The sequence below is a fragment of the Panthera onca genome, chromosome A3 (assembly GCF_046562875.1).
Source record: "Panthera onca isolate mPanOnc1 chromosome A3, mPanOnc1 haplotype 2, whole genome shotgun sequence".
NCBI classification, from domain to species: Eukaryota; Metazoa; Chordata; class Mammalia; order Carnivora; family Felidae; genus Panthera; species Panthera onca.
In genome coordinates this window covers 42,070,538-42,142,626 of record NC_138341.1, presented here as the reverse complement: position 1 = coordinate 42,142,626, position 72,089 = coordinate 42,070,538, and the positions used below count along the sequence as shown (strand labels likewise).

General features: G+C 37.6%; 1 long non-coding RNA gene and 1 pseudogene across 2 annotated transcripts; both read right to left on the bottom strand.

The window, feature by feature from the left end:
• Positions 1–19,902: 19,902 nt before the first annotated feature.
• LOC132671876 (small nuclear ribonucleoprotein F pseudogene) lies at positions 19,903–20,217 on the bottom strand (annotated as a pseudogene).
• A 4,175-nt stretch (positions 20,218–24,392) lies between these two features.
• On the bottom strand, positions 24,393–70,239 carry LOC132687684 (uncharacterized). Of its 2 annotated transcripts, XR_013554431.2 has the most exons (4): positions 70,014–70,239; positions 37,868–37,988; positions 27,858–27,982; positions 24,393–24,596 (listed from the first exon to the last, which is right to left on the bottom strand). It is a non-coding gene; the product is annotated as an uncharacterized LOC132687684 (long non-coding RNA). The 2 variants fall into 2 exon arrangements; XR_009614224.3 differs by lacking the exon at positions 27,858–27,982 and having other exon boundaries at positions 70,014–70,212.
• Positions 70,240–72,089: the final 1,850 nt, after the last annotated feature.

The window sequence follows — 72,089 nt, the reverse complement described above, 5'->3', positions numbered from 1 at the left end:
GCCCAGAGCCTGACACGGGGCTCGAACTCACGGACCGCGAGATCGTGACCTGGTTGAAGTCGGACGCTTAACCGACTGCGCCACCCAGGCGCCCCCTGACACCCCATCTTTATATCTCACATGATTTATCTTTTAGAGTTCAAGCAGTAAAGCAGAACCAATGGAGGGGGGTAATTGAAATAACATAATTGCTTAGCAACGCTTTTCTTTTTTCATGATTGGATTGTTCATGGGATGTAAGCCTTCATGTGCAGGAGAGAAAGACAAAAAAGAAAAAAAAAAGAAAAAAAGAAATTTGTATTTATATAATCTCTTTATGTATATAATATATATTTATATATTTATTATCTATAAAAATTTAATATAGAAGTTTATATATGTATAATATATAAAATAAAATATATATTCATATTTTTAGGAAATTGTGGGGCCTGGCAAAGCAGTCATAACTGTCCCCACATGACTAATGCTGTAATCCAGAGGCATGACAGGTAGGAAAAGAAGATTAAGTGTAGCCTGGACCCCCATGAGCATGAGCAGAAACCCTAACAAGGATGGACTAAAACCTATGCCAATTCCTATTACTTCTGACCTAGCAAGGTATCCTGCAGAATCTGGGAATGTCTGTCATGGAGCTAAACACACATACACATCTGGCCCAGGAGTCACAGGAACTGAAGAAAGTTACAGGGGGAAGACAGAGAAATTGTAGGTCCAGCTGCTACTTCATACCATTAAGGGGAATCAGATCAGCAGCAATGAGGTGAGTGTGAGGGTCCCAGAATGAAGAAAGATTCTGCAGTTTTCTTTCCTCTCTGCCTTGTGGAGTCTCTGCATCTCATGTAGGGGGCATTAGTCCTTTTTTTTTTTTTTAATGTTTATTTATTTTGAGAGATAGAAATAGAGAGAGAGAGAGTGCACACATGTGCGCGTGTGAGTTGGGGAGGAGAAGATAGGGGGAGAGAGAGAATCCCATTTGCACTGTCAGTACAGAGCCCATGGCAAGACCCGAATCCGTGAACCCATGAGATCATGACCTGAGCCGAAATGAAGAGCCTGACACTTAACCGACTGAGCCACCAAAGCTCCGGGTATTAGTCCCTTTTTAAAGGCCTTTTACTTAATTAAGTCGGGAGCATCCATGATGTTCTTCCTTTTGATTAACTCAAAATAGAGGATTTTAATTACATCTACAAAATACCTCTGTAGTAGCACCTGTACTAGCCTTTGAATGACTAGAAGAGGTGTGTGTATACTGCAAGAAGGCTGCTGCCTTGCATTGGCCACCAAATCTCATGAGAGAATCTCCTCTGTAGTTCACCCTAACAAACATACTAGGAAGAGAATTCTGGGGAATATATTTTAGCCTAACCAAATAGACAGATCATAAAACCATCATTCATAGTTTTTATGAATCAATAGATTATTATAAACTTTTTGGATGTCAAAGAAATCTCTGGTTTAGATCTATAACCACTCAAGAAATATCTGTACACCAGAGTACTTAAAAGGTACTGCTAGTATTTGGAAGCATTACTTCAAAGTTAGTAAGTGCTGCCCTTCTAAAGAGAAGTATCTCATATTGAAGCCTTACTTATCTCTTATCCCTTGCTTTCTTGTTGATGTTCTTTGTGTCTTCTTTTATACAACTAATTAATAGAAGCACTGGGACTCAAAATGCCTTCTTGAGACTTAGTTTAGTTTTCTTTCCTTTATGCTTCTGTCCCTAGAATAAGGAAATCAAAATGCTATTGATTTTATAGAACATTTGTAGACTCATCACAGAACTCCTGTGCTGTGCTTAACTCCACTGATATGAGAGATCTGGCTTTTTTGAAGTATGGTCAATTTGCTTCTGGGATTGAATCAATTGTGCAATGATCTGTTCAATTGCTCACTCACTGACCTGCAAAGAATCAATTTGTTAGTCATGTAGATATGCCTCCCACTCTCACTAATTGCTGTAAATGAGTCCAGTTTCTATTTAAGATAGCCATAAAGAGGAGGATTCAGAGAAAAAGACAAGAGCAATTTGGAAGGAAATCACTCATTCTCTCTCATTCATACAGTTGCTTGAAATGCAATTACAACTGACTAGTGAATGTGTTGTAAAGATAGGGCTGCTTCTATGTCCTCAGAAGAAAATGATCCTAATGAAATTTATGAAATGACATTACATTTTCCTTTAGTGTCCCCAAATCTAAATCTATCCTTTTGATAACACTGGCAAAAAAAAATAATAATTCAAATACAGTCTGACAGATAGTAGCTAAGTATCTTCTTCCATCTTCTCATGTTTTTTTCAAAACTAAGTGTTTCAAATCTGGTAGGAATATGTTGCAGCTGAGTCTGAGCACATTTAAATCTTCATGTCCTGAAAGAACTTTTTGTAAGGTGGACAAAATACTTACTAGGATGAAATTAATAAGATAAAATTTTAGCGGTGGAGTTTAAAGCATAATTAGTAAGTGGAAACAGAAAAACAATTTGCTAGGCAGAACATATTTAAACTTTGCTAAGCAAGCATTTAGAAACTGGTACTCTAAGATTGCCTAGAATTTATAAAATTGTTCTAAAGTCTCATGTACGTACTTGATAGGAGGTATGTATCTTTAGATTTAGCAGACAAAGCTGTGGGAGAAGTAAAACACTGAAAAAGTCATTAACATGTATTTAAATTAGGTCCCAGAGTTGTATGGCCTGAGATAATTTATCTTAAAGTCAACTATTTACTTCTGTGGACTTAAACTGGAGTATAACATTTTATTTTCCTTTTGGGGTGTGGGGTCTATTTCATGGCAGTTTTGTTAGCCTCAAAAACTCTAATACAATGGTACATTGGAAAGAACTATGGATGTCACATTGCGTGGTATTTTAATGTTTTGATGTGATGTTTTAATATTTTTTTTTTACATTTTAAGCTGTTAGAAGAATATGTTACAGATATGGTGTATGATTTAATTCATGCATTTTTTTCTTCCTAGGTCTTACACAATCAGTAAGAAAGTCCTATTAATTATTGCCCTTAATTGTTTTAATGAGAATCTATAAACTAGAAGTAGTATAAGTTCCCAGGACAGGCTCTATTTCTGCAGTTTTAAGTGAAAATGAAATTTGCTATGACTTAAACTCAGCACAATACGTGCGGCTTGGCACCCAGTTTCTGAAAACAGCCAGCTGTATTTAGATTATTTGAAGCTGTCATCTCTCCCGTAAGTTGGGGACACGTTTTATTGTTTTATTTTATTTTTTTACTTTTTTAAAGCTTATTTATTTAATTTTAGAGCGAGAGAGAGCAGGCGAGGGGCAGAGAGAGGGAGAGAGAGAGAATCCCAAGCAGGTTCCATGCCATCAGTGCAGAGCCCAACGTGGGGCTCAAACTCATGAACTGTGAGATCATGACCTGAGCTGAAATCAAGAGTCAGAGGCTTAACCTACTGGGCCACCCAGGTGCCCCGGGACACATTTTAAAAGAATGAAAATAAACCTATGAACCTAAGGGAAGAGAAGCAAAAATAATACAAAAACAGGGAGGGGGACAACATATAAGAGACTCTTAAATATAGAGAATAAACTGAGGGTTCCTGGAGGGGCCATGGGTGGGGAGATGGGCTAAATGGGTAAAGGACATTAAGGAAGACACTTGGAATGAACACTGGTGTTATATGTAGGGAATTAATCCCTGGATTCTACTTCTGAAATCATTATTGCACTATATCATAGCTAACTTGGATGTAAATTAAAAAAAAAAAAAAAAAGAAAAGGAAAAAAAAATCTGGGAATATGTAGTCTAAAGCCTTAAAGGAGAATCAAATATGTATTTCCTGTCAGCCTAAATATGAGTCAGGAATACCATTTTTTTTCTTCCCATTACAATTCTGTGCCATAAAAATGACCTTAAAATATTACTTTCCCCATATAAGATTATATCTGATTTTCAAGTGTTTGATTTTGGGTAAACTAGGTGAAAGAGGAGTAATCATTCCTCCGAACTACATGTAGAGAATCTGAATTGTGTCCAGTATATTTGCATCTCATAGCACTTTTCAAATAGATGCTGTATTGAGGTATAACATACATTCAGGCAGTTCTTAAGTGTAGTATTGCTGATCTTCACAAATTGAAATAATCTCAATAACACCCAGATCAAGAAAGAACACTTAAAGGACATGTGGGTGGCTCAGGCAGTTAAGCATCCAACTTTGGTTCAGGTCATGATCTCACGGTTTGTGAGTTCGAGCTCGAGCCCTGCATTGGGCTCTGTGCTGACAGCTCAGAGCCTGGACCCCGCTTTGGATTCTGTGTCTCCCTCTCTCTCTGCCCCTCCCCTACCCACATACTCTCTCTCTCTCTCTCTCTCAAAAATAAATAAACATTAAAAATTTTAAAGAAAGAGAGAAAGAAAGAAAGAGAAAGAAAAAGAACGAGCAGTAAGTACCTCAAGAAACCATACCCTTATTGTTCTTCTTTCAGCCATTACCCTTCTCCCTCTCAAAGAGTGACCACTGTCATGACCTCTAACACTACATATGAATTCAGCCTGATTTTGAACTTTGTATACATGAAATCATATAGTATTATTTTTTAGAAGAAGGTTCTGCCTTCTTTTGCTCAATATGTTTGTGAAATTTATCCATGTTGTTACATTTAATTGTGGTTCCTTCATTCCCTCTGCTGTGCAGTATGCCATTATACTAAATATATCATAATTTATACATTCTATTGATAGACATATGAGTTGATTCCAGTGTTACTGCTACAGATTGTGCTAACATGAACATTTGTTTGCATGTCTTTGGGTAAACGTATGCAGACATTTCTGTTAAGGCGTTTACCTAGGAGTGAAATTGCTATGTCAGAGGATAAGCATATGATCAATTATAAAATATACTGTGAAGCAGTTTTCCAAAACAAGAGTACTAGTTCATATTCTACCAGCAGTGAAGAATTCTTATTGCTCTACATCCTTGTCATCACTTGTATTATCTGCCTCTTCCATTTTAGCCATTCCAGTGGGTACACAGTAGTTTTACATTGTGGTTTGAATCTGCATTTTTTAAAAATTTGATTTATAAAATTGAATCCCTTTTCATAAAAAGAAAAAAAATAAAAGAAACCTAACCTCAAAGCCAAACAGAACACTCTGTTAGGATTATTGACATGATTATGCATATTTGTCTCCTTTTCCTTCTGAGGCTATACTAAAATAATGCAAAAAATTAAAAGGTGCAAATCCACCAAGATATGAAAACAAGATGGGGGTCATCAGCTACTAAGCGATTCAACAAATTTCCACATCAGGACAGAATGAATGGAGGCATTTTGATAAATCAAAGGAGAGGAAGCCGTATCCTTGAGCATGTGACATGATAGATCAGAGCCAATGGGAGAAGTCAGCCCAACAGAAACCTGAGAAAATTCTGAAGTGCCAGTTCCCAAAGGGTGGCTGAACACAAGACCTGGGATAGGAAGGAGAGTGATTACTTAAAGGTCTTGTATGAAGTAGTTGTCCCTTAGCCAGTCTTTTTCTTCACCTGGATGGGCTTCTAGGCAAGTATACCTGAGGTGAAATCTCCCATTTAAAAAAACTCTTAACAAACTCTAGAGACCTCTCTTATCTTTTAATAGATTTATTTTGAAACATACACACATGCATGTACATACACATTGGTGGACACATATTCATATCCAATCAGAAAACAAAAAAGAAGATATTTTAGGACTTCATGAGGGATAAAATATAAAGAGCATGAAAAATATTACCTATTCTGGAGGAAACAAATGATTTGAGTGAAATTAACTTCATAATTATCCCAATAAATATATTCTAAGAGAATCATGAAAACACAGCATCCATACAAAAATAATTCTATAGGAAAGAACAACATAAGGCTTTTGGAAACTTAAACTCTGATGTCCAAAATGGAAGAAAATTAGTAGAATCAGAATAAAGTTGGTACTTGAGATATAAATATTTGGAGGCCATGGGAGAAGTATAAGTGAAAAAAAGTAATTATCTTTTATAGATATTATCTCAGTGATTAAATCAATAGGTAACATGGACGTAATGGATATAACAGTAACTACCAGAAGAAATAGCTATTCAATAGAGAAACTGGAAGTGTTGCTTTTCATTGAAAGCCTTTTTGAACTATTCAGTGTTTTAAAGAAGCACAATATATTGTTTTCATTTTAAAAACAAAAAATCATATATAGAACTTAATAGCATTTCTTTAGATATCTATATAGTACATCATAATTTAGGTTCTGAGATAAGAATTAATTGAAACAGTGATTGACCTCTATATGTGAATCAAATTTACATCAATTTTAATTTTCTGGTGGTTTGTTTGTTTGTTTGTTTAAGTACCAGAAAGTCATGACCATGTATTTAAGACTATATAACTGAGCGGGGTAATAGAGTTTATATTAACAGCATGTCACAGAAGCTGTTGTTATAACTGAATTGTTGAATTCATTCAGTTTCTTCCCATCCAGCAATCTTTCTTAAACTTGTAGGATAGATCTATTTCCTGCCATTACAATGAGGTGTAGAAACAAAAGAGAGAGGGACATATATGGTTCCTGTTTCCTCTCTGTCTGAGAGATAAGAGGAAAAAATGATAGTTTTCCATATACCAGAATGAAGTAACTGAAACATGATATAGCTCTAAGAAAACTCTGCTAAAGAAGAGAAATTGTGTTCCAGTCAGGAGAAGGGTAAACTTTTCATTCGTTTCCCAACAGCAAAAAAGACAGCTGCCAAATATTGTTCCCTAAGACCAAGAATGAGAGTTTCTAGATCAAGCCCAGCTTTCTCTTTGCACTGAAAATTAGATTTCCAACAGATTTTGTATACTGTTATTCTGCTTCACCAGTTTACTGTGATATTTTAAAATATACTGATTGGAAGCATTTTAGCACATCTAACATGTAGACAATAATAGTAAAAAAGAGAGAAGAAAAAAATACATTAAAAATAACATTAAGTTCATCTGAAATGTATTTTTCATTTTTCATTTAAAGTTAATAATAAAAATAAGTGTGATGTGTGGATATCCTTGCCCAAAGTTATCTGCATAAAAACAAACCAAGTTGAGGGGCACCTGGGTTGCTCAGTCCGTTAAGCATCTGACTTTGGTTCAGGTCATGATCTTGCAGTTCATGGGTTCAGGCCCCACATTGGGCTCTGTGCTGACAGCTCAGAGCCTGGAGCCTGCTTCAGAGTCTGTATCTCCCACTGTCTGTGCCGTTCCCCTACTCATGCTCCCTCTCTCTGTCTCTCTCTCAAAAATAAAAATTTTAAAAAGTTTAAAAAAAAACAAAAACAAAGTTGAGCAAAAAATGTAAAAACCCTAAGAGAAGTATGCATTAAGATAATCAAAGTCATTAGATCTGTATCAGATCAGTTAGACTAACTGGACAGACAGGGAAATGTGTAATTTTGTTATTTATGTGGTCCTCTCCAAAGAACCTGGAAATTTCCAGCTAAATAAGAAATGTATGGAATACCTACCCCATGGCCTACATGTTTTCTGATATTATAGAATTATGAAAACAGCTAGCAGAGGCTTCTTTAGGGCCTGTCTTATCAGATTTATTCTCTAATTCATTTATTTGACTATTTAAACAACAAGTAGTTATACGGATCATCCTCTATGCTGGGAACTGTGCTAAGCAATGGGAAATCAGAAGATAGATGTGTTCAGTCAACATTGATTGAGTTTCAAACACTGCTTTTATCATTCTGGGGAGACAAAGAGAAGTATGAATATCCTTTGTTCCCAGTCCAGTAAGCATTCCATATAGGCTTGCAATGGCCAGTTTGTGTTGTATGAATTCATATCAACTCGTTTAGGGATCACTGTATGTTAGACTTTGTGTCTGGGCCTGTCAGGTACCTAAAGATGACCGATGATACTTTCCAAAATGTCTTCCATCTTATCTCTTTCACAAAGATGCTTACCAGAAATGTTTAAATATATTCAAGTCCTTCCCATTTCAAATCAAAGTTAAACAAGGAAAAGATGAAACAACCAAAGAAACATACCACTTTCACAGCCCTGCCTTATTTGCGGGGGAGTAGGGTTAAGGCTGGTAATATTTCTTCTCTCGAAGCCAAACTTGTAAAAATATATATATTTTTCTAGACTTAGTCCATTTTTTTCTTCTCTTACTTGCTATTCCTTACTCAGTCTACCATCATTCCCCTTTGGCTCTGGTCATGATGAACACAAGTACTCCTACCAAAGTCATTAGTTAACTATATGTGGCTAAACCCAAAGCGCATATGTTGCTTTCCTCCTAACTTATCAAAAATTCCTGAAATATGTCTCATTATCTATTTCTTAAAATTTTCTTCCTTTAACTTCCATGACAGTGTAGCCTTTTCTTCCACTCTTGAGGCTCTTTCTTGTTCTGTGTTTTCTTCTTCTTTTTTTTTAATTTTGGAGAAAAAGCATGAGTAGGGGAGAGGGGCAGAGAGAAGAGAAGAGAAGAGAAGAGAAGAGAAGAGAAGAGAAGAGAAGAGAAGAGAAGATCTTAAGCAGGCTCCACACTAAGCATGGAGCCCAACGTGGGACTCTATCCCAGGAGCCTGTGAGGATGACCTGAGCCAAAATCAAGACTCAAACACTGAACCAGCTGAGCCACCCAGGCACCCTATGTTTCATTATTCTTCACCATGATGTTGAGTAATGGAATGTCTAAGCCTCCTCTCCGGGACTCCATCTTTTTTTTCCCCACCCTTATTTTTCTCCCTACTCCATATTGTCTATGCCTGTGGTGCAGATTACTCAGTGATGATAACTTCTAAACTATTATTCCCTGCACAAACCTTTTTCCAACCTGAAGAGTCATGTATATAACCTGATAAAATATTTTTTCAGACATTTTAAGAAAACTTCCAAAAGGAAAAGGCCCCAAACTGAATTCATACTTTCCTATAAGCTTTGCTTCTCTCTGTCCATCTTTGTAAGAGGACCAATATTCAACAATTGCCAAAACTGGAAATGTGAATATCCTTGAAACTTCTTTTTCCCTCCCTGCTTGCACATAACACATAACAAAGGCCTATTGATTTTGTCTCATAAAACTACTTTGAACCTGACCACTTCTTATCCATTGAGACCACTTTTATATGTGGTAATAACTATATTACTGTTCTCGTCATCCAATTCCATCTTGTTGAAATTTATTATCCATTTTGTAGCCAGAGGGGGCAAATGCATATGGAAATTTTACTGTAGTTTCCCTACTTAAAATATTTAAATAGTGTCTCAAGCTCCTAAACAAAGCCTACAACTTTGCTGTATGAATCTTGGTGATCATGGGAAGCTTGTCAAATATCTGTAAACTGCTTTATTTATCATCTCTCTATGAACTTCACACATCCAATAAGTAATTATTGAGTTTCTGATACATGAAAGACACTGTACTATGCACTAAAACACCGCTGAAAAAGACAGCATGTAAAAACTGTCATGAAAATTATATTCTCAGTGGGAAGACGTAGTGGTGCTGGTAGAGATGTCACTTTTGCAATTGTGATAGAGGACAATGCTATGGAAATGGAATCACTTTACTTGCTGTCATGAGACATCAGCTCCAAATATAAGTGTGGTTCCTCAGAACTAAGGAGAATACACTGAGTCAACTGTGAAATGAGAATTCCCTTTAGGTCTAGGCAGAGGCTTATTACTTAAGTGACCTCTATAGATTCTCCATTCCTTGGGGGCCAGTTTAGCTTCTGCAAAATAAGATGTACTTCCCAGTGAAATTGAGGTGACACCAAGCTAGTTTTTCCCCATGTTCCTAGAAAGAGAAAGCAAATAAGAACATAATTTTAAAGAGAGGGAGTTTGAAGAACCAGATTCTAAAATGGATCGGCCCTACAGACAAAACACTATTTAATAAGTTTCTTTTTACACTCAAACTCTGTCTTGTAATGCCCCACTCTTTTTAATCTTAGAATCATAAGTCTAAGAGCTCTTCCTTGCAAACACATTCATACACAGAGAAAGAGAGAAAGAGGTGGGGGAGGAGGAGAGTGAGGAGAAAGAACAGGACAAGTAGGAGTAAAATATTAAATGCAAATATAAGAAAGATGGGAAGAAAATAATCATCAATCAGTATGGAGGCAAGCCCACACATGGAAATCTAGGAGAAAAAGGAAATCAGTATAATTGGAGTAGAGATGAAGAGATTTTGTTAGACATAAAGATTGACTTGTATTTAGGGAGCTTATCATTATTATTCTGAATGGCACATAGGAAATATGGATTTTATTCAAAAGGCAATTATGAGGTTTATAGATTTTTTAAAAGAAAGTAATAAGATAAAATCTAGGAAAACTGTTTAAAGCTCAGAAAATTAATATTTATATTAGGAGAGCCAATTGAAATTTATTTGGTTCCATTAGGGAAGCCAAGAGGCAAAGTTTCAAATTAGAAGATGATTTTGTAAGTAGCAGAATTAGAAATACTAAAGCATTCTATCAGTCTGTTCTTGTCATAGTTTTTCAATTTTACTGCTGGCTGCACCAGCCTTCCTTCCCCCAAGCAGATCTTGAAAAAGACTTCTCAGTTTCACCACCTCTACCTTACTTTCCTTCTTGCTCTTTGTATCCTGGACATCTCCATAGTTGTATTTTAATCAAGGAATTCTCCTCCTATTTTTACTAATCAGTGGATTTTTTCAATGCCTGACTCAAGCCACATTTCCTCATAGAATATTTTGACTAGCTTCATTTTGAATATTATCCTTGAGGTGTTTTGTGTTTGTTCTTGTTTCTACTTTAATTATTTTATACCTTCTCCTTATGTTCACTTCTCCATAGCAACTCTTACAGTGCTGGGCACAGAAGAGTCACATAGCCTTGCAGTAAATGATGCACAAATGATCTTGTTTCCAAATTGACCATTTATTTCACTATGTTTGGGACACTGTATGATGTCCAAAAGAATAGATGTTGTCAGGATCTTTGAGGAATTTAAGATAGGGTTTCATGAATAAATGAATCAGGAAGCAAAGAAAGGAACAATGAGGAAGCTTATTGCATTGTGTAAATCTCTTCCTGGGGGTGAATTAGACTCTAAGAAATGCTGGTGAAACTTTATTTTCTATTTAGTAACATAAAGAAATTGCATAGATGCCTGTGAGTCTGCCATGATATTGTTTCCTTACACACTTTAAAATACCAAAGAGAAGTTTTGTTTTCAATCTATAGTATTCAAAAAGGAAATTTTAAAAATACTGTTTGTTTCTTTGTTTGCTTATTTATAGCACTGGAGCCTCTGTTCCTCCCTTTATCTCTGTTTTCATAGTATTTAATGCACTCACATTTTAAAGATACATCATTTCTTATATATTCTGGTAGAGGCTAAAAGAGGACTAAATTATAGGACCAGAACTGTTAATTAATAAGTACTTGTTGTTTCTTAACCTCTTCATTGACTAACAGCTGAAATACAGTCCTACCCCATTTGTTACGTTTATCTGCCATACATTTTAAGGCCCACCCTTCCCTCTGTACTTCTTCTGCCTTGCAAAAGGACAAGCTAAAAAGAAAACCCAAATGCCCTAGAAGTTCAAAATATGCAAGACCCTGCTTTCTCATGAGAACTAGCACTCCAGCCCCACAACCCTAATTACCATCATTACAGAGCATTAGAATGTATTATTACAGTACATCACATTATAAGCATTGTAAGTCCCAAACCAGATTTTGGCTGGAGATTCATAACATTTCTGTGGAGTGACTACAACATGGCCTTTCTCAATTTTTAGACCTTTCTTCAAGAATGCTTATTTAAAAATTTTTCTTAAGATACATCTATGAAATTTATAATAAGGTTTGTTTTAACTTTTTTTTAAAAAATCAAAGAGAATGAAAAATAATTTCACAGGATATAGAATTATTATATGTCAATTATATTCCCTCAGTAGCTGAGGATATTATTATGCTGTCTTCTGATAGGCTTTCTTTCTGCTGAGCATTTAGCTTTCATATAATTACCGTTCTTTTTAGATATATTTTATCTCAGGCTATTTTTTATAATTATCTTGGTGTCGTTGGTTTTCTATAGTTACATTAACTTTTTTCTCAGAGAGAGAGAGAGAGAGAGAGAGAGAGTGTGTGTGTGTGTGTGTGTGTGTGTGTGTGTAATGTGTGTGTAATTTAGCTTTGGATGCATTAAACTTACTGAAGTAGAAATTTGGCTATTTCATTCATCCAGACATTTCCCAGATATTATTTCTCCAAATATTGCTTATGCCCATTTTTTGTCTATTGTCTCTTTTTTGGGAACAAATTACATGTATGCTGGACCTTTTTATTATATACTCTATATTTTAAATGACTGTTAAAATATGTGTGTATATGTATATATCTTTGCTTCATTCCATGTAATAGCTTACTGTCTTACTACAAATGTCCAGGTCACTAATTTCCTCAACTGTGACAAATCTGAAATTTAAGCTCAATGTTTTATTTTTACATAACTTATTTTATTTTTTAATCCTAAAATGTATTTAATTTATTTTCAATTCTGTCAGATTTGTTAGTGTTTTACACCTTTCTCATACTTTCATTTTATTTTCTATTTCCTTAAATATATAAAACCTGTTTGTATTATACTCTGTAACTACAGTATTCAGCTTAGTTTTTTGTTTTGTGCGTGCGTGTGTGTGTGTGTGTGTTGTTGGTTTTTATATTGTTACTGTTGTTTCATTGATGGCTTCTGTTTATGGCTGCAGGACTTCAGGTATTTAGTTGTTTTTGAGTGTGAACCTCTATTTCTTGAATTCTGTTTTGAGAATTATTTGAAATTGTGATTAAGGGTATCTTAATCTAAAGAGGACTTGCATTTGTTTCTATCAAGTGCCTGTGGACTCTACCAACCTTTGAGCTCTTCGATCTCAAAGTATTTTTGGCGGGGGGAGGGGGAGAGTGATACAAACAAATATAAACCTGTGTGAATAGAGACTTAGAAATTCTCCAAGGATGCCTTCTACTCTGACTCAGGACCAAGGCTTAATCACTCGGGCATCCTCCCCATTTCCATAAAATTGGATTTTCTTTCAGCTTCACTTATTGAGAGAATTGCTTCTTGAATTATTTGATTTTATGTGGGGTGCTTCAATCTGAACTCCCATTCTTTTGGGCCTCTCTTTTTGTCCCCCAATAACTTAGTTGTATAACTCATTCAAATTCTGGCTCTAGGCCACCAGGAATTGAATATAAGCCCAAAGGAAATGCTGACCTGACATCCCTGCTTCCAGTCAGAACTCTCATTTTCTTGTAGTTTCTGTTCTCTCATGAATCCCATTATTTGCCGTGAGCTAAGGCAGGCATTAAGGTTTTCTAAAAAAAATAATAATTTATACTGAAAACTTTTGTGTTACTTTATTTGGAATGATTTCTTTAAATAGCCAGTTTGTTCTATGACCAGAAATAGAACTTCCCTTGCCATTGCTTCAAAAAATATTATAGTACCCTCTATCATTGGTGATACAAAAGTATTTTAGAGTACATGAGTTAAGTTTTATATATATGATGAAAATGGTCAATTTGGAAGCAAGATCACTTATGCATCATTTACTGCGAGGCTATGTGAATCTTCTGTGTTTTATTTTTTGAGAAGAGAGAGTGTTAGTGGGGAAGGGGCAGAAAGAGAGGAGAGAGGACTGGAAGCAGGCTCCATGTTGACAGCACCAAGCCCAATGGTGGACTGGAACTCGTGAACTGTGAGATCACTACCTGAGCCGAAGTTGGACCCTTTGAAAATCTATTTTTAAATACTCCAGCCCTGTCCTTTCACTTTAAGATGTTCATTGATTGCTTGTTGCCTTTCTTTGAAGTTTAGACCTGTTAGTGTGCCCATGAAATTTTTTTTAATAATCTCAATTTTCCTGAGCCTCTATTTTCACTTCTAATTTTTCCCCTCAAAGATCTGCATTCTAGTACAGATTTACTTACAATTATTAAATGTGTTATAGACTGTAAAGCCTTTGGTTTATATTATTCTCTCTACTGAATAATCAAAATCCTTCCTGTTTCTGCCCTAATCAGTTCTGCTCATAATTAAGCTTTTGACCCACTAGGCACTTGAGAAGAGGGATAGTCCCAGCATTCTCTCCAGCAACACTAGCTGTCGCCTTTGATATGTGCAAAAAGCAAACCATGTTGTCCTCCGGTGTAGCCTTGCCAGATTACAATGTCATTATTTCTCTTAAGTCCTAATAGGAAGTCCCTGTTTCACAGGTATCATTATAGACTTTAGCATGTGCCTTGTACATGGCAGATAGTCAGTAAATATTTGTAGTATTAAGGGTATATCAAAGATTCTACTTTAATGTAAGAATTATTTGGAAATCATTTATCATTCATAGTAAAAACTAACTTTTTAAATGTTCTGCAAAAAACAACCAGAAGGTTGTCTTTTTTTTTTTCTTTGAGGGTTTCTTAATTGAAAATGGATCTACTTAATATAAGGCTAACACAATACTTACTAGGTTTTTTCTGTAGAGTTACAAATCACTTAGTTTTACAATTTTTTTAATGTTTATTTTTTGAGGGAATGGGAGACAGAGCATGAGTGGGGAAGGGTGGAGAGAGAGGAAGACAGAATCTGAAGCAGGCTTCAGGCTCTGAGGTGTCAGCACAGAGCCAGACACGGGGCTCAAACTCATGAACTGCGAGATCGTGACATGAGCCAAAGTCAGATGCTTAACCAACTGAGCCACCCAGGGGCTGAGGGTAGCCGCTAAGGACTATAACCTTTCCCTTGTATGCAGAAGAGAGTTATAAGAGAAGGCCTGACTGCTGTTCTTTGAAAGTTCTGCTTATAACTTTGCCCCTTAGCTAGCCTTGGGAACTTAGATTTCGGGAGGATTCCCACCATCCCCAGAACTGACAAGAGTGGCTTATTTACTATGTCTAAACTATTTGTATAAACAGTATAAATAATACTGAACACCTGATTTATGCTGCATGTCTAGAATTTTTGTAAGTGCTAGGCAGAAACTGCCTACATGACCAGACCCCAACAAAGACCTGGATGCTGAGTCTTAAAAGTGCTTCCTTAGACAGATTTCACAAATGCTGTCACAACTTGCCATTGGGGAATTAAGTGCATCCTCAATGACTGAGAACCTTTGGAAATGTGAACCTCATTTACCCAGGACTTCACCTCGTGTGTTTTCCCTTTGGTAATTTTGCTTTATAGTCATTCACTACAATAAATCATAGTCAGGAGTTAGACTATATGTTAGATCTATTTAATGAATCACCAAACTTGGGTTGGTCTTGGTGACCCCCAGTGCACCTTCATACCACCTCTTTCTCAATATTTTCCTTCTTCCCTATGTAAATCTGCCTTATGTCTGCTTACCATTCTTTCTTGCCACTTTCTTTCCATTCCCTTATTCTTGCTTCTCTCCATAGAAGACAGCATCTGCTAGCTATACACTTTCCTGCAACTTAATTAATTTGCATATTAAATCTTACATTCCACTTTGAAAACTCACTCATTCAATCAGTAAGCATGTAACAGGTATTTCCCATATGCCAGGTTTCATGAAACAGACTTAGTAAGAGAGTCATCTAAACTATTCAGTCATCTAAACCTTACATTCAGATGGAGAAAACAAATTAGCAACGAGGCAGTTATTTTGTCCTGGCTATATAGTGCATTATGACAAACCACCCCAAAAGCTATTGGTTTAAAGTAACAATTTCATTTTGCTCACATTTTGTAAATCAGAAATGTAGAACGAGCTCAGGTGGGCAATTTGCCTGTGATGCACATAGTATAAGATACCGTGTCAGGCCTGGCAGATCCACCTCCACAGTGGCTTCTTCATTCATGTGGCTGGTGTCTCATTGCTCCTTCACCCCCTCTCTGTGCAGGACATCTCGCTCACCATGGATGGCCTCATCATAAATAGGCATTTTAGGTAACAGGCTAATTAATACCTGATGGACCCATAATAATGACAATTCTTATCTGGATACTGGCTTCAAAATGGCAGGAGTCAAAAGCCGCCAGGCCTCATAAGGGTATTCTCATATCTGTTATGGTGTTAATTCTGCCATAATATACTAGTCAAGTCAGTTACTAGTCCTGCCCAGATCCAAGGGGTGGAGATATAGGCTCTACCTCCTCACAGGAATATGGCGAGTCATAGTGCGGAAGAACATACGAGATGGGAGATATCGTGGCAGCCATTTAGGAAAATGAAAACTACTACACATTCTATTGCACAACAAGTACTATACAGATTGAAAGATGACAGTTTGTCAGAAAAGCAAACTGCAGCTACTCAGAACAGTGAAGTTCTGTAAAGTTTTTCCTGGAAGGTAAATTGATTTTGAAGGAAGAAAGGGCTTATCCAATGAGGAAGATAGCAGAGGTAAATGTTTCAGACTTAGAACTGAGGTAAAGCCCAGAGGTGAGAAGGAACATTTTATTTTCTAAAAATTCAACAGTTTCCAGGGACGTCTTGGTTAGAAAATAGGTGTCAATGTTGTAGTAAGAGATAAGGCTAATGCAATGGCAATGGTGTATGTAATGGGCTCTCCACAGGTTCCTAGCACAGGGGTCTGCAATCTTCTTCTATAAAGGGCCAGAGAGTAAATATTTTTGGCCTTACAGACCAAGAGGCATAATCAAACACATTGTTTAAGTAACTATATAATTATTTAAAATATAATCAGTGTAAAAATCATTTTAGCTTACAGAAATAAATAGTGGACTGGATTTGCCCCATAGGCTATAATTGTAATTGATGCAGTAGATACTTTGAACTTTATAGGCAATGATTAAAAAAAAGTTTTATTTAGGAAAAACACGTATCAGACATGAGGTCTGAAAAGACAAATTTGACAGCACTGTGGGAAGAGAGGCAAAACTAGTGACAGTGAAACTAGTTAGGACTTTGTTGAAGCGATCAGTGGATGTAATAATCTCTGAGCTAAAGAAGTACAGTAAATAGGACTGGTATTTCCTTAGAAATGCCATGAATAAGTAGTATGGAAAAAGAGAGGTTAAGGATAACTCTTTATTCTGTTACTTGTGAAATCAGCCACTACTTGTGAATTTGATGATGCCTTTTAAAAAGAAACAAAATAAGCAGAATCAGACCTGTAAATACAGAAAACAAACTGATGGTTGCTGGGGCGGGGAGGGAGCGGGGGAGTAGGGAGAATGGACGTAATGAATGAAGGGGGAGTGGGAGATACAGGCTTCCAGTTATGGGATGAATAAGTCTTGGGAATAAGAGGCAGAGCATAAGGAATGTAGTCAGTGAGATTGTATAGCATTGAATGGTGACAGATGGTAGCTACACTTGGGGTAAGTATAGCATATTGTATAAACTTGTCAAATCACTATGTTGTACACCTGAAACTAATATACATTGTGTGTTAACTGCACTCAAGTAAAAATTTAAAAACATAAGAGGGATGCATATAGCAATAATGAATTATGTTTTAAGTAGAATTAGTTTAATATAGTAACAATAATTGAAACTATAATCCTAACTGGGCTTTACCAGCTGTGAATATGTAAACCTTGACATTGTTAAACATGAATATTTGTATATAAGAATTTCTTTTTTTAGAATGTCCTTTTGTAGCCTTCTTGTAGTTCTCCCTGGTAGTAGCTTTATTTTTTTCATAGCAATTATTCTTAAACTTCCATTTTTCACATTTAGACAATCCTGTCTTTTAGTGATCAATTTAAACTCTTCCATTTAACATAATGCACTTAAAATTTGGTTAGTTCTATGTGATTTCAGGATGCCTAGATTAGGATTGATAAGGGACCTCATTTTGTTTCATATATCTTTCATCTTTGACTTTTTGAAAAGATTTTAGCTAAATGGCTCAAATCATGATTAGTTCCAGATTGCAAATAATTGTCCCCAATTACTTTCTAAAAATGCTCTGTGTGACTCAAAATAGCGGAAATCTCAGAGTTTACAGTAGCTCTTTCTCTTAAAGAGAAGATAAGAATTTGTTAAAAAATAAATGCATCACTTGCCTGGTAAAAAACATCTAGCTCCTCACGGTGTCAAATCTCCTAAGTCTAATATCCCTATATGAGTTGTAGGGAGATCCTATCAAATTAATACTGATACTAATTTCAACAAATACTGATACGTAAACTTCTCTATTAGCTTTACCACATCATCGTAAATAATTTCATGGGGGTCAACCTTATATATTAAGTTTTTGGTTTGTTTGTTTATAGCTGCTATTCATAATGTAATACACGTTATACATTATCCTCACATCATCCTTGAAAAAAAAAACACAAAGTAGGTAGAAATTTATGATACAGAAGTTGTAATTAACTCACCGAACCTATAGGCCCTGGATATATTCCCTTTGATCTTTAGACTTGCAAGTTGATAACCAAAGGCCATTCATTCCTTCTTTGGCGCTGAAGTATATTCTGAGTTTAAAGATCGGAGCTTACTCACATGGAAGAAAATGAGCCAAATATTGGAGAATACGAAGTAAATACATATCTGTAGCCTAAGTATAATTTTCATAGACCAGTGCAATTTCCCATAATGAAATGATCTTTTCCCTTTTTTTGCAACACTTGGAGCAATCACCTTCACTAGTAGTTGTTGGGTGGAAGACCGTGTATCATTGGAGCAATTAATTGATGCAATGAAAAATAGATTTGACCTATTTTTCTCAATGAAACTAAATGGAGATACTAAAAGTGCTGAACTCATCAAATAATTGTTCTAGAACTCTTGAGGAAGTCGGTAATTTATTTATTTTATAGTCAGGACTAGACTAGTATGAGATTTGTTTTACAGTATTAAGCATATTGATCTATTAAATTTCTGTAGTAAGACATAGTCGATGTAAGAATATCAAGGATCATATAAGAAATCATGTTTCAGAATTATATTTATCTTTCAATTTTTATTGGCTACTTATTATGTGATTAGTCATCACCCATATCAAAGTTTGTCGCTTTCTCCTTTGGATCATTGCTAATTGAAATTTCTTGTCTCCCTTTCATTTAGTTGGGACAATGTAGTGTGTCCTATTAACAAAATGTTCCTCTGGAATGAAGTGATTAAAAGCAGGCCTACCTTCTCCTCTCGAAAGGCTATATGTATAGTATTAAGGGAAGGAACTGCAGACACTAGAAGCTACTACATGAAAGGATATTAGTTTCTGAATGACCCATAACAAATTGCAATCTGATTAAAAAATACACCTTTATTAACTGAGCCACTGACATTTTGGGGAATGCGTATTTTAGCAGTTTCCATGATTTACATAAACTAATGCAGCTTTTCACTTGTCACTATTAGGTTAGAAATTGAGTAACCACCAACCACACTCATTTTGAGATGTGTATGAGATTTACCTGGAAAACTTCTTTTAAAATGAATATCTGGCCCAGTCAAGTTAGGTTGATGGTGAGAGCAGAGCAGGCATGTGTACATCTCAAAAAAATTACATATAATTCTGATGTTCACTTTTGGTTAAGAAGCACTCTGTAAGATTCTCATCTTATGAGAAGTATATTATCCTTCACATAAATCAGTCCATTCAAATTCATTACACATGTATCTATATCACTGCCAGATTTGGAGATTTGGTATTTTCACAATTTAAAATAATTATGACTGATATCTTCCAGCTCAAAATTCTGAATAACTTATTCTGTGAGTACAAAATGCATAGGATCTATGAAAAGTAACTTCTGAGTAGATAGTTTAGACAAAAGGCAGATCTAAGCTATCATGGTCACGTGGCTGATACTTTGCTGAAAATTACTCAGTTTCCCAAGATGTGATTTAGACTTACATATCTTGCATTTACTTTTAGGAAATATCTTGCATTGATTTCCAAAGGGGAAAAAAAACCTATTTATCGTCTAGAAATATGTATTTTTTTAAAAAAAATCCCCACAAAGGCTGTAATTCTCGCATTTCCCCATCTTCTTCCTCTTCTTCAACACCCCTGATATAAAGGACATTATTACACCCTGTTATAACTTGACTGAAATGTCTGGACGATGCTCCATCTATGTATTTTTCTGCATTTGCGAGCTGCATATTCATATAGCCATCTGCAGATACCAGGTGGTCTTTGTACTCCATTCTGGACTTGAGTTTTGTCATTACTGGCTTTCCTGTTAATCCTTTCAGGAAGGTTTTGGGATTTAGGGGCAAACTCATAGCGACTACAATCAAATGCTGCAGGCTACTTGCCACAATCTGAACTGCTTGCTGTCTGTCCCTCATGACTGGAGTAGTTACAGCAGGCACATTTGCTTTCACTTTCTTAATTTCTTCAAAAAAAATAATAAATTCAAACATGTTTGGTATGATTTAACAGAAGGCAGTTTTCTTTATTTAAAAAATTTTTAACGTTTATTTAGTTTTGGTGGGGAGGGGCAGAGAGAGAGACACAGAATCCAAAGCAGGCCCCAGGCTCCAGGCTGTCAGCACAGAGCCCAAAGCCAGGCTCAAACTCAGGAACCACGAGATCATTACCTGAGCTGAACTCATACGCTTAACCGACCAAGTCACCCAGGTGCCCCCTAATTTATTTTTTAATATTTATTTATTTTTAAAAGAGAAAAAGAGTGTGTACATGTGAGTGCATCTACTCTGTCAGTGCAGAGCCTGATGTGGGGCTCAAACTCACACACTGTGAGATCATGACCTGAGCTAAAGTCAGTTACTTAACTGACTGAGCCACCAAGGTGCTCCCAGAAGACAGTTTTCTTAATCTCACATTTCATCTCAGAAACTGAGTATATTTGTTGGGGACATAAGAAGACTTGAGTGACAAGACTATATAAAACATCTCAGATGGGTCAGCAATACCCAAGGTATTCAAGAAATACCTAGATAATATACACGGACATGCAGATACATAATCCCAGAGTGTGAGCTGCTTACTAAATCACGAGAAACATTCTTTATTCATTTACTTGTTTATTTATTCATAACTCAACAAATATCTGTCGGGAAATCCTTCAATCCTATGTTTGAAGCCTACACACTGAAAATAAAAATGACTATGGTATCTTCCTTTTATAATAAAACAGAGTTCACACAGTGTCTTTACCATCTGCTTTCAGAGAATAAGCATTATTTTCACTGTAAGCTCAGTGGTCTAGCTTCAGGTTTGGAGGAAACAAGTCATGGATTCTGAACCACATTGGCGATAGTCCCTCAGATAGAAAGGCAGGAACTCAAGCTAAGACAAATTGAACAAGAACTAAAATGCTTATCCAAATAATGGTTTTTTCTGTTATTGGTATTATGGTTTTATTTTACAAGTAATAAAAAGAAAATCCAGCATTAGAAAAGAAACAAAGAATTCGGAAACAAATAGAATTTGGGGTTAATTTGTGTGGGTAGTTTACTAAGTGACTCTAGCTTTGTGGGTTGAAGTGCTGTGAAACAAGTTTCAATCAAACTACAGTTTGGATGCAAAAGGAAAATAGGATGAAATGAAGGAGACTTTTTTAGGAAAATAGGATGAAATGAAGGAGACTTTTTAATTTATTTTATTTTATTTTTATTTTTATGTTATTTTATATTTTTAAGAGTAACATTATTAATGAGTTTCAGATTAGTTTTATTCAAAGACATATTAAGCCTGAAGTTATTTCATTGATGAACTTTTCATGTCAAAGTTATCAGTAGAAACTTCATATTTTCAGAGTGTAGGACAGAGGATAAAAATGGTCAAAAAAGGCTTTTAGACTATGACATATGTCAACAGTATATCCTGAACAGTGTGGTGGGCTCTTCACCTAACTGTATACAAAATCAGTAGGTTTGTGTCAATTTAATTATGTTAAGTAAAATCTTGAGCATTAATGACATACTACTTTACATATTTTGGGACTAGTCTGGAACATGGTCATTGACTCCACCTGCTTTTTCTCACAGTCTTTGTTTCTGTCAGTTTATCAGGCCAGAATATGTGATGTCCTATGACATGAGATTAAATGGGATAATTCATGTAGAAACACTCTGAAAGTTGTAGACTGAGTATTAGTTTATCTACTGCGTTATTCATGAATAAGTGCGATGTTTCAGACCAGACAAGCTGTGTAACAGATCGCATTGTTATTTTGTTGGCAATGGGAATGAATCCCTGCCTAATATTCTTCACGACAAGTTGCCATAGGAGTCTATAGTTTGAAGTTAGATATTATCCCTAAAGGGAAAACAAGTGTCCTATTTGAAAATGGTATGCTCTTGGGGAAGCTAACATACCAGGTTATGGTCATTTTCATATTAGTAAAGCATCATATTTTTCTTTCATTTTGATATTTTTCTTTGATAGCAAAACACTGAAAAAGGGTAGATCTTGTAGGAAAAGAATTGAGTAAGAAGGCATAGCAGAACGGATTTCTCTAGGGAAAAAAGGATAATGTCCAGGACAGCAGGAGGAAATTGGAATGAGTGAGTGCTGATCAAGGAGTCCAGAGAATCCCGTTTGCATCTTGGCTTTGTTATTACCTGTTTTCATGACCTTGGACATCTGTAATTTATTCTAAATGTTTATATTTTAATGGCAATATTGTGAAAGTTTTAAAATTCTAAGTAGTTGATATGTGAGAACATTTTAGAAAGCATTTGCCTCTGTGCAAAAGATATGATCATAAATAGATTGAGGCTTAAGTATTTCCCCTAAGCTTTCCACTTACACATCTATTAGCCTGAATAGTATATGGATCTTTATATATTTATTTTGTCTTTTTAAAAATTTATTATTCATTCTAAATTCTAAAGCAAAATTTATACCAAGCTTATTATTAACATTTCATTGCTTTTATGTTAAATGTAACCAAACTGTATTGAATGGTGGTAAAATCTTATTTTTCATGTAATTATTAAAAAAAAAAAGAGGACTCAAAGGAACCTTAGTAAACATTGTTTCCATGATTAAATGCACATGAGTAAGAAAAATATAAGTTAGGTGACTTTAAAGAGAAATAGAATCATTGCAGACAAAACACTTTTTGGATGGACAAAATGTGTAGAATTTAAGATGTAGATAATACTAGATTTATTTGGGTTAATCTGTGCTTTGCACACATTAATTTTTAGGGAGTATCTTCTATGTGTCTAAGGATTCATTGTTTAGATTTACTATGAATTATCTATCTCTATCCATTTAAATTATCTATTATACCCCAAGCCCTAATATATTTCTTAAAATCAATGATCTGCCTTCTTGAGCAAAGACACAGCCTACATGTCCTTCTACAAGGGCACCAAGTACTGAAGGTTTGACAATGAGCACCTGCGAGTGGAACTGGACTACCCCAAATCCACCCTGTGGGTCTTCACAGGCTGCCAAGAGTGTGTGGACACAGGACTCCAATGGCCCCATGTGGCCTGTCTGCCCTTCAACCCTGATGGGTGTGCAGAGCCTGGGGTGGGCAGTGACAGTGAGAGGGCAGTGATGAGGGCCATGAGGCTGGCCCAGGTGGCAGAGAGGGGAACTTTGGGGAGGGGACAGATGAAGAAGGGGGCAGCTGAGTGTTGGTAACACACCTCCTGGTGTGTACACACCTCCTGGAGCCCATATCTCCTGGCCTGCCTTACCCAGGACCAAAGGGGGTCTGTCAAGGCCCCTCCACCTAGGAGCCTCACTCCCACCAAGTCTGGGCTTCCAGCCCCCATCCACTCCTCTCTGAGCTGTGATGCGCTTGGGCATCTTTCCTGGGCCTCTTCCCACCCACCCTCACCCACACCACCACCCTCAGGGGTCTCAGAACCCCACTGGCCTCAGGCACCCACTGCCAGGGTCGCAGCTGCCCCAGGGAGACAGGGTGCTGACGGGTGCACCAGGCACCAGGCTCAGGAGTTCCTCCCCTCCATTCCCTGTCCCCCAGGGCACTGGGAGAGGGGACACTGTGGAGAAGGGCCAGCAGCTCATCCCCTCACACAGACTGTGGAATGTGGCTGTGGAGCCCCCAAAGGAGCCCATTGTGGTCCTGGAGACTCCCCTTTTTCTTGGTTCAGCCCTAAAGGCAGAGCCACCTCTTCCTTTTTTTCCTTCCCAAAGTAAGCAGGCAGCAAGGCTGCTGTGGAAATGGTACTGTACAGCCGGCTCTGTCCCCTCTGCTTCCCCTCAGCCCAGGGCAAATGGGTCTGCCACCCAGATCCCCAAGGCCCCTGTAGGGCGAGGCTTCTCACAGGCTGTCTTGCTACCCCTCCATCCTCAGAACCAGAGAGCGAGTTAAGGGATGGGGCTTGGAGGTCCATGTCCACCCCCATACATTTCTTTCTGTAAAACAATCTGCACTGATTAAATTGTACAGCCAGCCAAAAAACAAACAAAACAAAACAAACAAAAACAAAACAAAACAATCTAGTAGTTGGAGGCAGAAGACAAGCAGAATTGATTGGAAAATCAGATGCAGAATTGAGAGACATTTGTGCTCAAAAGCAACTTTTTCAGAAGCTCAAGAAGCTCAGCTTTGCTTTATGTGATGTATTTTTCTTCTCAAGACACTTCCTTGTCCTCTGATGTTCAACTACTCTCTTATATTTCAGTATTTCCAGTCTTGCCTTCATGGATTCTGTTTACAAAGCAAAGAGCAAGTAGTCAAAGGGAGGAATTCAAACTTTTGTTTGGTTTTATATCACTGGTTACCATGTTTACACATCCTACATTTTAGTGTCCTGGATACTATCCTTTTTTTTTTTTTTTTTTTTTTTTTGCCTGAACTACTTTAAACCAGTGTGAATATAACCTCTGGGCTACAAAACCCCTGTTAAGAAGTCAGTTCACTAATACAGCATGCACTGAACATCATGGGAAGAGGAAGCTCCTGTTGCCTATCTCCTCATAGTCTTAGTTTCTGAAGGGCTGTCAACAATATCTTCCACATACCTCAGTCATTTCTGCTATTGACCATGAATTCAGGTCTCCTGGTTAATACTCACCTCATATGTTATAATTTGATAGATTTTTTTTTATTTTTTTATTTTTTTTTAAATTTTTTTAGGATTTTAAGTCCACTTAGCTAGGATTTCATAGAGACTTCACTAACAGTCCTTAAAAAGAAATATAGTCTCTGCAAAAATAATTGAGAAAAGTCTCTAATTTAAAGTCTTTAGTAGGGGCACCTGGGTGTCTCAGTCGGTTAAGCGGCCGACTTTGGCTCAGGTCATGATCTCACGGTCTGTGAGTTCAAGCCCCGCGTTGGGCTCTGTGCTGACGGCTCAGAGCCTGGAGCCTGTTTCGGATTCTGTGTCTCCCTCTCTCTGACCCTCCCCTGTTCATGCTCTGTCTCTCCCTGTCTCAAAAATAAATAAAAATGTTAAAAAAAATTTAAAAAAAGAAATAAAAAAAATAAAGTCTTTAGTAATTTAAAAACAGAAAGAGAAATCTTGAGTAAGTATAAAAATATGATTTCCAGAGTCACCACGTTATAATACTCAAATGTTCAGTTTTACAACAACAAAAAATTGGAAAGGATTCAAAGATACAGGAAAATACACCTCTTTCAAAGAATCAAAATAAGTTGACAAACTCTTTCCAAGTGAACTCAGATATCAAAATTACTGGAAAAAGACTTCAAAACAACTGTCTTAAATATGCTTAAAGAACAAAGTAACATAGACAAAGAACTACAGGAAATCAAGAAAACATTGTATGAACAAAATGGGGATACTAATAAAGAGATGGAAATTATAAAGAAACAAAACAAAAATTCTGGAACTGAAAAGTGTAACGATTAAAATGAATTCATTTGGGAGTTCAACAACAGATATAAGCAGACAGAAGATAATAAATAAACTTGAAAATAGGATAACTGAAATGATCCACTGTGAGGAAAAGAAAGAAAAGAATAAATAAAAGTGGACCCCTGGGGGATACCATACAAACATACACATTATGCAAATCCCAGAATGGGAAGATAGGAAGGGGCAGAAGGAATATTTGAAAAAAATAGTGACCAAACCTTCCCAAATTTGGTGAAAGATACAAATCCACATATTCAAGTTCAATGAATAAACTCAAACAGATCCTGTCTGAACACATTATAATCAAATTGTTAACAGACAAAGACACAATCTTGGAAGCAACAAAACAAAAGTGACTCATCACATATCAGGAATCCTCAGTGAGATTAACAGCTTACTTCTTATTGAAAACCATATGTTTCAGAAGGCGATAAAAAGTCATATTCACAGTACTGACCAGAAGACTATTAACTAAGCAATTATATTCAGAAAAACTATTCATTAAAACAAAGGAGAGAAATTAAGACATTTCCAGATTATCAAAAATTGAGAATTTGTTGCTAGCTGACTTGTCCTGCAAAAAATACTAAAGGGAGGCTTTCAAGATGAAATAAAAGGACATTAAACAGTAATTTAAACCCACAAGACAAATAAATAACCTGATAAAGTTGAATACATAGTCAAATACGAAGATAGGATAAGGGTATCTTTTTTTGTGACTTTTCTTCTCTTATCTCAGTTAAAAGGCAATTGCATAAAACAATTACCAATTATGTTTCTAGGCTCATAATATGTAAAGATGAAATTAGTTTATTCATAATTTTACAAAGGGCAGTGAAAAATGTAGATATGTTAAAGCTTTTGCATAATAAAGAATGTAAATTGATATTAATCCAAACTAGATTGTTATAAATTTATATGGGAAACCATGAAGTAAAATAATTTCTAAAATATTGCCAAAGCAACAAAAAGTAAATTCAAATAGTATGGTATGGAAAATCTGTTTATCACAAAAGAAAGCAGTCATGGAGCAATAAAGAAGTGACAAAAGTGTATGGAAAAGAAATACCAAAATGCAGACATATATCCTATCATATCAGCAACTGCATTTAATGCAAAGAGCCTAAACAGTCTGATAAAAAATAATATTGGAAGAATGGATTTTAAAATATTGTTTAATTATTCATTGTCCACAAGGAATGCATATTAGATATACAGCCACAAATATGTGGAGTACAAAAGGACAGAAAAAGAGTACCATACAAACCAAAAGTATCTATCCTAATAACTGACAAAATAGACTGTAAGACAAAAATCATTACTAGAATTAAAGTAATTTCAGTTATAAAATGGCCAGAATATTAGGAGGACATAATTGCCAACACACATGCAGTTAAAAACAGAACCCTAAAATATATGGAGCAAAATTGACGGAATTAAAGGAAGTAATAGATAATTCAACAATAATAGTTGGACATTTTAATACTCCTCTTTATTTTTACCAGCTTTATTGAAATATAATCAACACATAAAAATAATGTACATTAGGGTGTATAATGTGAGTTTTTGAAATATATGTAAGTAGTGAAATGATTGCCACAATTAGCTAATGATTGGCATAGTTAATTAATATATTAGCATAATAATATCACTTTACATTTTTGTGTCTGGAGAGCACACTTAATATCAACTCTTTCTCTCTCTCTCTCTCTCTCTCTCTGTCTTTCTGAGAGAGAGGGGTTCGATCTCAAGACCATGAAATCATAACTTGAGCCAAAGTCAAGAGTTGGATGGTTAATTGACTGAGCCACCCAGGCACCAGGCACCCCTAAGGTCAACTCTTTTAGAAACTTTTAAGTATATAATACAGTATTATTAACTACACTGAACATGCTATAGGTTAGATCTCCAGAAGTTATTCATTCTACCTAACTGAAACTTTCTGATGTTTGACCAACATCCCTCCACTTCCCCCGCCCCCCAACCCTGGCAAACACAATTAATTCTATTCTCTGCTTTCATGAATTCATCTTTTTTAGATGCCGTATATATAAGTGAGGTAATGCAGTATTTGTCATTTTGTAGCTTACTTATTTCTCTTAGTATAATGATCTCCAGGTTCTTCCACGTTCTTGCAAGTGACACATTTTCTATATCCATCCATCTACTGGCAGATATTTAGCTTGTTTCCATGTCTTGCCTATTGTGAATAATGCTGCAGTGAACACAGGTATGCAGATGTCTTGTTGAGAAGTGATTTAATTTCCTTTGCATATATACCCAGAATTACTATAACATAAGGTATCTCTGTTTTTAATTCTCTGAGGAACCTCCATATTGGCTGACCTCATAATGGCTGAACCAATTTACATTATCAAAAATAGTGCACAAGGGTTTCCTTTTCTCCCCATTCTCACCAACACTTGTTATCTTTTATCTTTTTTTTTAAGTTTTTAAATGTTTATTTTTGAGAGAGAGAGAGAGAGACAGAGTGTGAGTGGGGGAGGGGCAGAGAGAGGGAGAAACAGAATCTGAACCAGGTTCCAGACTCTGAGCTGTCATCAGACTCAACTCAGCGCAGGACTCAAACTCACAAGCTGTAAGATCATGACCTGAGCCGAAGTCAGAAGCTTAACTGACTGAGCCACCCAGGTGCCCCTATCTTTTATCTTTTCAATAATAGCCATTGAAACAAATGTGAGATGCTATCTTATTGAGGTTTTAATTTACATTTCTCTAATGATCAGTGATGTTGAGTAACTTTACATATACCTGTTGAAGATTTGTATGTCTTCTTTTGAGAAATCTCTATTTAGATCCTGCACCATACTGTTGATTACTGTAGCTTTATAGTGTATTTTGAAGTCGGAAAATGTGATACATTCAACTTTGTTGTTTTTGCTTAAGATTACTTTGACCATTTGAACTCTTTTCAGGTTCCATAGAAATTGTAGAATTGTTTTTGTTTGTTTGTTTGTTTTCTTTTTTTCCATTTCTGCAAAGAATGCCATTGATTGGAATTATGCTGGGCATTACATTGAATCTGTAGATACCTTTGGGTGATAAGGATATTTTAACAATATTAATTCTTAAAATCCATGAACATGGGATGTCTTTCCATCATCTGTGTGTCTTCTTTAATTTTCTTCCCGAATGTTTTACATTTTCAGTGTATAAATCTTTCACCTCTTTGATTAAGTTTATTCCTAAGTATTTTATCTTTTCGTTGCTATTTTGAGTGGGATTGTTTTCTTAATTTCATTTTCAGATAGTTTGTTTATGTGTAGAAACACAAATGATTTATGTGACTTTGTATCCTGCACCTTTACTAAAGTCACTTTTTAGTTCTAAAACTTTTTGGTTGATCCTTTAGGGTATTCTACATATATCATCATGTCATCTGCAAACAAAGATAATTTCACTTCTTCCTTCTTTTTCTTCCAAGTCTAAGTTATACTTCCTCTTGCTTAACAATTCAGCATTTAAGTAATTTAAGTCATCAAGAGGAACCAGGATGCTCCTTCAAAATTTTGCATAGATATTTTCTCAAATATTCAGGGTTTTTTTCCACTCACAAATTTAGCCTTCCAAAAAACACTAGAATACGGAAACAATTCATCCAAGATTTTTGCCAATTTATAATAAGGATGGCTTCTTCTCCATTGTCTAATAACATATTTCTCATTTCCATTTAAGACTTGACCAGAATGACCTTTACTATCCATATTTCTACCAACATTCTGTTCAATTCTTAATTGGTTCTTTAAGAAGATTGAGACTTTCTCTGCATCTCCTCTTTTCTTTCTGAGATCCACCAGAATTGTCCTTAATGGTCCATTTACAGCAATGTAGGTTTTTTCTAGCATGCACCTCCAAAGTCTTTCAGCCTCTGTTTATTTCTTAGTTCCAAACCACTTCCGCATTTTAGGTATCTGTTATAGTAGCACCTGTATCTCTTGGCATCAATTTTCTGTCTCTGCTTTCTGCTAAAACAAAAATGCCATACACTGAGTTACTTGTAAACAATGAACATTTATTTCTCAGGTCTGAAGGCTGGGGAGTACAAAAACAAGGCACCAACAGATTCAGAGTCTTGTGAGAGTCAGCCTCCTGGTTCATAAACTGTTTATGACCTCACATGGCAGAAAGAACAAGAGAGCTCCCTGGGGTCTCTTTTGTAGGGGCTCTAATCCCATTCATGAGGCCTCAACCCTCATGATCTAATTGCATCCCTAAGCCCCAACTTCCAAATACCATCACATTGGTTTCAACATATGACTTTGGGTGGTACACAGATACTCAGTCTGTAGCAGTTATTCAGGGTGGCTAATTCAGGGCATATTGAGACTTGGGGCAGTCTAAAAATTTAGATCTCTATTTCTTTCCATCTTAAAGTTTTTATTTCACAGTGCTTTCCAGTATCATTATTACTATAGGTTGTTCAGATTTATTTGATATATTACAGGAAAATCAAATTCTTATCAATGTCCAAATTAGTTTTCACAATTTATCTACAAATATCTTGCATTCACACTATGAATTATATACCCTATTATTACATAAGACAAAGCAAATTCTAATACTTGTGGTTAGAAGGCAGTTACCTTTAGAAAGAAGAGAGGGTCCAGGTTTGGAGTAATTTGGAATAAGATGATAGCAGTGGTCATATGTGGATCTTGAGAAACTTAACAGAACACCACAGGGGAAGGGAAGGGGGAAAAATAGTTACAAACAGAGAGGGAGGAAACCATAAGAGACTCTTGAATACAGAGAACAAACTGAGGGTTGATGGGGGGGAAGGAGCAGGATAGAGGGGGAAATGGGTGATGGGCATTGAGAAAGGCACTTGTTGGGATGAGCACGCAATGAACCATGGGAATCTACCCCAAAAACCAAGAGCACACTTTACACACTGTATGTTAGTCAATGTGACAATAAATTATATTTTAAAAAAAGAAAAGACGGTAGCAGTGGAAACAGAAGAAATAAGATATGCAATAGGACTTTGGAAGAAGTGAAAATCTAGTTTAGATAATGTATATACAGCAGTGAAAGGATCTGCTGCTCATGATCATTTTAGGCGGCTCCAGGGTCCACATAATGCTTTAAAGCATGTGACTTTCAGACAGCAGCTTGCTGTTTGAGGGAGAGTCACTCTCTGGAGCAAAAATGATTGCAGAAGAGGGATACCTAGAAGAAGGGATGCTAGGGTGAGATACTTGCCACTTGATATCCCAGCAGATGTTTCAGAAACATAGTCCCTACAGAACTTTTACAGTCTCCCAAGTGTAGACTCATAACTATAGAAGAGAGGGTATTTGTTGTTATTTTAAAACATCCATTGCCTCCTTGGTTATAAAGTTCAAGCTGCAGTATTTATTTATTTATTTATTATTTATTTATTCATTTAAATCCAAGTTAGCATATAGTGCAACACTGATTTCAGGAGTAGATTCCAGGGATTCATCCCCTATGTATAACAATCAGTGCTCATCCCAACAAGTGTCTTCCTTAATACCCCTTACCCACTTAGCCCATCCCGCCTCCCACGACCCCTCCAGCAACCCTCTGTTTGTTCTTTATATTTAAGATTCTCTTATGTTTTGTCCCCCTCCCTGTTTTTATATTATTTTTGCTTCCCTTACCTTATGATCATCTGTTTTGTATCTTAAATTCCTCATATGAATGAAGTCACATACTGTTTGTCTTTCTCTGACTAATTTCACTTAGCATAATACCCTCTAGTTCCATCCATGTTCTTGCCAATGGCAAGATTTCATTCTTTTTGATTGCTGAGTAATACTCCATTGTATATATATACCAAATCTTCTTTATCCATTCATCTGCCGATGGACATGTGGGCTCTTTCCATAATTTGGCCATTGTCGATAGCACTGCTTTAAACATTGGGGTGCATGTGCCCTTTCGAAACAGCATACCTGTATCCATTGGATAAATACTTAGTAGTGCAATTGCTGGGTTGTAGGGTAGTTCTATTTTTAATTTTTTGAGGATCCTCCATAGTGTTTTCCAGATGGCTGCAACAGCCTGCATCCCACAAGCGGTGCAAAAGAGATCCTTTTTCTCCACATCCTCGCCAACATCTGTTATTGCCTGAGTTGTTAACTTTAGCCATTCTGACAGGTGTGAGGTGGTAGCTCATTGTGGTTTTGATTTGTATTTCCCTGATGATGAGTGATGCTGAGCGGTTTTTCCTGTTTCTGTTAGCCATCTGGATGTCTTCTTCATAGAAGTGTCTATTCATGTCTTTTGCCCATTTCTTCACTGGATTATTTGTTTTTTGGGTGTTGAGTTTGATAAGTTCTTTATAGATTTTGGATACGAACCCTTTTTCTGATATATTGTTTGCAAATATCAACTCTCATTCCATTGGTTGCCTTTTAGTTTTGTTGATTGTTTCCTTCTCTGTGCGGAAGCTTTTTATTTTGATGAGGTCCCCATGGTTCGTTTTTGCTTTTGTTTCCCTTGCCTCTGGAGACATGTTGAGTAAGAAGTTGCTGCGGCCAAGGTCAAAGAGGTTTTTGCCTGCTTTCTCCTTGAGGATTTTGATGGCTTCCGGTCTTAAGTTTAGGTCTTTCATCCATTTTGAGTTTATTTTTGTGTATGGTGTAAGAAAATGGTCCATGTTCATTTTTTTGCATGTCAATGTCCAGTTTTTCCAGCGCCATTTGCTGAAGACACCTGTCTTTATTCCATTGGATATTCTTTCCTGTTTTGTCAAAGATTAGTTGGCCATACGTTTGTGGGTCCATTTCTGGGTTCTCTATTCTGTTCCATTTTTATGAGTGTCTATTTTGTGCCAGTACCATACTGTCCTGATTACAGCTTTATAATACATCTTGAAGTCTGGGATTATGATGCATCCAGCTTTGGTTTTCTTTTTCAGGATTGCTTTGGCTATTCGGGGTTTTTTCTGGTTCCATACAAATTTTAGGATTGTTTGTTCTAGACCTGTGAAGAATGCTGGTGTTGTTGTTGATAGGGATTGCATTGAATTTGTAGATTGCCTTGGGTATTGTCGACATGTTAATGTCTGTTCTTCCAATCCAGGAGCATGGAATCATTTTCTTTGTGTGTGTGTGTGTGTGTGTGTGTGTGTGTGTGTGTGTGTGTTCTTCAGTTTCTTTCATAAACTTTCAATAGTTTTCAGTGTATAGATTATTCACCTCTTTGGTTAGGTTCACTCCTAGGTATTTTATGGATTTTGGTGCAGCCGTAAATGGGGTAGATTCCCTGATTTCTCTTTCTGTGGCTTCATTATTGGTGTATAGAAATGCAACTGACTTCTGTGCATTGACTTTATATCTATCTTGTGACTTTGCTGAATTCCTGGATCACTTCTGGCATTTTTTTGTGGAATCTTTTGGATTTTTCATATAGAGTATTATGCCATCTGTAAAGACTGTAAGTTTGAATTCCTCCTGTCTGATTTGGATTCCTTTTATTCCTTTGTGTTGCCTGACTGCTGAGGCCAAGACTTCCAATTTTATATTGAATTGCAGTGACGAGAGTGGATATCCCTGTCATGTTCCTGGCCTGAGGGGGGAAAGCTCTCAACTTTTCCCCATTGAGGATGATATTAGCTGTGGGTCTTTCATATATGGTTTTTATGATCTTGAGATATGATCCTTCTGTCCCTACTTTCTTGAGGGTTTTTATCAAGAAAGAATGTTGTATTTTGTCAAATGATTTCTCTGCATCTATTGAGAGGATCATGTGGTTCTTGTCCTTTCTTTTATTGATGTGTGATGTATCATGTTGATTGTTTTGCAGATATTGAACCAGCCCTATATCCCAGGTATAATGTTTTTGAGATATTGAACCAGCCCTGCATCCCAGGTATAAATCCCACTTGGTTGTGGTGAATAATTCTTTTAATGTATTGTTAGCTCTGGTTGGCTACTATCTTGTTGAGGATTTTTGCATCCGTATTCATCAGGGAGATTGGTCTGTAGTTCTCCCTTTTAGTGGGGTCTTTGTCTGGGTTTGGAATTAAGGTAATTTTTGCTTCATAATATGAATTTGTAAGTTTTCCTTCCATTTCTACTTTTTGGAACAGCTTCAGAAGAATAGGTGTTAACTCTTCTTTAAATGTTTGGTAGAATTCTCCTGTAAAGTCATCTGGCCCTGGACTCTTGTTTTTGGGGAGATTTTTGATTACTAAATTTGATTTATTTACTGGTTATGGGTCTGTTCAAATTTTCTATTTCTTCTTGTTTCAGTTTTGGTAGTTTATATGTTTCTAGGAAATTGTCCATTTCTTCCAGATTGCCCATTTTATTGGCATATAGTTGCTCATAATATTCTCTTATTATTGTTTGTATTTCTGCTGTCTTGTTTGTTATCTCTCCTCTTGCATGGTTGGTTTTATTTATTTGGGTCCTTTCCTTTTTCTTTTTGATAAAACTGGCTAGGGGTTTATCAGTTTTGTTAATTCTTTCAAAGCCTGGGTTCATTGATCTGTTTTATTATTTTTTTGTTTGGTTTGGGTGGTTTGGTTTGGTTTTGATAGCATTGATTTCTGCTCTAATCTTTATTATTTCCTGTATTCTGCTGGTTTTTGTTTTTATTTGCTGTTCTTTTTCCAGCTCTTTAAGGTGTAAGGTTAGGTTGTGTATCTGAGACCTTTTTTCCTTCTTAGGAAGGCCTGGATTGCTATATACTTCCCTCTTATGACTGCCTTTGCTGTGTCCCAGAGGTTTTGGGTTGTGTTTTTATCACTTTTTTGGGCTTCCATGTACTTTTAAATTTCCTCTTCAACTTTTTGGTTAGCCCATTCATTCTTTAGTAGGATGTTTTTTAGTCTCCAAGTATTTGTTATCTTTCCAAATTTTTTCCTGTGGTTGATTTCAAATGTTGTAGCATTGTGGTCTGAAAGTGTGCACAGTGTGATCTGGATCTTTTTGTATTTGTTGAGGGCTGTTTTATGTCCCAGTATGTGATCTATTCTGTAGAACGTTCCATGTGCACTTGAGAAGAATGTGTATTCTGCTGCTTTAGGATGAAATATTCTGTATATATCTGTTAAGTCCATTGGGTCCAGTGTGTCATTCAAAGCCATTGTTTCCTTATTGATTTTTTGTTTAGATGATCTGTCCATTCCTGTAAGGGGGGTGTTGAAGTCCTCTACCATTATGATATTATCAATGAGTTTCTTTATGTTTGTGATTAATTGATTTATATATTTGGGTGTTTCACGTTTGGAGCATAAAGGTTTACAATTGTTAGGTCTTCTTGGTGGATAGACCCCTTAATTATTATATAATGCCCTTCTCCATCTCTTGTTACAGGCTTTATTTTAAAGTCTAGATTGTCTGACAAAAGTATGGCTACTCCAACTTTCTTTTGTTGACAATTAGAATGATAGATGGTTCTCCATCCCCTTACTACAATCTGATGGTGTCTTTAGATCTAAAATGGGTCCCTTGTAAACAGCATATAGATGGATCTTGTTTTCTTATCCATTCTGTTACCCTATGTCTTTTGATTGGAGCATTTAGTCCATTGACATTTAGAGTGAGTACTGAAAGATAGGAATTTATTGCCATTGTGTCGCCTGTAGAATTGGAGTTTCTGGTTGAATTCTTTGGTCCTTTCTAGTCTTTGTTGCTTTGTTGTTTTTGTTTTGTTTTGTTCTGTTTATATTTTTTTGTTTGTTTTTTGTCTTTTCTCCCCTCAGAGAGTCCCCCTTAAAATTTCTTGCAGGGCTGGTTTAATGGTCACTCACTCCTACAGTTTTTGTTTGTCTGGGAAACTTTTTATCTCTCCTTCTGTTTTGAATGACAGTCTTGTTGGATAAAGAATTTTTGGCTGCATGTTTTTCTGATTCAGCACATCAAATATATCCTGTCACTCCTTTCTGGCCTGCCAAGTTTCTGTGGATAGGTCTGTTGTGAACCTGATCTGTCGTCCCTTGTAAGTTAAGGACTTTTTTTCCCTTGCTGCTTTCATGATTCTTTCCTCACCTGAGTATTTTGTGAATTTGACTATGATATGCCTTATTGATGGGCGGTTTTTGTTGAATCTAATGGGAGTTCTCTGTGCTTCCTGGGTTTTGATGTCTGTGCCTTTCCCCAGGTTAGGGAAGTTTTCCTCTATGATTTGCTCACGTAAAACTTCTATCCCTATGTGTCTCTCTTCATCTTCTGGGACCCCTATGATTCTGATGTTATTCCTCTTTAGTGAGTCATTAAGTTCTCTAATTCTTATATCATGTTCTTTTGCTTTAGTCTCCCTCTTTTTAAATGCGTCATTATTCTCCATAAGTTTGTCCTCTATATCGATGATTCACTGCTCTGCCTCATCCATCCTTGCCGCCATGGTATCCATTTGAGATTAAAGCTCAGTTATAGCATTTTTTATTTCATCCTGACTAGCTTTTACTTCTTTTATCTCTGCAGAAAGGGATTCTAATCTATTTTCAATGCCAGCTAGTATTCTTATTATTGTGATTCTAAATCCTGGTTCAGACATCTTGCTTGTATCTGTGTTGATTAAGTCCCTGCCTGTCATTTCTTCCTGTTCTTTCTTTTGGGGTCATTTCCTTCATTTCATCATTTTGAAGGAAGAAAAATAATAAGGTAAAAAAATAAAATTAAAAAAATTTAAAACAACACAAAAAGTCAAATAAAGGATGGTAGATCTTAGGTGTGTTTTGGTCTGGTTATTAAAAGAAGCTTGATAGAACAGAGAAAAAAGGAAAAGAAAAGAAAAAAAGGGAGAAAAAAGGAAAACATTTGAAAATTTGAAAAAACAAATATAATAAAATAGAATGAACTGTGATGATGAAAGTAAAATAAAATTTAAAAATTTACAAAAAGTGAAAAATATAGTAGAAAAAATTAAAGGAGAATCTTTTTATACAAAAACAGAAAATAAAAATAAAAATTTTGTCTTTCTGTATTCAAGAATAAAGAAAGAAAAAGGAAAAATAATTGAATAGATGGACCATTGCACAGAATGAAATATGATTTAAATTACCTCCAGTTTCCCCTAGAAGGCAAACTAGGAAGCACTTTATAATCCATAAACTAAGCTGATGGAGAGACTTTTGGTGTTCCTCAAGAGCACAGTTAGCCCAGTTGGGCGGGCTTAATGTAATGGCTCCTTTCTCCACTAGATGGTGCTGCTTAGCTTACTGGGGTGGATTGCCGTGGCACTTGTAGGTGTGTATGCACATGCGCAGGAGGGGTAAAAATGGCATCACCCAGCTGCCCAGTCTCCACTATTGGAACTATGTGCTCTCCCCGTCTGGCAGTCAAGAACCCCTCCTTTGTCTCTGGCCTCTGTCCACTCCCTGCTTCTTCACTGTCCGGGACCAAGCCATCAGTCTGCCAGGTGCAACCTGTCTCCAGAGTTTTATCTCAGATGGGGCTGTGTTTCACAAGCCCTCACTTCTGAGGGACTGCATCCTTGACCTGTTCAGACCCTCTGGGGGAGGGTCTAGCGAAGAAATGCCAGCCCGCCCCCAGGAATGTTCATGTGACCGTGGTGCTGCCAATGTGTAGAGACTGCAGCCTGGTGCCAGCCTGCGTGAAAACGTTCTTGGGATCACGTAGCATCATTATTTCAGGGACTATGGCAAATCACAACACACATCTGGCACCAGGTTTCACTTCCAATGTCCTTGTTCCAATACCAGCGAATGTTGCTGATCTCTACTGTCTGCTGGGACCCTTGCCTTTAGTGAGGCCACACAAATTCTATCAAATGTCCTCCCAGCAGAGGAACCACCACTCCCCATGTGGCCCACTGACCCCTTGGACCTTGCTCTCTGCTCCTGGCGATTCACCCTTCCTATCAGAGCACCGCCAGGTATTGGGCTGCATAGTTTCAGACTCTGTGATCCCTCTGTTTATAGAGTCTTAATGGAATTTAAACCCTCTGCTTTCTCCTTTCTTCCTTTTTTGTTCAGTCCCTTGCAGCTGTTTCTGCTCTTCTTTTTTCTCTCCAGCTGCTTTTGGGTGAGGGGTGCTTTTCCCATACTCTCCCCCGTCTCTGTCCCCTCTTGGCAAGCAAAAACAGCTCCCTGCCCTCCACAGCTTCTCTCTCCCCCAGTTCACCTCTCCATGCTGTGTACCTGCCGAGTTCTTTGGTTCAGGTTGTGCAGATTGTTGTGTTAATCCTCAAATCAGTTTTGTAGGTATGCAAGGTGGTTTGGGGTTGATCTCAAGCTGCAGTTCTCTCATGGTAATGTAGACCTGGCATGGGAGGAGGAATGGAAAGTCAGTAAGAATTAAACAAGACACAGTCCCCAATATCAAAATGCTTACTGTCTAGAGGGTGTAACAGTAAGCCATCATGATGAAGCAGGATAACTATTATAATGGAGGTGCTTCTAAGGGCAAGGGGAGCATGCACTGGGGAAGTCAGCTTGACTGAATCAGTTGAGAACAAGGACAGCCTGTAGATGATGTTATCTAGTGAGCAACAAGAGCTCTGTCAAATCTCCATGACCTGATAAAAAAGAACCTGTTCAGCAGCTATAGATGGGAAAGGTAGAGTTGGTAGCACGGAGACTCTCTGACAAAATCTGGTCTGTTGGGTATTGATGCCAAGAGTCTTTGGGCTAATCTTTTTTTAGAATACCATATAATGAATTTATAAGAATAAGATTTTATTAAATTTGACAACAATTATTTTATTAATCCACCAATACATGCACTTGTTTTTTTTTAACCAATTAAGAAAAAATATTGATTTCTTTGGATATACCAAAGTATTATCAAGGTTCTACAAATATTTAAAAGTCCTCTCCTTTTAAAGCCTGTCATTATTGCCTAAATGTAGTGATTTATTTGAAAATGATGAAATACTTATAACAAATAATTTCATAGACGGCTAACACGCGAACTCTTCCTATGAGATGCTAAAAGTCAAATTCCTTTGTTCATATTGTTAAAAAATCACTGATGCAACAAACCTTATAGACTATAGAAAAGCAAAACTGAGACCCAGAGAGGGAGAGTGACTTGGTAAAGGTCATAATGCTAATTGGCAGACATGACATTTAGAGTTTAAGGTTGACTTCACTGAGCCTTTTTTTGAGGAAATGGATTTTTGCAGAAATCAAACAAGTAATGTGACAGCATAGAGATTTTGCTGGTGGTGAAAAGGGCTTCAGACAGGAGAGTGGGAGAGGTAGTGAAAGAAGCTGCAGAGACAAGAGCAGGTGGTCTGTGTGATGTGCCTATTAGAGGTTATTTATAACCTCCTCTGTCAGCCAATGAAGTAGGATGGCATAGTGCTTAAACGGACAGATGCTGGAGTTGCCTAGCCTCTTACTATTTATGTGACCTTCATCTATGCACCTAAACTCTCTGTGGCTCAGATATCCCATCTGAAAACTGAGAACAATAAATGATCTCTTAAATCACTGTGCAGTTACAATATGTTAATTTTAGATGAAGTGCATGGCATATTGTAATCCCCAAGTTAAGATTACTCTCAGTAATTGTGGCAGTGGCCTCCAGGAGGACTGTGTGTGTCCTGATCTTTCTGGTTCAGTGGAGAATTAAGAATTATTGATGAGGAAAGCTTGAATGAGGAGGATCTCAGAGATGAAGTGTTCCACATGTAAACTTGGGATTCTGAGGAGAAAGAAAATTGTGGAGTACATGCTCCTCTGTGTCACTAGGAGATCAATTGCATACACATGAGTGGATATAATAATACAATCTGGGGAAGTATTTGTAGCATAAGTGGAAGAAAGATGAAAAACACAGTGTCCTTGTTTTCTGTGGTATAATTGTGAAACTCTAAAATACCAGTCCTGCTAATATTTATTATAAATATATTAGAGATTATTCCGTCGAGCAGACTCACTTTACAGATACAGAGCTCAATATTCAGGAAAGTAGTTTTATCAATATCACATCTTACTTAACTCCTAGAAGAATTGGAAGAGTGTGCTCAGCACTTGGCTCCCAGTCTAGAAGAATTGGAAGAGTGTGCTCAGTACTTGGCTCCCAGTCTAGTGAACTCATAGAAATACAGCTGGCCCTATCTAACTGGCATTGGCAGTATTAGTTTATTTTCATTTATGTTGATTTCCTTTCTCCTTGCTAACCCCATCCTGACCCAACAGTCTGAATTTCCTTTTTAGAGAATGGACCAAACCAGGAGGTATCAGAAGCTGGTAACTAGACAGTATCTATGGACAGGACAATAGCCAAGAATCCCTGGAGTTGAGCCTTCTACATGGAGCAGCAGGTTCATCAGGCAAACAGGATGCCAGCACAGCCACTGGAGCCCAACCTGAGACTAGCAAATAGAGTTTGTGCTACAGCATGATATTATAGAGATCTAAGCAGATGCACGGCCTTAGAAGAATTGGTGTACTGGATTATGAATAAATAATGAGAGGGTTACCCCTTCTTAAAACAGCACAACTATAGAAAGTTGTGGGAATAAGAAATAAAATAAGAACCCGGTAATTAGTAACGGGCCATAGATAACAGTAGAACCAGCTAACAGGGTCAACTAATGCTGAGCCTCAAGACCCAGCATTGGGCCCTTTACATTTCTCCTTATTTTAAGGATAGGTTGCTAAACCCAGGGAATATAGGAAATGGCAGTGGGTGACGGGCCCTCAGCAATGTCAGTTTAAGTGTGGGCAGAGTCAGGAGAGCCATTAAAGCGGTAATGTGCCTCTGGTTGGATGTCCTATGAGTTTATGATCTTGAGTGCAAGTTAGTTCAGTGATTTACAAACTGAGTTGCATACCTGTAGAGTTTCTTGGAAATACTTGTGGTCCTAAGGTAAAAGGGTCCAACATTTGGAAATCTCCTTTTTCATTCCTCTGTTATATGTTTTATAGAGTTTTATATAAATTTTATTTAAGGGTTAACAGCACTGCCAAATATAATAATCAAATTATAAAACTGTTACTGAATATCTTGACTTCCGTCTTCCCTATCATATCTTTCCTGTCCCGAGTTACACTTTTTTCAGGGCTTATTTAAAAACTGGCAAATTTTATAAATTTACTTGATCTCAAATGTTCTTAAGTGATAATAGCTTAATTCATTCATTTATTCATCCATAATGTGTCTAATAATCCTTTCAGCAACCACTGAGGAGATATAAAGCACATAAGAGTAACAATCCTGTGTGGAAATTGGCATGCAAAAGAACAGTATAGCATTGTATAAAAAGAGACAGGAATTCTATGGAGGAGCAGGCTTGCTCGTGGGGAGTTGATGCTAGGAGACAGTCAGGAACTTCCTGGAGTATATACATTGTGAGGAGGGGATGTTTGTATTAATCACACAATAAGTAACTTAGGCTCTAAGAGAAAAACATGTTCAAGGGCACATTGGGGTTAAAAAAAATCAGTAAATGAATGTCTTGTGCTGGTTACTACATTTACTCTGAAACGATGTTCCTCATCATGACTGGGAAGCTAGGTTTTGAGAACGTGCAGGTAATAGTCTTTCTGGTGGGCTAGTGGGGAAGTTGTCTTGGGTATGACCATTCCCACTAGTCTACCTCCCTTGTCTATGTCACAGCTAGCCCCAGACAGTACAACATCTTGGCTCTTGTACCGGTGGAGTTTTCTTGATTTTTCTTAAACACATAAACTACCACTTAATGTTATTTTTAAAAAAACAATTTTTTTAGAACTGTATCAGCCCAAGTGAACATGAATATTCTGGAAAAAGGCCTTGGACTATAATCCTTTAACAATAGATCAAGTAAATTGTTAGTTGGTACCATCACATGGACAACTCCAGAGGGCATCATTTACATTATTTTCACAGCAGTATTCTTGGGCCCCAGCCTCAGAAAGGACTCATCTGACAGGCGAATTAATACCTCGTAACATTCACAATGGGAGATTGTATGACATTTTGTTTTTAAAAAGTAGCAAGAATGTTCATGAAAAGTCTGATTTGGGAAGGGATGCATTCACTTATAGACATACAAAAAAGACAGAGGAAGCTTTAAAATAGAAACTTCCAAGAAGAAGAACAGAATGGAACATACTAAGATAAAAATGAATTTTAAGAAATAAAAATGCAGAGCTGTTTTGTGGCTTGAGATGCCATCTCATCACAAACAAAATAATCCAGAAGGTGCGTGCCCCTCCTTTATGCTTTTCTTTCCCTTGGGAGCCCACTTAATATTTGTTAGATTATCAGGGATGAGCTTCACTTACACACCTGCATAGCAACTTGTGTTACTGATGAAACCCATGAGCAAAAGTCTCTCAGTGGGAAGAACAAGACGAGTCAGCAGTAATAATTAAAGAGCAAGAATGGAAGAAGTATGCACCTGTGATTTATGACTCAGTGGCTTTGGAGTAGATTGTTTTCTGAATGTTGTTTTGTTTTTGTGTTTTGGTTAGTTGCTACTTTTTTTTAATCTCCCCTGTAGTTTGAATCTTATTCATGATATTTGTAATGCCTTTTGGTCTGTGATTGCTTAGCTCAAAGAGTTAAAGCAAGGATAGAATCCTAATGGGACCAATTTAATGTGGTTAGGCTTCTGTGAAATAGACTCTGTTAATTATACCACTCCCTTGGTCCCTGGTCTCCTAAACAGTGTAACATGGTCAGGCGATGATGGGTCTAGGTGATGAATTAAAAATCAGAACAAAAATGTCACATGAACCAGAAAACATGCACTAAAATAGCTTCTCTTTCCCCCCACCCCCACCTTTCAGAAACAAATGGGTTTAGGAAAGACATTACCTATAGCAGCAATGCAGTGAATATTGTTAGCCCACTCTGATACTGAAAAGAGGCAATAAATGTCCAACAGAAGTCTACTGAAACTGCCTTTGCTATGTTCTCAACTATCTTATGCTTCTTTAGTGTCAAGTCATGAGAATAAAAGGTGCAGCACAGGGAACATAGTCAATGATACTGTAATAGTACTGTATGGTGACAGATGGTAACTATACTTGTAGTGAACATAGCATAACATATAGAGAGGTTGAATCAGTATGTCGTACACCTGAAACTAATGTAACATTGTATATCAACTATACTCAAATAAAAAATTAAAATTAAATTTAAAAAATTAACATTGTCCTGGCTACCACCAGAGAGTATATTTTGATTTTATCCTCAGAGACTTCAATCGGATCATAGAAAAAGAAACAAAAAACAGCAACAACTTGAAAACTCAAAACAACACGTACTATGAAACTACACAACGTAAACAGGTCACAAAAGTGAATTAGGAATCAAAATAACATCAGACTCGCAACTATCAATACCTCACAATAGAGCAATGCCTTCTACCTTCTGAGAGAAAATTATTTGAACTTTAAATTCTATATCCAGCTAGGCGTGCCTGGGTGGCTCAGTCGGTTGGGCATCCAACTTCGGCTGAGGTCATGATCTCGTGGTTCATAAGTTTGAGCCCTGTGTCAGGCTCTGTGCTGACAGCCCAGAGCCTGGAGCCTGTTTCAGATTCTGTGTCTCCCTCCCCCTCTCATTCTCATTCATTCTCTCTCTCTCTCTCTCTCTCTCTCTCTCTCTCTCTCAATAATAAATAAACATTAAAACCAATTTAAATTCTGTATCCAGTTAAACTGTCAAATAGAAGGGGAAGAAAGGCATGAATATACATGCATATTCTAAAAAAGAAGAAAAAAATCTTCTTGAAACTTTTCTTAGGAAAGTAAGAAGGTAGGGTGTAGTCCTTAAAAATCAAAGAAATAAACCACTCACAAAGAGCTCGTGTTGTATGCAAAACAGGGAACTGGAGATAGAAGTGAAGTGTGTAGACTTCACATGTCCACAGCTCTGCAGCTGGTCAAGAGAACAGTCCATCCAAAATGGTACCAGAAAACTTAGGCTCCATCCCCAAACAGTAACAAAACGGGGATGATTAACTCTCATGTGTTTGCTTTTATGGACAGTAGATTAAGACTCCTGTCAAAAAATTTATGCCTGTAATAGTGATAAGCATATAGAAATCTTTTTTTAATGTTTTATTTATTTTTGAGAGAGAGACAGAGTGCAAATGGGGGAGGAGCAGAGAGGAAGGGAGACAGAATCTGAAACAGGCTCCAGGCTTTGAGCTGTCAGCACAGAGCCGATGCAGGGCTCAAACTCGGGAATGGCGAGATCATGATCTGAGGTGAAATCGGACGCTTAAACGACTGAGCCATCCAGGCACCCCTAGAAATCTTATAAAATAAGTGGTAATTATTAACTGCATGTGAAAAATGATCAAGGAAAAAAACCATATATGTAGCTCAAAACGGACTCAGCAGGGAACAATAGCGCACACTCATGATAATATAAAAAGAATATGCATTTAACAAAATAGTGAAATGCTTTCAAGGTCACCTGTTTACATGGATATAGTGTGTGTGTGTGTGTGTGTGTGTGTGTGTACGTGCGTGTGTGCAGTTTTTGGGTAAACTGAATTTAGTTTCAAATGGACACTGGGAGGAAATTGCTATTCTTCATTCTAGCCCTATTCTAAGTTTTAACTTTATAATTTATACATGTTCTACATTGATTAAAACATACAGTAAGACACTGGGCATTTCTTCAGAAGGTGTTGACTCATCCAGACTGTGGTGTTCTTGAGTTGAGGTTTTGAGGGAGTTGTATGTAGTCTCTCATGTTACATAATGTTACCAAAGACACCTGAGAATACTTGTAGAAATAGAGAGGAAAAAGGAGGAAAGAGAATGCTGATTGCCACTTCTGTGTTTATTATAATCAGCCTCTGCCATTCTAGCATGCTTGCTACAAATTGTTCATCAGTGATTCCCAAGTGTGTGCAGCCCAATAGTATCTTTTTTTTCTCTCTCTCTCTGTTTCTCTCTCTTTCCCTCTCTTTCCTTTTTTTTTTTTTTTTTTTTTTTTTTTTTTTTTTTTTTTTTTTTTTACTGCTGCCCATTGGTCTTCCATATCACAAATAACTTCTGGAAAACTCTTCATTGGTCCCCTTTTAAAAATTCTAAGACAGTTGTGCTTTTCTATGCAATAACTTGCTTGTTTATTTTCTATATAATTTCCTTTTATTACGTGTATGTTGGTTATTTTTAAAGACAAGTTCCAAAAGCTTTGGTAAAGTTGTGTGGCTTGGCATTTTTAGATAAATTTGCTTGTATGTTATAGCAAAGAATTTTCCTCTTGGGAAATAAATTATACTAGCAAAATTAGGATTAGGCATTTTGAGTCTATTTCTGCCTTACACTTGGGCCTTTCGAGTTGCATTATTTTTTTTTCTTTGAGAAATGATAATGTTTAAAATGTGATTGTGGTTCTTTTTTGAAAATCACAGAGACCCGGACACCCAATGTATGATTTTGCAATGGGTTACTGTAGACGTATTTTAGAACTTCATTTTAGGCTTCTGGCTTCAGTGATTCACTAGCTTTCTAGTTGTTGAACATGTCACTATGGTAACAGTTCATCTGATTTGTTACGGAACTGTGTGACCCCCACCGTCATTAACTCAATTTGAGCAACACAGATTTGTGAGGATTCAATTTATTAAGGACTTAATGTCTGGTGCACAATCTATTGTGGGAAAATATGAGGAACAACCCCATTTGTAAGTGAGATTGTAGAAGACGTGTTCAGCTAACTTAGAGGAACAAAATATCTATTGTCTCTAACACAGTAAGTGTTTCTATGAAGATAGATTCTGCTGCTAATGGGACCAATAGATATATTATAAAGAGTCCTCCTTTGAAACAGCTCCTAAGCAATGTGTTCTGGTTATCACATGATTTTGAAAGTAAAGTTGTCTTTTATCTACAGAATGTTTCCCTTCAGCTGGAAATGAGTTCTCTTTCTTTCATCCGTCAAATGTTTAATGTATTTATTTAACACAAATTTATTTGGTGTTGAGGTTACACAGATGAATGAGACATGCTGTGTTCTGAAAGTCTGTAAAACTCATTAGAAAACAGACATGTAAAAGATTGGAACCATTTGTTGTAAGTACGGCTGTTTTAATTAATTAAGGTATGATATAGCTCAAAGGAAAAAAGTGCTAAGATTTTTTTCCGAAAGAGATAGATGATATAGTGTGCTCCAGATAAGTGGGATAGCATCTACAAAACTACAAAGCCCAAGAGAACATATTTCTTTCTTTTCCTTCCTATTCTTTTCTTTACTTTTCTCTTTCTCTTTTTTCTTTCTCTTTTTCTTTCTTTCTTTCTTTCTTTCTTTCTCTCTCTTTCTCTTTCTTTCTTTCTTTCTTTCTTTCTTTTTCCTTCTTTCTTTTTCTTTCTTTCTTTATTTCAAGGAAAGCCAAGGAGTCTTTGGCATTTTTTAAAAGTGTATTTATTTATTTTGAGAGAGAAAGAAAGAGAGAGAGAGAGAGGGAGAATACCAAGCAGGCTCCTTCCGCACCATCAGCATACAGATCAATGTGGGGATCAATCCCTCAAACTGTGAGATCATGACCTGAGCTGAAATCAAGATTTAGATGCTTAGCCTACTGAGCCACCCAGCCTCCCCCAAGGGAACACATTTCTTTCTTTTTGTTTTTTACACATTTCTTTTTTTTTTTTCCAATGTTTATTTTTGAGGGGGGGAGGGGCAGAGAGAGGGAGACACAGAATCTGAAGCAGGCTCCAGGGTCCAAGCTGTCAGCACAGAGCTCAATGTGGGGCTCAAACTGTGAGATCATGACCCGAGTCAAAGTTGGCCGCTTAACTAATTGAGCCACCCAGGTGCCCACATTTCTTAAGTGGAAAGTAAGTACTCTCTGTACAGTGAGTAGAGAGGCTGGAAATAGTGTTGTATGCCATATCAAAAAAGGTCTCATAATACATTCTAAGACATCTGAAAATGTAAATAACAAGATGGAGATCTATTAAAGGTCTCAAATAGATTAGTAATATGAATAGAAATTCAGTCAGACAGCTCAGAAGAGTGGCTACAAGCCTGGACACAGGGGAGTAGATGGAGAAACTAAGTAAATCACATAAGAGAAAATGTAAGTCAGACCTAGGATAGCAGAAATCTGATAAGCAATTATGTTGACACAGTTAATACAAAAAGATTTATTGACTTGGGATGTAGGGATATATTTACGTGTATTTGTGTATTTGTGTGGAGGTGTAAACTGTCAGGGAGAGGGGATAAAATGGTGAAGAAAAATGTCATTGATAATTACTATAAATTGTAGATTACCTTATATGTCTCTGTCTTTTCTTCTCAAATAAATAGCAAGTTCCTTAAGTCAGTAATTTTCACACATTTTAAAAAATTGTGGTAAACTATAGGTAAAAAAACCATATTTAACTATTTTTTAGTGCATTTTCAAAGCTTGTCATCCCAAACAAAAACTCTATAATCATTAAGCAATAACTCCCCATTGCCCGCCTCCCTCCAGCCTCTGATAACTTTCTAATCTACTTTCTGTCTTGATGAATTTGCCTACTGAAGATATTTCATGTAAGTGGAATCATATAATTTGTCTCATTTCACATAGCAAAGTTTTCAAGGTTCATTGATGTTCTTATGTATACTGGAACATCATTCCTTTTCTAGCTGAATAATATTCCATATATATATATGTATATACATATGTATACACACACACACACACACACACACACACCGCATTGCATATATTCATGTATTGATGGTCACTTGGATTGTTTCCAGATTTTGACTGTTGTGAGCAAAGCTGCAAAACTGCAGTGAACATTGGCATTCAAGCATCAGTGTGAGTCCCTTTTTTCATTCTTTTGGAGATATATGAATAGAATTCCTTGGGATAATTCTGTTTCACTTTTTAGGAAACCACTAATTTTTTTTCCCATATAGCCTACATCTTTTTACATTCCCACCGACAATGTATTCAGGTTCCAATTTCTCCACATTCTCATCACCACTTGTTTTTTCCCTTTAAAAAAAATTATAGCCATTCTAGCAAATGTGAAGTGGTATTTTTTGTGCTCAAGGTATCTGTCTTGAATTCAGCATATTGAATATGTATGCTTATAAAATTACATGTGTGTACAAATTTATATTTTATATACATGTATCTATATGTATAAAACTATATATTCAGAATTATATACACATGTATACAATTTGATCTTTAATTCAAATCAGACTAATTCTTATGGCCCAGAAATTCTTCCCCTATGTGTATGCTCAGAACTAATTTGTAACATTTTTAATAAGCAGCAAAACTTTTCTGGCTGTTGAAAACTAAATTGTGGTTATTCATGGAAGGAAATGCTACACAAGAATGAACTAGCTACTGCTACTATAACTTCAAAACAATGGGGGAAACAGCATGCTGAAAGTAAGAAGCTAGAGAGGAGGGAAGATGGCGGCGTAGGAGGACGCTGGGCTCACTGCGCGTCCTGCCGATCACTTAGATTCCACCTACACCTGCCTAAAGAACCCAGAAAACCGCCAGAGGATTAGCAGAAGGGAGTCTCCGGAGTCAAGTGCAGACGAGAGGCCCACAGAAGAGGGTAGGAAGTGCGGTGAGGCGGTGTGCGCTCCACGGACTGGCGGGAGGGAGCCGGGGCGGAGGGGTGGCTCGCTGGCCAAGCAGAGCCCCCGAGTCTGGCTGGTAAAAGCGGAGGGGCCGGACGGACTGTGTTCCGACGGCAAGAGGACAAAGGGAGGGAGAGCTGCTGAGCCCCCAGACGGCAGAGCTCAGCTTGGCGGGGAACAAAAGCACTCGCCAGCGCCATCTCCCTCGCCCATCCCCCAGCCAAAATCCCAAAGAGAACCAGTTCCTGCCAGGGAACTTGCTCGCTCCGCGCAAACACCCAACTCTGTGCTTCTGCGGAGCCAAACCTCCGGCAGCGGATCTGACCCCTTCCCGCTGCCACAGGGCCCCTCCTGAAGTGGATCACCTAAGGAGAAGCTAGCTAAGCCTGCCCCTCCCGCCCCCGTGCACCTTGCCTACCCACCCCAGCTAATAGGCCAGATCCCCAGCACCACAAGCCTGGCAGTGTGCAAGTAGCCCAGACGGGCCACGCCACCCCACAGTGAATCCCGCCCCTAGGAGAGGGGAAGAGAAGGCACACACCAGTCTGACTGTGGCCCCAGCAGTGGGCTGGGGGCAGACATCAGGTCAGACTGCGGCCCCGCCCACCAACTCCAGTTATACACCACAGCACAGGGGAAGTGCCCTGCAGGTCCTCACCACTCCAGGGACTATCCAAAATGACCAAACGGAAGAATTCCCCTCAGAAGAATCTCCAGGAAATAACAACAGCTAATGAACTGATCAAAAAGGATTTAAATAATATAACAGAAAGTGAATTTAGAATAAAGTCATAAAATTAATCGCTGGGCTTGAAAACAGTATACAGGAGAGCAGAGAATCTCTTGCCACAGAGATCAAGGGACTAAGGAACAGTCACGAGGAGCTGAAAAGCGCTTTAAACGAAATGCAAAACAAAATGGAAACGACGACAGCTCGGATTGAAGAGGCAGAGGAGAGAATAGGTGAACTAGAAGATAAAGTTATGGAAAAAGAGGAAGCTGAGAGAAAGATAAAAAAATCCAGGAGTATGAGGGAAAAATTAGAGAACTAAGTGACACACTAAAAAGAAATAATATACGCATAATTGGTATCCCAGAGGAGGAAGAGAGAGGGAAAGGTGCTGAAGGGGTACTTGAAGAAATTATAGCTGAGAACTTCCCTGAACTGGGGAAGGAAAAAGGCATTGAAATCCAAGAGGCACAGAGAACTCCCTTCAGACGTAACTTGAATCGATCTTCTGCACGACATACCGTAGTGAAACTGGCAACATACAAGGATAAAGAGAAAATTCTGAAAGCAGCAAGGGATAAACGTGCCCTCACATATAAAGGGAGACCTATAAGACTCGTGACTGATCTCTCCTTTGAAACTTGGCAGGCCAGAAAGGCTTGGCACGATATCTTCAGTGTGCTAAACAGAAAAAATATGCAGCTGAGAATCCTTTATCCAGCAAGTCTGTCATTTAGAATAGAAGGAGAGATAAAGGTCTTCCCGAACAAACAAAAACTGAAGGAATTTGTCACCACTAAACCAGCCCTACAAGAGATCCTAAGGGGGATCCTGTGAGACAAAGTACCAGGGACATCACTACAAGCATAAAACATACAGACATCACAATGACTCTAAACCCGTATCTTTCTATAATAACACTGAATGTAAATGGATTAAATGCGCCAACCAAAAGACATACGGTATCAGAATGGATAAAAAACAAGACCCATCTATTTGCTGTCTACAAGAGACTCATTTTAGATCTGAGGACACCTTTAGATTGAGAGTGAGGGGATGGAGAACTATTTATCATGCTACTGGAAGCCAAAAGAAAGCTGGAGTAGCCATACTTATATCAGACAAACTAGACTTTAAATTAAAGGCTGTAATAAGAGATGAAGAAGGGCATTATATAATAATTACAGGGTCTATCCATCAGGAAGAGCTAACCATTATAAATGTCTATGCGCCAAATACCGGAGCCCCCAGATATATAAAACAATTACTCATAAACATAAGCAACCTTATTGATAAGAATGTGGTCACTGCAGGGGACTTTAACACCCCACTTACAGAAATGGATAGATCATCTAGACACACAATCAATAAAGAAACAAGGGCCCTGAATGATACATTGGATCAGATGGACTTGACAGATATATTTAGAACTCTGCATCCCAAAGCAACAGAATATACTTTCTTCTCGAGTGCACATGGAACATTCTCCAAGATAGATCATATACTGGGTCACAAAACAGCCCTTCATAAGTTTACAAGAATTGAAATTATACCGTGCATACTTTCAGACCACAATGCTATGAAGCTTGAAATCAACCACAGGAAAAAGTCTGGAAAACCTCCAAAAGCGTGGAGGTTAAAGAACACCCTACTAACGAATGAGTGGGTCAACCAGGCAATTAGAGAAGAAATTAAAAAATATATGGAAACAAACGAAAATGAAAATACAACAATCCAAACGCTGTGGGATGCAGCGAAGGCAGTCCTGAGAGGAAAATACATTGCAATCCAGGCCTATCTCAAGAAACAAGAAAAATCCCAAATACAAAATCTAACAGCACACCTAAAGGAAATAGAAGCAGAACAGCAAAGGCAGCCTAAACCCAGCAGAAGAAGAGAAATCATAAAGATCAGAGCAGAAATAAACAATATAGAATCTAAAAAAACTGTAGAGCAGATCAACGAAACCAAGAGTTGGTTTTTTGAAAAAATAAACAAAATTGACAAACCTCTAGCCAGGCTTCTCAAAAAGAAAAGGGAGATGACCCAAATAGATAAAATCATGAATGAAAATGGAATTATTACAACCAATCCCTCAGAGATACAAACAATTATCAGGGAATACTATGAAAAATTATATGCCAACAAATTGGACCACCTGGAAGAAATGGACAAATTCCTAAACACCCACACTCTTCCAAAACTCAATCAGGAGGAAATAGAAAGCTTGAACAGACCCATAACCAGCGAAGAAATTGAATCGGTTATCAAAAATCTCCCAACAAAGAAGAGTCCAGGACCAGATGGCTTCCCAGGGGAGTTCTACCAGACGTTTAAAGCAGAGATAATACCCATCCTTCTCAAGCTATTCCAAGAAATAGAAAGGGAAGGAAAACTTCCAGACTCATTCTATGAAGCCAGTATTACTTTGATTCCTAAACCAGACAGAGACCCAGTAAAAAAAAGAGAACTATAGGCCAATATCCCTGATGAATATGGATGCAAAAATTCTCAATAAGATACTACCAAATCGAATTCAACAGCATATAAAAAGAATTATTCACCATGATCAAGTGGGATTCATTCCTGGGATGCAGGGCTGGTTCAACATTCACAAATCGATCAACGTGATACATCACATTAACAAAAAAAAAGAGAAGAACCATATGATCCTGTCAATCGATGCAGAAAAGGCCTTTGACAAAATCCAGCACCCTTTCTTAATAAAAGCCCTTGAGAAACTCGGGATAGAAGGAACATACTTAAAGATCATAAACGCCATTTATGAAAAGCCCACAGCTAACATCATCCTCAATGGGGAAAAACTGAGAGCTTTTTCCCTGAGATCAGGAACACGACAGGGATGCCCACTCTCACCGCTGTTGTTTAACATAGTGCTGGAAGTTCTAGCATCAGCAATCAGACAACAAAAGGAAATCAAAGGCATCAAAATTGGCAAAGATGAAGTCAAGCTTTCGCTTTTTGCAGATGACATGATATTATACATGGAAAATCCGATAGACTCCACCAAAAGTCTGCTAGAACTGATACATGAATTCAGCAAAGTTGCAGGATACAAAATCAATGTACAGAAATCAGTTGCATTCTTATACACTAACAATGAAGCAACAGAAAGACAAATAAAGAAACTGATCCCGTTCACAATTGCACCAAGAAGCATAAAATACCTAGGAATAAATCTAACCAAAGATGTAAAAGATCTGTATGCTGAAAAATATAGAAAGCTTATGCAGGTAATTGAAGAAGATATAAAGAAATGGAAAGACATTCCCTGCTCATGGATTGGAAGAATAAATATTGTCAAAATGTCAATACTACCCAAAGCTATCTACACATTCAATGCAATCCCAATCAAAATTGCACCAGCATTCTTCTCGAAACTAGAACAAGCAATCCTAAAATTCATATGGAACCACAAAAGGCCCCGAATAGCCAAAGTAATTTTGAAGAAGAAGACCAAAGCAGGAGGCATCACAATCCCAGACTTTAGCCTCTACTACAAAGCTGTCATCATCAAGACAGCATGGTATTGGCATAAAAACAGACACATAGACCAATGGAATAGAATAGAAACCCCAGAACTAGACCCACAAACGTATGGCCAACTCATCTTTGACAAAGCAGGAAAGAACATCCAATGGAAAAAAGACAGTCTCTTTAACAAATGGTGCTAGGAGAACTGGACAGCAACAAGCAGAAGGTTGAAACTAGACCACTTTCTCACACCATTCACAAAAATAAACTCAAAATGGATAAAGGACCTGAATGTGAGACAGGAAACCATCAAAACCTTAAAGGAGAAAGCAGGAAAAGACCTCTCTGACCTCAGCCGTAGCAATCTCTTACTCGACACATCCCCAAAGGCAAGGGAATTAAAAGCAAAAGTGAATTACTGGGACCTTATGAAGATAAAAAGCTTCTGCACAGCAAAGGAAACAACCAACAAAACTAAAAGGCAACCAACGGAATGGGAAAAGATATTTGCAAATGACATAACGGACAAAGGGCTAGTATCCAAAATCTTTAAAGAGCTCACCAAACTCCACACCCGAAAAACAAATAACCCAGTGAAGAAATGGGCAGAAAACATGAATAGACACTTCTCTAAAGAAGACATCCAGATGGCCAACAGGCACATGAAAAGATGTTCAACGTCGCTCCTTATCAGGGAAATACAAATCAAAACCACACTCAGATATCACCTCACGCCAGTCAGAGTGGCCAAAATGAACAAATCAGGAGACTATAGATGCTGGAGAGGATGTGGAGAAACAGGAACCCTCTTGCACTGTTGGTGGGAATGCAAATTGGTGCAGCCGCTCTGGAAAGCAGTGTGGAGGTTCCTCAGAAAATTAAAAATAGACCTACCCTATGACCCAGCAATAGCACTGCTAGGAATTTATCCAAGGGATACAGGAGTACTGATGCATAGGGGCACTTGTACCCCAATGTTTATAGCGGCACTCTCAACAATAGCCAAATTATGGAAAGAGCCTAAATGTCCATCAACTGATGAATGGATAAAGAAATTGTGGTTTATATACACAATGGAATACTACGTGGCAATGAGAAAAAATGAAATATGGCCTTTTGTAGCAACGTGGATGGAACTGGAGAGTGTGATGCTAAGTGAAATAAGCCATACAGGGAAAGACATATACCATATGTTTTCACTCTTATGTGGATCCTGAGAAACGTAACAGAAACCCATGGGGGAGGGGAAGGAAAAAAAAAAAAAAAGAGGTTAGAGTGGGAGAGAGCCAAAGCATAAGAGACTGCTAAAAACTGAGAACAAACTGAGGGTTGATGCGGGGGTGGGAGGGAGGGTAGGGTGGGTGATGGGTATTGAGGAGGGCACCTTTTGGGATGAGCACTGGGTGTTGTATGGAAACCAATTTGACAGTAAATTTCTTATATTAAAAAATAAAAAAAAATGAAAGTAAGAAGCTACATGTGAAATAGTATGGGCAATGTAATGCTACTTACGTTTCAAAAATAAGCAAAAATATATCATGTTAGAAATAGGGACAGATTTTTTTTTTCCTTTAACCTTAGGTGGTTAGTGCCCGGAAGATGCTATAATGAGTGGTTTTGGAGTGCTGGTCATGTTCCGTCTCTTGATCTAGGTGCTGATTCCTTCGGTGTGTTCACTTTTTCAATATTCATCAAGTTATGCACCTAACAATTTTTGTACTTTTCTTTATAGACTTGTTGTAATTAACAAAAGAAATAAAGAGACAAAGATGCAATAGTTTTCTAGTTGATACAGGAAAATTTTCATGGACTTTTTAAAAAATTGAGTAACATGAATTCAAACCTTCGCCCAGTCCTACACCAGACATGGGCATGGAGTATTGTATATCAAATATCAATGCCTCAGTCAGTATAACTGTAAGACTGGGGAATATATATTTCCATGAAGTGTGTTTTAATGATCCATATGATGTATAGATCTTATTTATGCCATTAATACACATTTATAAATGCTGTTTCCCTCTCCACCCACCATATTTGTTATGCTGCAAAGCTGAGGTTATTGTGTTGAGTAGTTAAAATGATGAAATTATAATATCATCTTGCAATCAGATAGAACATTAATAATTTCTCTATTTAACAGGAAATTCAGAGAATCTTTTCATTTTCTTATTCAAAATAGCCAAAATATGTGCATATTCTTTTTTAAATGAAAGTTTTTTTTTATGATTTCATGAAGTATCATTAACTATAACTTATAGAAAGAAAAAATTTATATTGGGAATTTGACTTAACATAGTGAACATACAGGTAATAGATGTTAAAAATACATCAAAGAGAAATTATAAATTGAGTTTCAACTGAAAGATACTAATCCAGTATTATTTTCTCCACAACTGTTATTGTGCAAAAAAAAACAAAAAAAAAAAACCAAAAATTGGTGTGTTACATAAAATGTAAGTTTAAAAAGTCCAAGAAAAATCATGGTTATAGTAACTAAAATATGGTCAGTATATAAAGGTGGCCATATAGTATTGCCCCAAGAAACCAAATAAGGAGCTTATCATAGTAGAATTGAATTTAACTTGGTTGTTATAGATGATAGGGCTCCTGAAAGCACTTTTAATATTCTAATTTCTAACATTCCACACTATCTCATTTAACTCACACACAGACCTATACTGTATATATGACACATGATAGTGTTCCAATTTTTAGATATAAAAACTGAGACCTGGATAATTAAACTTTCAAAGACCCCACAGTCAGTAAGGCAGACTTTGAGCCAAGGTCTTCTTATTCCTAAGCAGTTTCTAGTCAGCTGTAATTCCTGAGTTTTCCTATTTGGAACTTAAACACCTTTTGGCTCATTAAATATGCAGGTTTTTAAATCACACTCAGTCAGCCCCCAAGGATTCTGAATAATTAATGCAGATTTCTGCGACAGGAATCTGAATTTTCACCAGTTGTTGATTCTATAGTGGTTACTCTGTGGATCACATTTTGAGAAACAATGTTGATCTGGTCTTCATTTTTTTTTTTTTTTTACCTCAATTCCTTGCCTTGTGCTGCCCAGTGCTGCAGACACTGGCAGGAGATTACATGGTGAGAGGAAGAGAAAATGGAGTGTCCTGCTGCCCCACCTCACCCTGTGGCCCTGACAGTCCTGGTATATGTTTGGGTAGGGTCTTCACAGTTCCACCTCCCACCTGAGGGCTACACACTGTTTCCATCTTCTACCAGTTGACTCTTGAGCCCTGGGCTCTAGGAACTCCTTCCCTTTGTCCTTATATTCCTAGGAGTGAAAGTTTCCCTTGCTGTTGCTCGTGTTTGGGTTGCGATACGCTCCCCTTTTTGGCTTCTTTGCTGTTCCCTCAGGATTTGAACCAACTCCCTGTGCTAAGTGTCATCTATTTTAAATACTAAGAGTGAGTTTCTCATTTCCAGTTTGGACCCTGACAGATACAAGTGCCATGATTTTTGTCCAAATGAAGCTAATTTATGATTCTAAATGTCAACTAAGTCAGTTGATCTACCAGCAGGGTCACGAGAATCTAATTGGTCACATGGAGCCAATCTAGGAGTATAAGGGTTAAACAGAAATGTTCCTAAGACAGATCCTACTGAATTAGCAACTACGGACTTTATTTGTTCATTTACATATGTATTTATTAAAGTACAAAGTTAGTACTAAGGTGGATAAAAGACCAAAAATACGGTGAAAGTCCTGGTTGATTGTTCTTGCTCACTAGGATTGCTACACAAAAGCAAGCTAATGAGAAAAGATTGAAAGACTGGAGGAACTAGGTTCATTAAATCTTTCAGGAGTCCACCATCATAGTTTGTCTTGAGACTCCATGGAGGAGACATAAATTCAAAACCCCAAGCCTTTTATTTTTAATTTCTATTTTATGCGGCAGAGAAGATACTAGACTAGAAAAGTGAAGTTCTTGCTTCTTGTCCCAATTTTGTCACCAACTCACTGAGTGACTTTGGGAGTCACTTTCCCATGTATAAAATGAGTATGGAGTAAGGAGATCTGTTCCTATTACAGAGTATGATTCTTGCTTCTTTTTTGCCTCCTTGGGCAATAAGAAATATTTACCATAAGATCATTCAGTGTTTGTGAAATATGAGACTGTTGAGCATGCCAACAGAAACAAATTAATTAGCTAAATATCCAGTAGAAGATACGCTCTTTACAGAGATTTCTTTCTCTATAGTAATCAGTCCTTTCCCTACTACATTAGCCAGACAACTTGAATTGAGCAGACTACTGATGCAATTTCTTTGAGAGATGATTATATTACATTTGCACCCAAGATGTTTTATTCTAGAGTAAAAGGACTGAGCTTTATACATGTTCATCTTTGAAATGCATTTTTAGGAAATATATTCAAAGCAAAGCTTTGAGAAGATTTAAAGTTCCCTTAATTTATTAGTCATGGTGCACAAAATGTAACTAAATGTAAAATAGTGAGTTTTCTCATTTATCGTTTGGATTCACATATCAATTTTAATTTTTTTGAGTAAATTCTCAAAATTAACAGTGAGGAGAGGACTGAAGAACAAGTGAAATATTCTTCTGTATAGGGAGAAACCCTATATACTGTCAGCTAACCCTGTGATTTCCCTAATCTGACATTTTACCTGGTTTAGGTCTCTGGAATTTTCAGAGGGTCTGACCCATTCAGCATCACTGTTCATTTTTCTTATTGAACTATCAATTTCCTTTGGCTTCTCTAGAGCTTCCCTTAACGGGATTAGTTCCATCATCCATTATTATTCTACATAGTTTCTCATTATTATTTTACACTTATCATCTTGCTTTTCATGTTCTTTAAATCTCTACCTGTTATTATCTTCTTCTTGACATTGTAAGGGGAAACCACACTGCGCTATTGTCCCAAATGCTCCACTGTTCACTCTCCACAACTGCATCTTCTAGGTAGCGAAACTGTTTATACTCCACTTGGAGTCAATTATTGTTAACATTTTGTCATATTTGCTTGAGTGTCATGTGGGTAAATGTCACTTTTCATAGGCCATATATTACTACTTAATTATTAATTTTCAAAATGTAATGTCACTGTTCATCAAATCTATTTGTGTGTGTGTGTGTGTGTGTGTGTGTGTGAGTGTGTTGTCACTTTTGAGTGAGTCTTATTCCTTGTAACTCTCTCTTCCTTATCTCCAATTCTGTTGCCCTTATTTGATACTGACCTCCAGGAAAAGTTCAATGCTCTACTCTGTTAAACTCTAAAATTTGCATAGTCACCTCATGATTAGTTTTAATTTTTCTGTGGACACACTTTGATGAGCTAACTAGAAAAGAATTGCTGTGGACCTTTGGGGAATATCTTCTCTTGTGCTGTTTTGTGTTCCTTGGTTTGCATTTTTTTTTTTGCATTTAACTTTCCTCCTCATTGGATTAGCAAAATCTGTAGTGTCTAAAGTAAGACCGAAGCAAGCATACTAAGAAGGAGATGTGACATATAAAAGAAGGAATTCCTGTAACTCTATATGATTCATCACTGTTACCTGAAGACTGGATTATGGCCTGGGAACACTGTCTTATGGCAACATTTTTAAGTAATTTTGTTTGTAGCATCCTGTCAGCATGCCTCTAAACTTAAACAGGCATGTAAGCAGTTTTTCAGTGTCAGGGGTTCTGCCAGCAGCCAAACATATTTTGACTAGAGTGCTTACCTCTTTTGTATTCAGGTGTGTTCATTTTTGTTGATGTTTTTCTCCAGGATTTAATCCTTAAGCGCAAAAGTAATGTCATCTTCAAAATTCTAAACTTATTTTTTTTGTTCTTTGTCCCATACTCACTGAGTGACCTTATTTGTTACCACTTCCTCAACTACTATCTCTAGGTCATTAAATTCAAAATCTATAATTGTAATCTGATAACCCTCCCATGAGATAAACTCATTTCATAGTGCCTACTGGACATTTCCATCTGCAAATACAGTAACATTTAATATTTCAGTAAGAGAATTTAGTCTTTTATAAGTAATGTACCATTTCTCCCCCAATTCTTGTATTTATTTATATCTTAATGATACTACAGTCCAACAAGTACCTTAGAATTACAAACAACAAAAAGTAGCAACAAAAAACAATGTACAATATGTCTCTCAACCCTATGTAAATAGTCACATATTTGGTCAATTGTATTTTAGGTGTATCTTTATTTTTCTTTTCTTTTTATTTTTTATTTTTTTCCTCCATTTTGTCATTTGATACTTTTTTTAGTATGAAAGTTATTGTCAAATTGGTTTCCATACAACACCCAGTGCTCATCCCAACAGATGCCCTCCTCAATGCCCAGCACCCACTTTCCCCTCCCTCCCACTCCCCTTCAACCATGAAGCCATTCATTCACCAAGGGTCTTCATTTTCTTGTGCTTGAGCCTCTTAACTGCTCTCCATAGAAATGGATTTATGCCCATTCCAAACCATCTGTCACATTGCTGCCATTTTTTTTTTCTAGATTAAAGGTTTATCACATCACTTTTCTGCTTAGAAAGAAAATAAAGAAATGAATGAATACTTCTTTTTGGCTTTCCATTTCCATAGTCATAGGATAAAACCTTTATTCCTGTTCCTGACTACATTTATATTCTCATTTCTTATTATTAGTATAACAGTGAATTTCTCTTCATCACATTGGATAAATCAGACTAACTTTCAGATCAGTAGCTTTGTATTTGCAATGACATTTGCCCCAAATGTCATTCCTCCCTTATATTTATGGCATACTCCTATACATTTTCCAGGATTTAGATAAAAGTAGATCTTCAAAGGATTCTTCTTTAGCAATTGGAGAGAAAGTTAATAGCTCACATATCACATTCAACTGATTTCATGCTAATGACAGATCATACTTATTTAAAGATATTTGGAAATTTAGGGGCACCTGAGTGGCTCAGTCAGTTAAGTGTCCAACTTTGGCTCAGGTCATGATCTCATGGTTCATGGGTTTGGGCCCAGCGTTGGGCTCTGTGCTGACAGCTCCTAGCCTGGAGCCTGCTTCAGATTCTGTGTCTCCCTTTCTCTCTGCTTCTCCCCTGCTCACACTCTGTCTCTGTCTCTGTCTCAAAAATAAATAAACAACAACAACAAAAACCTTTAAGATATTTGGAAATTCAGATGTAAAGATACCACGTTTTCCTTCAACCCATTTACCCATCCTGGATTTATCCAGTTGTAGCAAAAGTCTATTACATAGCCTATACTAGATAGATTATTTATTTATTTATTTATTTATTTATTTATTTTTAATGTTTATTTAGTTTTTTTTTTTTTAATTTTTATTTTTATTTTTTTAATTTTTTAATATATGAAATTTACTGTCAAATTGGTTTCCATACAACACCCAGTGCTCATCCCAAAAAGTGCCCTCCTCAATACCCATCACCCACCCTGCCCTCCCTCCCACCCCCCATCAACCCTCAGTTTGTTCTCAGTTTTTAACAGTCTCTAATGCTTTGGCTCTCTCCCACTCTAACCTCTTTTTTTTTTTTTTTTTTTCCTTCCCCTCCCCCATGGGTTTCTGTTATGTTTCTCAGGATCCACATAAGAGTGAAACCATATGGTATCTGTCTTTCTCTGTATGGCTTATTTCACTTAGCATCACACTCTCCAGTTCCATCCATGTTGCTACAAAAGGCCATATTTCATTTTTTCTCATTGCCACGTAGTATTCCATTGTGTATATAAACCACAATTTCTTTATCCATTCATCAGTTGATGGACATTTAGGCTCTTTCCATAATTTGGCTATTGTTGAGAGTGCCGCTATAAACATTGGGGTACAGGTGCCCCTATGCATCAGTACTCCTGTATCCCTTGGATAAATTCCTAGCAGTGCTATTGCTGGGTCATAGGGTAGGTCTATTTTTAATTTTCTGAGGAACCTCCACACTGCTTTCCAGAGCGGCTGCACCAATTTGCATTCCCACCAACAGTGCAAGAGGGTTCCTGTTTCTCCACATCCTCTCCAGCATCTATAGTCTCCTGATTTCTTCATTTTGGCCACTCTGACTGGCGTGAGGTGGTATCTGAGTGTGGTTTTGATTTGTATTTCCCTGATAAGGAGCGACGTTGAACATCTTTTCATGTGCCTGTTGGCCATCCGGATGTCTTCTTTAGAGAAGTGTCTATTCATGTTTTCTGCCCATTTCTTCACTGGGTTATTTGTTTTTCGGGTGTGGAGTTTGATGAGCTCTTTATAGATTTTGGATACTAGCCCTTTGTCCGATGTGTCATTTGCAAATATCTTTTCCCATTCCGTTGGTTGCCTTTTAGTTTTGTTGGTTGTTTCCTTTGCTGTGCAGAAGCTTTTTATCTTCATAAGGTCCCAGTAATTCACTTTTGCTTTTAATTCCCTTGCCTTTGGGGATGTGCCGAGTAAGAGATTGCTACGGCTGAGGTCAGAGAGGTCTTTTCCTGCTTTCTCCTCTAAGGTTTTGATGGTTTCCTGTCTCACATTCAGGTCCTTTATCCATTTTGAGTTTATTTTTGTGAATGGTGTGAGAAAGTGGTCTAGTTTCAACCTTCTGCATGTTGCTGTCCAGTTCTCCCAGCACCATTTGTTAAAGAGACTGTCTTTTTTCCATTGGATGTTCTTTCCTGCTTTGTCAAAGATGAGTTGGCCATACGTTTGTGGGTCTAGTTCTGGGGTTTCTATTCTATTCCATTGGTCTATGTGTCTGTTTTTATGCCAATACCATGCTGTCTTGATGATGACAGCTTTGTAGTAGAGGCTAAAGTCTGGGATTGTGATGCCTCCTGCTTTGGTCTTCTTCTTCAAAATTACTTTGGCTATTCGGGGCCTTTTGTGGTTCCATATGAATTTTAGGATTGCTTGTTCTAGTTTCGAGAAGAATGCTGGTGCAATTTTGATTGGGATTGCATTGAATGTGTAGATAGCTTTGGGTAGTATTGACATTTTGACAATATTTATTCTTCCAATCCATGAGCAGGGAATGTCTTTCCATCTCTTTATATCTTCTTCAATTACCTGCATAAGCTTTCTATAGTTTTCAGCATACAGATCTTTTACATCTTTGGTTAGATTTATTCCTAGGTATTTTATGCTTCTTGGTGCAATTGTGAATGGGATCAGTTTCTTCATTTGTCTTTCTGTTGCTTCATTGTTAGTGTATAAGAATGCAACTGATTTCTGCACATTGATTTTGTATCCTGCAACTTTGCTGAATTCATGTATCAGTTCTAGCAGACTTTTGGTGGAGTCTATCGGATTTTCCATGTATAATATCATGTCATCTGCAAAAAGCGAAAGCTTGACTTCATCTTTGCCAATTTTGATGCCTTTGATTTCCTTTTGTTGTCTGATTGCTGATGCTAGAACTTCCAGCACTATATTAAACAGCAGCGGTGACAGTGGGCATCCCTGTCGTGTTCCTGATCTCAGGGAAAAAGCTCTCAGTTTTTCCCCGTTGAGGATGATGTTAGCTGTGGGCTTTTCATAAATGGCCTTTATGATCTTTAAGTATGTTCCTTCTATCCCGACTTTCTCAAGGGTTTTTATTAAGAAAGGGTGCTGGATTTTGTCAAAGGCCTTTTCTGCATCGATTGACAGGATCATATGGTTCTTCTCTTTTTTTTTGTTAATGTGATGTATCACGTTGATCGATTTGCGAATGTTGAACCAGCCCTGCATCCCAGGAATGAATCCCACTTGATCATGGTGAATAATTCTTTTTATATGCTGTTGAATTCGATTTGCTAGTATCTTATTGAGAATTTTTGCATCCATATTCATCAGGGATATTGGCCTGTAGTTCTCTTTTTTTACTGGGTCTCTGTCTGGTTTAGGAATCAAAGTAATACTGGCTTCATAGAATGAGTCTGGAAGTTTTCCTTCCCTTTCTATTTCTTGGAATAGCTTGAGAAGGATAGGTATTATCTCTGCTTTAAATGTCTGGTAGAACTCCCCTGGGAAGCCATCTGGTCCTGGACTCTTCTTTGTTGGGAGATTTTTGACAACCGATTCAATTTCTTCGCTGGTTATGGGTCTGTTCAAGCTTTCTATTTCTTCCTGATTGAGTTTTGGAAGAGTGTGGGTGTTTAGAAATTTGTCCATTTCTTCCAGGTTGTCCAATTTGCTGGCATATAATTTTTCATAGTATTCCCTGATAATTGCTTGTATCTCTGAGGGATTGGTTGTAATAATTCCATTTTCATTCATGATTTTATCTATTTGGGTCATCTCCCTTTTCTTTTTGAGAAGCCTGGCTAGAGGTTTGTCAATTTTGTTTATTTTTTCAAAAAACCAACTCTTGGTTTCGTTGATCTGCTCTACAGTTTTTTTAGATTCTATATTGTTTATTTCTGCTCTGATCTTTATGATTTCTCTTCTTCTGCTGGGTTTAGGCTGCCTTTGCTGTTCTGCTTCTATTTCCTTTAGGTGTGCTGTTAGATTTTGTATTTGGGATTTTTCTTGTTTCTTGAGATAGGCCTGGATTGCAATGTATTTTCCTCTCAGGACTGCCTTCGCTGCATCCCAGAGCGTTTGGATTGTTGTATTTTCATTTTCGTTTGTTTCCATATATGTTTTAATTTCTTCTCTAATTGCCTGGTTGACCCACTCATTCGTTAGTAGGGTGTTCTTTAACCTCCATGCTTTTGGAGGTTTTCCAGACTTTTTCCTGTGGTTGATTTCAAGCTTCATAGCATTGTGGTCTGAAAGTATGCATGGTATAATTTCAATTCTTGTAAACTTATGAAGGGCTGTTTTGTGACCCAGTATATGATCTATCTTGGAGAATGTTCCATGTGCACTCGAGAAGAAAGTATATTCTGTTGCTTTGGGATGCAGAGTTCTAAATATATCTGTCAAGTCCATCTGATCCAATGTATCATTCAGGGCCCTTGTTTCTTTATTGACTGTGTGTCTAGATGATCTATCCATTTCTGTAAGTGGGGTGTTAAAGTCCCCTGCAATGACCACATTCTTATCAATAAGGTTGCTTATGTTTATGAGTAGTTCTTTTATATATCTGGGGGCTCGGGTATTTGGCGCATAGACATTTATAATAGTTAGCTCTTCCTGGTGGATAGACCCTGTGATTATTATATAATGCCCTTCTTCATCTCTTGTTACAGCCTTTAATTTAAAGTCTAGTTTGTCTGATATAAGTATGGCTACTCCAGCTTTCTTTTGGCTTCCAGGAGCATGATAAATAGTTCTCCATCCCCTCACTCTCAATCTAAAGGTGTCCTCAGATCTAAAATGAGTCTCTTGTAGACAGCAAATAGATGGGTCTTGTTTTTTTATCCATTCTGATACCCTATGTCTTTTAGTTGGCGCATTTAATCCATTTACATTCAGTGTTATTATAGAAAGATATGGGTTTAGAGTCATTGTGATGTCTGTATGTTTTATGCTTGTAGTGATGTCTCTGGTACTTTGTCTCACAGGATCCCCCTTAGGATCTCTTGTAGGGCTGGTTTCGTGGTGACAAATTCCTTCAGTTTTTGTTTGTTTGGGAAGACCTTTATCTCTCCTTCTATTCTAAATGACAGACTTGCTGGATACAGGATTCTCGGCTGCATATTTTTTCTGTTTAGCACACTGTAGATATCGTGCCAAGCCTTTCTGGCCTGCCAAGTTTCAAAGGAGAGATCAGTCACGAGTCTTATAGGTCTCCCTTTATATGTGAGGGCACGTTTATCCCTTGCTGCTTTCAGAATTTTCTCTTTATCCTTGTATTTTGCCAGTTTCACTACGGTATGTCGTGCAGAAGATCGATTCAAGTTACGTCTGAAGGGAGTTCTCTGTGCCTCTTGGATTTCAATGCCTTTTTCCTTCCCCAGTTCAGGGAAGTTCTCAGCTATAATTTGTTCAAGTACCCCTTCAGCACCCTTCCCTCTCTCTTCCTCCTCTGGGATACCAATTATGCGTATATTATTTTTTTTTAGTGTATCACTTAGTTCTCTAATTTTCCCCTCATACTCCTGGATTTTTTTATCTCTCTTTCTTTCAGCTTCCTCTTTCTCCATAACTTTATCTTCTAGTTCACCTATTCTCTCCTCTGCCTCTTCAAGCCGAGCCATCGTGGATTCCATTTTGTTTTGCAATTCGTTTAAAGCGTTTTTCAACTCCTCGTGACTGTTCCTTAGTCCCTCGATCTTTGTGGCAAGAGATTCTCTGCTGTCCTGTATACTGTTTTCAAGCCCAGCGATTAATTTTATGACTATTATTCTAAATTCACTTTCTGTTATATTATTTAAATCCTTTTTGATCAGTTCATTAGCTGTTGTTATTTCCTGGAGATTCTTCTGAGGGGAATTCTTCCGTTTGGTCATTTTGGAGAGTCCCTGGCGTGGTGAGGACCTGCAGGGCACTTCCCCTGTGCTGTGGTGTATAACTGGAGTTAGTGGGCGGGGCCGCAGTCCGACCCGATGTCTGCCCCCAGCCCACTGCTGGGGCCACAGTCAGACTGGTGTGTGCCTTCTCTTCCCCTCTCCTAGGGGCGGGATTCACTGTGGGGTGGCGTGTCCCGTCTGGGCTACTTGCACACTGCCAGGCTTGTGTTGCTGGGGATCTGGCGTATTAGCTGGGGTGGGTAGGCAAGGTGCACGGGGGCTGGAGGGGCAGGCTTAGCTCGCTTCTCCTTAGGTGATCCACTTCAGGAGGAGCCTTGTGGCAGCGGGAGGGAGTCAGATCCGCTGCCGGAGGTTTGGCTCCGCAGAAGCACAGAGTTGGGTGTTTGCGCGGAGCGAGCAAGTTCTCTGGCAGGAACTGGTTCCCTTTGGGATTTTGGCTGGGGGATGGGCGGGGGAGATGGCGCTGGCGCCTTTGTTCCCCGCCAAGCTGAGCTCTGCCGTCCGGGGGCTCAGCAGCTCTCCCTCCCTTTGTCCTCCAGCCTTCCCGCTTTCCGAGCAGAGCTGTTAACTTATGACCTCCCAGACGCTAAGTCGCGCTTGCTGTCGGAACACAGTCCGTCCGGCCCCTCCGCTTTTGCCAGCCAGACTCGGGGGCTCTGCTTGGCCGGCGAGCCGCCCCTCCGCCCCGGCTCCCTCCCGCCAGTCCGTGGAGCGCGCACCGCCTCGCCGCCCTTCCTACCCTCTTCCGTGGGCCTCTTGTCTGCGCTTGACTCCGGAGACTCCCTTCTGCTAATCCTCTGGCGGTTTTCTGGGTTCTTTAGGCAGGTGTAGGTGGAATCTAAGTGATCGGCAGGACGCGCTGTGAGCCCCGCGTCCTCCTACGCCGCCATCTTCCGGCACTCCCCTCAATGTTTATTTAGTTTTGAGAGATAGAGACAGAACACGAGCAGGGGAGGGGCACAGAGAGGAGACACAGAAGCCCAAGCAGGCTCCAGGCTCTGAGCCATCAGCACAGAGCCTGACAAGGGGCTTGAACCCACGAGCCATGAGATCATGACCTGACCTGAAGTCGGAGGCTCAACCGACTGAGCCACCCAGGCGCCCCAAGATAGAATATTTATAACCACACACCTTTAAGTAGAGAAAACCCTATTCTATGACCAAAAGGAATTCTCTTCAATCACAGAAGTGAGATACATTTAAACAAACTTTAAAAGCGTATATATACACAACATAACATCATACAGATGGTATCAAGATAGCTTGGAAAAGAGAGTAATCATCTCTCTTTGGGGTATGACCAGGGAAGGACACCTGTCAGAGGTGATTTCTGATGATAAATATAAAGGATGAATGAGCTTGAACCAAGTATAGGGGACAGCATATAGGATATCCCAGGGACAGAAGCAATATCTGCCTGTTGAGTTAATTGTTATTTTCTATTCAGTCCTTCAACCAACATTTTTGATAGCTATTATATGTAAAGAACATGTGATATTAAGGATTTAGACATACTCTTGAATTCAGAGTTCACTGTCTAATATCATCACTTAGTATCTAAAAGATATATATCATTCAGTAATGCCCAAATGGTGGGAAGCAACTTTCTTCCCTCCTAATGGTTGGTATGATTTAACAATGAGGCATCAAACGTACTGCAAGCAATTCATTATATGATTGTCTCCCACGTTAGCTAACATGAAATTATCGGAAAAAGCTCTGAAACACCCAAAACACACTAAACTACCAAAACAAGAAAGTGATGTCCTACTGGTTGAAATCCCCAAAAGGTTTATTTTCCCCTGGAAGCATGAAGATGAATGGGCTTTCTGATTTTCATCCCAGCACCTGTTCATTCCATTCACCAAGCTGCTTAATCATGTGCTTCAGCCAAAAGAATGACAGGCCATATTTCCTAATATGTTTTAGTAGTTAAAATTACAAAATAGTAGATATAGTAGATGTGATTTATTTGACATAGCAACTATAATTTGGGACATTCCCAAATGTTCTGTGGGTTATTTTAGGCAAAAATCATCCTCTGGAAGGTGGAAATGTTTTTGTATGAATCCAGTCAAATTTTGACTGGATGCTCTAAAAGCTAGGAAAGAGAAACCGTTGTTAATAAAATAGTAGGTTTTTTTTTTTTTGGTTTTTTTTTGTTTTTTTTTTTTTGCCATATGCATGTAGCTACTTTGTTTAACAGTGAATTGCTTCTTATATTTTTTCATTGAATAGTTAAGCTGGTTTACATTCCCTAGACAAATGCTTACTGACTTGAAACTACCTTTTTAAATGTGTGAGGCAGTCACTTTGGCCTGGTAGGAATTAGAGCCCATGTTCAGTTTTATACATTTCATTGTCTGGTCAAGTTCCCGTTGTGTGTGGAGTTTCTCTTGAAGTACATGAGAGCATCTATATAAGAACTGACATGGGAGTGCCTGGGTGGCTCAGTTGGTTAAGCAGTTGACTTCAGTTCAGGTCATGATCTCACAGTCTGTGTGTTCAGGACCCACGTTGGGGTCTGTGCTGACAGCTCAGAGCATGGAGCCTTTTTTGGATTCTGCATCTCCCTTTCCTTCTCTCTCTCTGCCTCTCCTCTGCTTATGCTCCATCTTTCTCTGTCCCTCAAAATAATACATCAACATTGAAAAAATTTAAAAAGAGAGAGAGAACTGACATGGCTTAACAGAGAGAACACCAAAGGTCACAGGCAAGATTCTGCTCATGGCAGGCAAGTACTTTCGGTCTCTGAGAATAGCGTGCCAGTTATATTTAAAGAATGAGAAGTAGACACACCAAATAAGCACAAAGATGTTCAGTCAGTCTGGTGGGCTCTGATGATTTGTCCCCACTCAAATTGTCCCATTATAGTTGAGCCAAACTTTTATCAAAATGTCTAAACACAATGAATAAAATATCCCGTTGCCTTGTCAGATGAGTTATAATTCAGTAGTAAACCTACTGTTTGGAGCACATAAGAAAATGTTGTTTTTTTTTTTAACTCCCATTCTTTTGCATCATCTTTCTTGCTGTATTACAAAACTATGTTCACTGTACTTTGAAGGTGACCTTCCTATAAATTAGTCATTGTTTGTCTAACTCCTCGACCTCATTAAAATTCTGAAAGCTCCAGTCTAACCAAATTTTGATAATGCCACACAGATTGAAGTAGGAGTTAGAGGCAGTTCTGAGTATTCTTTTATGAGGAGCAGTTAAGGATAAATGTCACATACTTACCAAATCATTGCAAGTTGCAAGTATCTTTAGCAGCTACAAATTCACCTACACACACACACACACACACACACACACACACACACACATTGGAGTGGCTATTGTTATTTTTTTAGTAACTTTGTTTTGTCAGATGAGAAAATGCCAACAAATTAGAATATAACCTACAACTGTACATTATAAGCATCCCAAACTTAACAATAATATTCAACCTATAAACAACATGTCAGATTTGATTATCTTATAAAGGGTAGTGATTCCTAGGAGGCCAATCTGAAAGCTGTCTTCTCATTATTCTGACGGATAAAGGTGATAGATGGTTAGTACTGGGTTTTGTCCTCTCAGGTGACAAAGGGAAAGCTTGCCATTGCAGTCCCTTCTTTTCCACTACTATGATTTGGCCTGTTATTTCAAACAGGGAAGTCAATTAACTCAGTGGTTACACAGCATTAATGAAAGGTTTCTGGACAACCTTTGCAACAAAGATGTTTTGATTGCCTCTCTACCTAAATATATCAGTTTATTTGTATCTTCTTTATAATTCCCCATAAGAAGATCATGGCCCAGAAATTAGTTGCTTATCAAGAGTTAATCTAGGAGATTTTATGGAAGAGAAAACATGTGATTTTTGAAATCTGAGACTGGTGCCTGTATTCTCTATCCCCATCAAACACCAAGTGATCTTTCTGTTACTCGCTCTCTTGTATACAGAGGTAGATATAGAAGAGAGATTTGAAGAAGAATGAATTGACAGTGATCTCTCTGCAGGTCCTTAAAAATGCATTATACCTCGTACCTAAATGTGATTGGTATTGACCTTCAACAAATAGGATTAAATTCATAAAAGACGAGCTTCTTCCTTCCTAACAAAACCTGTTCACAAAGAACTGACCTGTGCTGGAAAGAGGCCTAAGTGCAGAATTAGGTATTACCAATCTGATCCAAGTTGTTGAATGTTATGACCTTGGACACATCATTACATCTTTCTGAGGCTCATTTCCTACATTAGTAAAATCCAGATATTGGTCCAGCTCCCTTCTATCTTCAACTCATTATGGCTATGTAATTATATGAACACATTTTTACATGGGCTTTCAATTGATATTTTATGCTCTCATTATCACATATCAACTCACAAATAAAGGAATGTGATAAATTATATTATCTGTTAACAAAAATTAAAATAAACTTTTGGGGCACATGGGTGGCCCCATGGTTTTGGCTCTGGTCATGATCTCATGGTTCATGAGTCTGAGCCCTGCATGGGGCTCCATGCTGCCAGGACAGAGCCTGCGTGGGATTCTCTCTCTTCCTCTCTCTCTCTATCCCTACCCTACTCACACTCTCTCAAGATTAAAAACAACGACAACAAAAACAAAACAAAACAAAACAAAAAGCAAAACAAAAAAAACACAAAACTTAAAAACGAAGAAACAGACTTTTAAGGGTCTTGCCCACCACCATCCTTCCCCACCAAGAATGTTTAAATCTGCCCACCAGTAGTGACATTGGGCTTGGTCACATGACTTTCTTTAGCCAGTGAAATGTGAGTAAGGATAACATTAAGCTTTCCATGTGAAATTCATAAGCTTTATAAGCCAGCATGTAGTTTACCACATCCCTTTTTTCTCTGCCAAGAGACCAGTACATTCTAGATTGAGTATGTTTTTTCAGCCTAGGACTAGAGTGAAGTCAGTTGGAGCAAAGCCACATCTGACAGGCAGTAGGCACATGATTAAGCAGGAAATAAGCCCTTGTCATTGTAAACCACTGGGATTTTGGTGTTATTTGTTTCCATTGCATAATGTAACATAAGGTACCTAATCTATAGTTGTATATTTATAAGTAGTGTTCTGCATTTTCTACTTGTCTCAGATTACATAGACATGACTATTTCAATAAATATATTACTCATATGTCAGAATTAACCATTATTTTTATTATATTAGAAATACCTGTGGTTCCTGTTTAGGATGTTTTCCCCTCCTCTCCCATCCATGCTTCTTGGCCTGATCCACTCACTCCTGCCCCGTGAATATTTGTTGGGTTTGGACAGTGGGTCAATAATAGCAAGAGCCAGAAATTCAGGAAGAGTAAGAGGTCAGTCAGGTAGGTGTCCCCTCCCCAGCCTTCTCCCTCACCATTATGACAGAGGCTGCATTCCACAGGACAAATCCTGTGAGATGGCCGTCCCTATTCTAGGGAGATGAGCTCTGTCTAGGCTCCAGTGACCCAGTTCCCTCTCTTCTTCTATCAGGCCTAAGGTGGTAAATGGCTTCCACTGCTGCCAGTCTCTGGAGGCTTCACTACCCCATGTCTATGCCTTCACCTGCTCATACCTCCTGAATAGCTCCTCAATAATTCTATTGAGTTTGATCTTCAAGCCTGAAGTCTGTTTCCTCTGGGAAACTCAGTACTGTAGTGCCCTATGGATAGTTATTCTTTATGTAGATGAAACATACATAAATAGTATGTTCTCTTTAAGAATGAAATTGGTTTTGAGGTGCCTGGGTGGCTCAGTCAGTTAAGCATCTGACTCGGTATTTGACTCAAGCCATTATTCCAGGGTCATAGGATCAAGCCCGCATCTGGCTCTACGCTTGGTGTGGAACTGCTTAAGATTCTCTCACTCTCTCTCCCTCTGCCCCCCTCACCCGCCTGCGTGCTCTCTAACTAAAAAAAAAATTTTTTAAAGAACAAAATTAGTTTCCGCTATCATTATTCAAATGGATATATTTGAATGATATCCATATTTAAACTTTTTAATCAACCCACTCAGATATATATCACCATTATGTGTCTCCTTTAATCAGATATGCATATTGTCTCTCAATAAAAATTTCTGCCTCTTTTTCACTAGGATTATGTTTTAGATACGTCCATGTATCTTTCTATGTTCTATTGTAGTGGGAATAGGATTTCATTAAATTTTATTTTCTAACTTGTGATTTCTGACATAAAGACACACTACTTTATATAACTCTATTGCGCCCAGTCACTTCCAAACACTTTCCTAAATCATTTTATATAAAATAATTATGGCTTTATTTCTATTCTTGTTTCCACGTCATATTTACATGGGCTAGAACTTCCACAACAGTGACATTTAATGTAGATGCTTCATAGTGATTAAAAGAAAAACCCTAATCTTGCCGTAGAAATGGGAACTTCTGTTTTCCTACAAAATCAAGGTCCCTTACACTCTTTTCACTCTTTCCTTGAGAGGAATAACTTTCCCATTATGTGAAAATAGTAAAACCTTCATGTTCCTTGGGCTGTGGTTCCCAGATGACAGAGTCTCATCGTTGAGAAGGCACTGTGGGCGCTGCCCTGGTAGAACATGGATCTGTAAAGCAGACAGTGACCTCTGGGCAGCTGGCTGGTTAATGTATTAAGACTGCATTATGACCTAGATTTCTCCATACATAGGTACTAAGATCTAAGATGAGAAAATAAGATGTCCCTACTTTGGCATTGGTCCCAGTTATATTCTCCAATCCAGTTTAAATTTGGTAACCTATTCTTTGAGAGTCTTCATTCAAAGAACCAATACCCCATCCACATTTTATTCATGATATTTATTTTCTTTATAAACGCCAATCCAGCCTGAGAGAAGTAGTAACTAATTTGTTCCAACACACAGCTGCATTGTTATATGTCTGATTTTAATAGACAGGTCTTTAGCATTTGACTGTTCAGCACAAAATGACTGTAGTATAGCCTGATTCAAAGCCCTTACATAATTTCCTATAGTAAACATCTCATACTCCTATTACTCTGCCTTGCCAAATGATCTCTTTAGGTCAGATGCACCATTTTGTACATCTACATTCATTTTTCCTCACCTTCTACTCCATCTGTCTGTCATGTCATCCCTGATATGTTTGAATTTTTTTTTCAAAATTTTTTCTTAAAACTTTCCTTAATTATTCTTGTAAGGTAATTTGCTGGGTCATGTTAAAATTCCAGTGAAGTCTGAATACCACAGGTACACAATAATTACAAGAAAAAAACAATTACTCTATCTAAAG